The following is a 72,089-nucleotide window of genomic DNA, read 5'->3' as shown; positions in this document are numbered from 1 at the left end:
CCCAAAGGAAAAAAACATATAGGCACAGAAAGAATACATAAACTCCACACACTGACCGAATCCAGGAGAAGCAACTGAACTCAGGGCATTGAGTCTGTGAAATGGTAGTGAAATCCATAACATCACCCTTGCGATAAGGGAAATATGGATAATTAATTAATGTCAGAGAAAATATGAGCGATAATTAAAAAGATAGCATCATTTGTATAATTTACATGTGTCAATCTGCCTATTGACTTAATCCAGGGTACTGGAGCTGTTCTATAATAAAATAACACAAAATAGAATTGTCTGTTTAGCTATTCGTTTTTCAATGTGTTTTTCCCATTGCAGAGCCACTGGTAGCACTGAGCTCAGAGTGGGAATCAGTACATAGCAGGGCATGTTTGAACTCCCAAGTACTCATATATAAAGTTAATATAAAGTCACCATTTCACCTAATCTAAATGCCATTGAGACTTGAAGAATGCTGGAGCACTTGAAGAAATTCCACTTCAACAAAGTGAGAATCTGCAATTTGAGTTTGTGTTCCTGTGAGAGAGCTGAACAAATTCCCTTCCTAATTTTAAATACTTCAGTCATGTCTCCTCTTAATCTCCATTTGCTTAACACTAGAATTTACCAGAGCCTACGAAAAAACTCGTAGATCCGTCCCACCTTAAATCGCTTCTTAAAACCGTTCTCACCTCTCCGCCAGCGTCTTTTGTTAATCTAAATATGCTGATAAAAGAAAAGCTGCAAGTAGCTGGCTATTCCATACCCCCAACGACTTAGAACGTGCACAAACTTCTCCCAGCTCATGCATTGATTGATTATCTGGGAGTGAAATGCATGTGTTCCAAATAACGATCTGTTATTTCCACTCTAAAACTCCACTTTACTCCCAGATAATCGAGGCATGAGCTGGGAGAAGTTTGTGCATGACTAATTCGGTGGGGGGATGGAATAGCTGGCTGCTTGCAGTTTGTTTTTATCAGCACATTTACAGGATAAAGGAGGCTGGCGGAGAGGTGAGAATGGTTTCAAGAAGCGATTTAAGGTGGGACGGATCTACGAGTTTTTTCGTAGACTCTGGCAATTCTAGAGCGTACGAGAAAGCCAGTAAATCCGGCCCACCTTAAATCCATTCTCACCTCTCTGTCAGTGTCTTTTGTCCTGTAAATGTGCCGATAAGCAGCAAGCAGCCTGGTATCCCATTCCCCACCCACCAATGCAGTTCAATTCGCAAAGAAGTTTCTCAGTGCTCAGTGTTTATCTTCAAGTGAAGTGCTGGAGCTTTATAGGGTAAAAAAGTACATCATCATTTGGAATACATACATTTCATGTGTGTTCCGTGTCAACAATAATCTATGTAAAAACGTTGTTAACCCAGAAACGTTTTTCATGTTTTTAGTAATAATTGAAAAAATACAGACATGAAATGTATAGGGTGTGAAGCCTGAAATACAAATATGAAACAAACACTTTCCCAAAAGGTACAAGTATAACAAAACCACTGCACTTTTATTCAAGAATTTACCCGAAGAAAAATGAAAGCAGGTTACGGTAGGGGGTTGATACGACAGCTTGCGTGGTGCAATGCTAAGAACTGCTGCCTTCCAGCAGGTCGCGGTTTCGATATTAGCTGCTTCCCAAATTTACCATTTTCAGTAGTGAGCTGCTCTAATTGTTAATATCTTACAATAAAAGCATACATTTGATTTGCATCTGTAAATTTATAGTTAAAGTTAACTTTTTTTTTTTTTAGGTTTTATTCTCTCACTCACATTCAAGCTCCCACACACCCCCCGGATATGACTCTGTTTTCAGATAAAGACGTGGTATAACAGACAAACTTGTTTTGTTACACCCCCTCTTTATTTAAAAACCATATCAGATCTTGTGCACGAACAAGACTGGGAAAACTGTAGACGTGGATGTGAGTGGTGTGCATGACTTCATGCGGTTGTAGTTAGTGACCGCTTTTGTTTTTTTGTTCTGATATTGTTGCTGTATGTTGGTATTTCTTTTGAACTCCAGGAGATGCAGAGGACAGCATAGTACAGAGAGGTCGGTTCTGCTCTATATACAATCATCAGATTCAAATGTTAACAGTTCCCACACACACCCAAGGACTGTCTTTACAACATGTGCATAAGGTATGAAGCCTGAAGTCCAAATATGAAATAAACACTTTCACAAAAAGTACAAGTATAACAAAACAAGTGCGCTTTTATTCAAGAATATAACTGAAGAAAAAAGAAAGCAGGTTACGGTAGGCGGTTGATGTGACAGCTTGCGAATTGCAATGCTAAAAACTGCTGACTCCCAATCAAGAGGTTTTGGGTTCGATGCTGGCAGCTTCTCAAGTTTACTGTTTTGAGTAGAGAGCTGCTATTATTGTTAATATTATATAATAAAAACATACTTTTGATTTACGTCTGTAACAGCCGTTGTAAATTTAGAGTGCTTGTCAAAGTTAGCGTTTTTTTATTCAGTTTTATTCTCTCAGTCGCGTTCACGCTCTGCCTGATCTGACACGGCTGTTTTCAAATAAAGATGCGCTATAACAGAGGTGAATTCAGATCGGAGAAAGAGAACAGAAGCCCTCCCTGCAAGAAACGTCCACTTACATATAAGAACAACGCAGCTGCACCAGGCGTAAAGGTGAAAGATGGCACCGTTTGGATGCAGGACGAAGTCCGGCGTCATCCTGCCAATCACAGGATACATTACCACAAAGAATTTTAAATGAACCAACTCAGATGCAGTTGAAGTTCAGACTTTCAGCTTTAATTCAGTGGGTTGAACAAAAAGATTGCATAAAAGTGTGAGGCAACTAAAGTATTTGTTTAACACAATCCCTTCATTTCAGGGGCTCAAAAGTAATTGGACAAATTAAATAACTGGAAATAATTGTTCACTTGGTTGACTGTTGCGAAGGGGTTTCTCATCACCATGGCAATGATTCTGCGATCATCCACCACTGTTGTCTTCCGTGGACATCCAGGTCTTTTTGCGTTGCTGAGTTCACCAGTGCTTGCTTTCTTTCTCAGGATGTACCAAACTGTAGATTTTGCCACTCATAATATTGTAGCAATTTCTCGGATGGGTTTTTTCTGTTTTCGCAGCTTAAGGATGGCTTCTTTCACCTGCATGGAGAGCTCCTTTGACCGCATGTTGTCTGTTCACAGCAAAATCTTCCACATGCAAGCACCACACCTCAAATCAACTCCAGACCTTTTATCTGCTTAATTGATAAGACATAACGATGGAATTGCCCACACCTGCCCATGAAATTTAACTGAACTGGAGAGATTTTGTATGGAAGAATGGTCAATAATCTCCATCCAGAATGCGGACACTCATCAAAGCTATAGGAGGTGTCTAGAGGCTGTTATATTTAAAAAAGGAGACTCAACTTAGTATTGATGTAATATCTCTGTTGGGGTACCTAAATTTATGCACTGGTCTAATTTTGTTATGATGCATATTGCATATTTTCTGTTAATCCAATAAACTTAATGTTACTGCTGAAATACTACTTTTTCCATAAGGCATGTCATACAGTATGTTTTGGTTCTTTCCTCATAGAAGTCCAACACACAAGTAAAACAGAGACAGGCAGTGTGATATAGCAGTTAAGACTTTGGACTTCAAACCCTCAAGTTGTGGGTTCAAATCATGCTGCTGGCACTGTGTGACCATGAGCAAGTCATTTGACCTGCCGGTGCTCCAATTGGAAAAGGAACAGAAATGTAATCAATTGTATCTTAAATGTTTTAAGTCGCCTCAGATAAAAGCGCCAGCCAAATAAGTAGAAGTAAATGTAAACTTGATCGATCCATCTAAACCCATGCTGTTTATTGATATACACTGTGGCTCAAGGCCGACACCCTTGCCTGCCAGGATGCCTTCTTAATGGAAGGACCATGGGAGAAAGTGGGCTCAGGGCATTTTCTCCCCTGGATTGCTAGATGGCGATCCTCGTAGGCTACTAAAGCACCCTGGATTCCCACAGGACATGCTGGGACTTGGAGTTTGGTGCCTCAGCCCTGTTGGGTTCCGGGGTTGCCACCGCGGGGTGTTGCAGGGACTGTAGAGCTCTGCTTCATCTTGCTTTCACCTTACCTAGAAGTGTTTCCAGACCAAGCTTACAGGACACTAGAAGTACTCTGGGAATTACATAAAAGGAGCCAGCTGCCACTGCTCCAAGAGCCAGAGTCAGGAGGAGGGAAGATGAAGCATACTAGGAGAAGTGGAGGCAGAGGTGAAGAGAGAGAGACAGAGAGAAGAAAAAGGGACATTGCTGTGTGCTGCTTTGTTTGTATTGTGCTGTGTGTGGGTGGGAAACACTTATGGAAGAGTTTCACACAGCAGAATAAAAAGCCTTTATTGAAGAAACTTGTGCCTGTGTCTATGTCTGTCTGTGTCAGGTTTGGAAAGCTGGATCTTCATGTCACAATACATTCTTAATATATAATGCTTACTGGCCTGCAGTTTCTTGGATCAGCTTGATCACTTGTAAGAAGAGCTGGAACTGCACTCACTGTAGAAAAAACAAAGCATAAAAGAAAGACTTTTTTTATCTCCTTACATAACAAATATAACATGAGTTTCTCAAACATGTGTAATCCACTTGAGGGGTTCAGGCCTGGAGGCTACCTAGCATTACTCGGCACAAGACAGCAGACAGGTTGCCACTGAATTACAAGAGCCTGTCAATTACAGAGCCTCATTTACAATGATGCCATTTTAGAGTTAAAAGTTTACTCAACCTCAGTATCTTAGGGGATAAGAAGAAAAACGCAGAGCATCCATTGGAACACCCATGTAGACATAGGGAAAGAATATAAAGTAAACTGCATAGAGACAATAACTGAGCTTGGGATACAAAAAGCAGTGCCAACTTATTATCAAATGATTAGTTCACACAGCTGCGGTGGGCGGGCAAACTGCCCGGGGTTTGTTTCCTGCCTTGCGCCCTGTGTTGGCTGGGATTGGCTCCAGCAGACTCCGTGACCCTGTAGTTTGGATATAGCAGGTTGGATAATGGATGGATGGTTGGATAGTTCACACAGAACCTCAGTTATAAAGTGTTTTAAAACTCAAGGCTAAATAATAACTTCGACTAATCTAAACAGACACTAAAACTGAGATGATAGAACAGGAGACCCAGGCTGCCTTTATTTTTCATATCTGAAGCGCTTCACTCAAAGGTTAGCTTTTCTTGTATGTGACATGTGGCTCAGTTCCAGAAACACATTAACCCAGGCATGGATCAAGAAGCTAACATTTCATCACTCCACCAAATGGCTTTCTTTTAGTTCAGACACCCGCTGCTGACCTTTTACCCCATCGGACTGCTCAGCCAGATTCTTCCTGACATTTAAACCACAAGGAGAGCCTTTATAAAGGGAATGCACTCCATCATAGGAAGGTATCACCTGGTTTGTTGGAGCTGACTCCCTGAAGAAGAAATGAAAGGAAAAAATGAAGGCTTTGGCTGGCTACTTGCTGAGATTTAAAAGACAATTATCGAGCGTATTGTATTTTGTGATTTCTGTAAGGCATCTGTAATGTCAGTGAATTGCATGCAGGACAAATATGTTTATGATTCATAGGGTGAAAGATATTCAGCATGCCAAGTTCTTTTTGAAATGAGAAACTTGTCAGTTGGATCAAAAGACACTCCATGCCTGATTAAATTTGCATTGCTGCTGTGATCGTGAGCCCCATGGCAGGTAAAATCTGCAATTCTATGTTTATGCCGATGGCTTTGGCATTCTGCTCATTTGTCCGGGTGCCCTCTCATGTCTGGACTTTAATATCTTATGGGCAGCTACTGCTGTGTTATTATAGTTAAGTTGTCGTACCTTTTATTAGCTTTATGCATTTCAGTTTACCAAAATATTACAATATGATGTAAGTTAAAGTTTAAGGGTTATATTCAATTTTGCACATTGTTGCTAGGCTTTAAGACACATACATACATACAATATGCTATTTTTAATCAGTTCTATAACGTGTAATATATTTAAACCATTCTAAAGCGTGGAAGCTTGGAAAAGCCTTCTGGCAACATTTAAACAGATTTTATTCAGAACACTTGTTTAAAAACTAAATCATTGTGTTTTAATTCACAACTATCTGATTAATGATTGAGCATAGGTCCAAAGAATTGTATTACTTCTTCTCAAGGTAAACTCACATATTTTTTCAGCCCCTGTTATACATTAAAGCCCCCTTGAAGGGTTTAAGGCAGGGGTAGGCAAAGTCATTCCTGGAGGGCCGCAGTGGCTGCAGGTTTTTGTTCCAACCCAGTTGCTTCATAAGAAGCCCTTATTGCTCTAGAAACACTTCTGCTTCATTTTAGTTGTCTCACTCGTTTAGATTTTGAACCCTTATTGCTTATTTTAGTCTTAAACAGCTGTAGTCTTGGTTTTTAATCACCCCTTCTTAGCAATCAGATGCAAATGACAAAAGAAATTCAGCATTTCTCCATTAAGCTTGTTTCCATTTACATCTGCGTGTGTTTATTGTGCACTATTTGGTTTAATTAAATACTTGGAAAGAAAATGAAGAGAAAAAAGTGAATGACTGAGAATTACTCATCTGTTTTAGACTTCAAATCATTTGGATGATATCCTTAGAAAGGAAAAAATATCTAGGATATGAGAATGACCTGACGTAGCAGAGTTAAAGCACTAATGAGCCCTGAAATTAAATAATTGACAAGGATTTTTTTTAAATTAAGCAACTGGGTTGGAACAAAAACCTGCAGCCACTGCAGCCTTCCAGGAATGACTTTGCCCACCCCTGGTTTAAGGCGAGGGTTTCAACTGCAGTCCTGGTGAGATACTGTGGCTGCAGGTTTTCATTCTAACCTTTTCTTAATTAGTGACCAGATTTTGCTGCTAATTAACTCTTTGCCTTAATTTCAATTGAAGCACATCTTAAGACTCAGGCCCTTTAATTATTTCTTTTTCCTTAATTAGCAACCAAACAATATTAGGACACAAAATGTACCAACACATAAACATGCAATAACTGAAAATAAAGAAAGGTGAAGGCCTCAGTAATGTTGATCTGGTCAGGTCCACAAAACATTTTGATAGTGCTCTTAAAAAAAGAAAATCAGCAGTTTTGGAAATGTCTGCCATGGCAGAAGGAGCACCGTGGAATTAAATAACGGGTTTAATTAGCAATGAGAACTGGCTTTAAATTAAGAAACTGAATGAAGTGAAGTTGGTTGGAGTTTGAGGCCCCAACTTAGTTGGTCATCTGTTGGCTCACTTCATATCAAATTTATGTTTAGGTGTCGTTTTAAGGAAAAAGAATCAATTCAGAGGTCAGAGTCTCAATAAAAGTCAATTAAAATTTAATTAAATTAAAAGTTAATTAGCAGCAAAAACTGGTCACTAATTAAGAAAAGAGTTAGAATGAAAACTTGCAGCCACAGTAGCTCTCCTGGACTGGAGTTGGAGAACCCTGGTTTAAGGCATGTACGTAAATTGCTGGATTTAAGCATTTGGGGAAAATGAACCTCCTAATTTTCCAGGTCAAAATCTATATAAATTAGAAGGAGAGAAGATAATAAAGAGGCAGCAAAAACAATTTTCAGAACCAGACAAACACTTGGAAAATGCAGTCTAGTACAGCAAAATGAAAACGATTACAAGCAGGCAAATGGAACGTTAGTTAAAAATATGTTATTGATAATGCTAACCTACAGGAAACAAACTCTGAAAAGAACTGAGAGGTACATACAGTATAAGCAATTTGCATATTATATTAAAATGGTGTGGCCTGTAGGGGACATCACGTACCCCAGACACAACTACTTTTTACACATAAAACACACCATAAAGATACTCAAAAGCCACTGAAAATGTACTCTTTCAATTTTCCTTCTCCTTCTGTCCAGAGGAGTGTTGTCCTCATCCACTCTGGACTACAGCTCACCTGGCCGAGGAGGGGTTCATTTCTAGATGAACTCTTAAGTATTTCCTGTATAAAAGTGGTTAGGTGGAACCCCTCTCAGTAGCTTTTCCCAAAGGCACTCAAAGACCCTAATAGGGCTACCTGTTGGAGCTACAACTCTCTAAGGCTCTGCGTGTGTCCAAACAAGGGCTCACCCAGAAGGATGTTTCCAACCAGAATACCAGGGAAACTTAATAATTATTATTAATTTATCCAAGGCAATTTCCAACATTAGAGATACAACTGGTTACATTTCTTTTGTTTTTCCAGTTTGAGCACAAATTTTGCGGATTTTCACCTATCACGGGGGGTTCTGGAACGCAACCCCCGTGATCGAGGAGGGATTACTGTACCATTATTTGAAATAAAATATGCAATTTATGATTATTGTATTTCTTTCTATGTTTACTAATTTACATATTTTCAATAACAGATGCCTAAAATAAATTATGAAACAAAATAAAATTCAGCAATTCAACTGGTTAGACCAATCAATCTCAGCCTTTTTTTTCTCAGAGTCTCCTTTTATAATCTTCCATTTACTGTGGACTCCCTTGTCTGGACACTGAAGCATTTTGACAATTTAATAGTTTAGGACTTAATATATATTACAAAAATAAAAAAGGTGGAACAAGGAAAAGAAAGGGGTGCAATTCAAATCAATGTCAAGTAATAATATGAATTTAAATGAATATGTTTCAATGAAATTCAACATTCCCAATTTTCTAATATAACCTTATTCTGGAACTTTAATGAATTGTTTTTTTAAGCCATTTTTACTTATTAGCACATCATAAATTTTTAGAAGCTAATGAAGACCTTCGTTACATTTTTGACTACCAAACAGTAAAAAAAAGCATGTAGGCAAGAATAAGTAAACATTAAAGTAGAAAAAGTAAACTTTAACATATCATAAAGTTTTCAGAGCCAACAAAGATTCTCGACTAGCAAACAAAAGAAATAAAACAATGATGGCAAATGAACAAACAAGAACTTGCAAAAGCCAGCAGAGATCTTAATAAGATTTACAACTAGCTAAAATACAGTAAATGCAAAATGGGCAAAAAAACACAACATATCACAAAACAAAAATTTGTAAGAGCCAACAAAGATGTTCATTAGATTTTCACTAACAAACAGCAGAAAAAATTCCGAGTGGGCAAAAAAATCATAATCATATAAATTCATTCATATGAAAGAACAAATCCGCTGCGGACATAAGAACAAGAATAAAAACAGTAAAAAAAAGGTCACAACACACTAAAAATTTTATCTTAATTCATGTTGAATGCTTCCACCTAAAAGGGTTATCAGAGGTATATCTGAGCAAGATAGTGCTGTCCTCTCGGCAGCTCTCCGGGTGTCTCCCAAAGTCTTCCCCCCAGCACTTCCTGGTGTGGTGGAAGTGCTGGGGCAACAGGTCCCCAAGGCATTGGGGCGCCTCCTGGCGGTGACCATGAGCCCCTACAGGGTAGGGCTTCCATGCCCTCAACCCATGGCCCCCAGAACAACCAGGAAGGTGGCCCCCACGTGATCCAGGGTGGGCTTTGACCCTCTTCCGGTCCCTCATGGCGTCCTGGCCGGGTCGTTGCCCCTGGCATCCCTGACAGTGCCCCACAGCCAGCGAAGACCACTCGGGGGAAAGAGCGACCCATCCCGCGAGGGAAGCACAGCCCCGAAGCGGGTCCTACTCTAGGACAGCCGGGGTCTGGTCCCGCTCTCCAAGCAGGGACAGGGGCGGAGACGCGGCCTGAGCACCACCACTTGGTGCTCCCCTGCGCCTCGCACAGGTTGCACTCCCCCCTCTTACCGGCACCCCGGGGCCCCCTCGTTCGGCACCCCCTCCGAGGCCTCCTTGTCCCTTTGGTCGGAGTTACTTGCTCCCTTGCAGCCTCCTCCAGCCGTGGTGGCACCCACACACCAGCAGAGAGATCCTTCAGCAGATGGTCCGACATCTGAGGGAGGTCCCCAATGAAGGGGGTCCTACTGCTCGCCCAGGGTCCATCCCTGTAATAGAGAACAACACAGGGGCAGAACTGCTGCCAAGGCACCCTTCCTGTGCCACACACTGGCAGCGTTCCCCCCTCCAATCGGCACCCCGGCACTTGCCTGTTCGGCACCCTCTCCGCAGCTTCCGTGTCCCTCTTGATGGTGGAACCGCCGGCACCGCCTGCGCTCTCTCCGCCGGCCTCAGGGATTCCCTCTGCTCCTGCAGAGGGCGGCCAGCACCCGGACGTGTGCACCCAGCACCGCGTCCCAACATACCGGAGGAATCGGCACCCATCCTCTTATTCCTCCTTTCACTCTGGGACGCCATGACGGTTTGAGACTCCTTATGAAAAACAAAGCGCCTCTTTCCCGTCTGCGTCCCTACAGTGCGGTGCGAGACTGCAGCCGACTTGGGGCCTACGTGGGTTGAGTTCCCTGCTGCGCCGGGCCGTCCACAACAAGATTTCTTACTACTGGTTCCCGCCTTGGAACAGGCGGTGCATCCTGCCGACTGCGCCAGATGTGGACAGACAGGTGGACATGTTGTTTCTCAACCACCACACGTTTATTTACAATATTTACAATTATTAAATTGGTCACACAGACCCAGTTCAGTGCACAATACACCCCAACACACTCAGTCCTGGCCACAATGCCTCTCTTCGGGCCGCCTCCACACCTCCTCTGTGCTTCGTCCTCCCGACTCCAGCTCTGAATGAATGGAGACGGCCCCTTTTATACAGTCCCTGGATGAGCACCAGGTGTTCCCGGCATTCCTCGCTTGGCCACGCCCCAGTGTGGCGGAAGTGCCGGCTGTCCTCCCGGCAGCTCTCCGGGTGTCTCCCAAAGTCTTCCCCAGGTCACCAAGGCATTGGGGCGCCTCCTGGCGGTGACCATGAGCCCCTACAGGGCCCCAGAACAACCAGGAAAGCGGCCCCCACGTGATCCAGGGTGGGCTTTGACCCTCTTCCGGTCCCTCACGGCGTCCCGGCCGAGTCGTTGCCCCTGGCATCCCTGACACTATCTATCTATCTATCTATCTATCTATCTATCTATCTATCTATCTATCTATCTATCTATCTATCTATCTATCTATCTATCTAGTTACAGCAGATTGGCAAACAAAAGGGAGGTAGAAGGAAACCAAAGCACTTGGTGGAAAAGCATTTGAGTACTAAATCAGTGTGTAAATTGCAGATAATATTGGAATTTTGAATTTGGTGTTGTGAAACAGCAACACTGACTGCAGTCCTACCATGCTGCTATCCGTTTTTATGCTTTTTGTTTGTTTTTTCCTTCCTCGTAATGAAGATGTGCATGTTGAGTTAGTTGAAATATTGAAATTGGCCCGGTATGAGTGAATGTGTGAATTATCCTATTATAGCTTAGGATTTCATCCCTGGTTAGCTCCAGCCGCTGCAATCCTAAATTACATTATGCAGGTTTGAAAATGAAATCGATTTTCATATGTTTCAAATGTAATATACGCCTGTCATATTTTATCTTGTAAACTGAATCAAGCTCATCTTGTAAACAAGAATGGGAAACTCTTTATTATAGGATCCTGCAAAAACTCATCAGTCATTCAAAATTAAAAAGCAATAGGTGTTGTTATAGCTTATTCAAAGCTTGATCAGGAACATATAACTATTTTTTTTTTATTTCAGATTATTTAATGAAAAGTATAAATCTGATTCAAAGGTTACCCTTTTCAATTCCTTTTTAATTTATGCTTTCATTTTTTTAACTTCAAGATGCCTTTAATCATTTCTGGATGTTACAGCTTAAGCCCTTTACCTTTATGGAGACCCAGTTGGTTATAAAAACCTGAAAATGTGAAGATCATTTAGACCCTGTTTACCAAGCCTGATAAAGTTTCAGCAGATGAAAGGGAAAGATTAAAGGGTGCGGGGGAGGCAAGGCATCAGGGGCCTCAAAAATCACCATGACAACCACACAACGCACTTCACCTTCCGCAGGCTCTAGAAAATTGTTAGACTGGCTTTCCCTTTTATTTATTTATTTATGTTTTGTTTTTGTGATGGGGTGATTTAATACTTTTAAAACTTTAATTAAATAATGCTGCAAAGAAAATGCAAATACAACCCCATTGTCCTATATTTCTTCCAAGCACTGCATAAATGTGTTAAATCTTGGGCAGTTCTGAACAGAATGTGGGAAACCCAAGAGGCAAGTGAGTTTATGAGATTCATAACCCATGCTGTTGGAAATATAAACCTGCTAATTACTAAAATAGCCGAAGATAAGATTCATGACACTGGTGGCAGGCTGTGGGTCAGTGTGAGGCTGATTGGTTTTCTTTATTTAGGTTCTGCTAAAACTTTAGAACTTGACTTTGCTCACACATAAGTTTTTTTTTTTATAGTTTTATTTTCTGACTTGTGTAATAATGCTGAATTTAAATCTACACAAAAAGCAAAATTTCTGAGATTTTTAAAAGGCTATTGCAGCCATGTTGGCTATCAGAAGAATATACGAGGAATTTGCTGGGGCAGAGGTATGTGTGAAGAAAACAGATACTCCAGGAAACTCAGCCCAGCAGTTCAGTCAAGTCTTAATACACTGACCATTTTGGGAATTTCATAGGTGTGCTTATGATTGAAAAAAAAAGAGATTTTCTGGAAAAGTGCACACCCATTATAAAACACTTGGGCCAACAACACACAAGCCATCAGTTGACTTGATTATAATAAAAATGTTTTTGTAAATTTTAGGTTAGTTGTTTAACGAAAGGGGGCGGCATGGTGGCACAGTGGGTAGCACTGCTGCCTCACAGTTAGGAGACCCGGGTTCGCTTCCCGGGTCCTCCCCACGTGGAGTTTGCATGTTCTCCCCGTGTCTGCGTGAGTTTCAGTCGGGTACTCCGGTTTCCTCCCACAGTCCAAAGACATGCAGGTTAGGTGCATTGGCAATCCTAAATTGTCTCTAGTGTGTGCTTGGTGTGGTGTGGGTTGACGCCCTGCCCAGGGTTTGTTTCCTGCCTTGAGCACTGTGCTGGCTGGGATTGGCTCCAGCAGACCTCTGTGACCCTGTAGTTAGGATATAGTGAGTTGGATAATGGATGGATGGATGTTTAAAGAAATTAGCTGGTCTTTAAAATAAGTAATTTAATCTGACCCCCAAACAAATGTAGAGACCATTGTGGTGAGCAGTCACTGATTGTAGTCATAATTGCTCTCTGCTTTTAAGCTGCTGTTTCCAGAAGTAAGTAATGTGCCCAGGCAGCTTGAAAGCAGCAGACAAATATGAGAAATACACCACTAGTCAGGTGCAAATTGAGTAGTAAAGCAGCAGACAACTACAGGACGTACACCACTAGTTGGGTGAAAATTGAGCTTCAGGCTACTTTCAGTAGCAATACAGATTCAGTAACACTTTGTCATTTAATCCTTACTGCTTCATGTTTGGCTTTGCTATTTTTCACTCTCTAACCATAGAACTGAGAAACATTCTTACCTCAAATATGCCTTTGTGATTTGAATACATGGTGTAAAAGGAAGAAAAAATATTAAGAAATGAACAAATACAGCACTCAAACATTGCTGCTGGCTAGCCTGTTTTTATTAAAAAAATATATACAGTGAAGTCAGAGGTCTAGAACTTTTGCTTACAGGCATTTGTTAAAAGTTTGGACTCTGTAAATTGCAAGGTCACACTGACATGTGGGTGGCACGGTTGTACAGTCCTACTGCCGCAAGGATTCAGTATCCTTAAAATAGTGCCTAGTCATTGTCTGTGTGGAGACTGCATGTTCTTTCCATGTCTGTATGGTTTTTGCTCCCATATAGTGTAAAAGATAAAACAAAATACAGAAAACGTTTTGTGGGCATAATCATGAAACCTTATAATGTGTATCAAATAAAAAAAACAATTCTTTAATAAATGTATGAGGTGTTATCTTTTCAGATGCAAGTCCAAGAATGGTACATTCCCAGTTTATAAATATGATTGGCAGGAAGGGCAAAGGTCCAGTTGGAAGGACAAAAGAAGTGTTGTCGGCACTGGAGTGAGCATTACTCTTGGGATCTGCAGAGACTGGAAGAGAGAAGGTTTTAGAATATTAGATAGATAGACAGAGACAGAAAGACAGACAAACAGACAGACAGATAATTTCCCCTTGGGTTCAAATAAAGTAAGACTTTAAAGAATATTAAGAAAAATAGAAACACTGTAACAAACAACAACACCACATAAAAACACATACAACACATCTGGGCATCCTTTCACAAATTGCATCTGAAATTAGAAGTCTAGGATGGTCCTCCTCATTCGGCAAAATGCCATGGTTCCTGAATGTGCTGTGACTTGTCATGAGATGTGGCAGTTCATCCCAACTTATTCCAAAGTGATTGAATATTCCTTCTTATATGGAGATAGGTCAGTTCTGAGACTTTTCCACCTTACTTTTGTTCTAGCTCTGGCATTTTATGATAGGGTAACATAGCTCCTTTGTGACTGTAGTGCTACCAGTCAATTATGGTAATATTTAATATACCCCACTTTAGTTTCCCACAGTCTGTTGTCTGCATTTTCAGAAGCTGCAGATGTAAGGTAGCCTCTGGATCCTCTTCACTCTGCCAGTGATATCTCCCAGTTTTGCAGCTTGTTCAAAGAGTAGATAAGATGAGCCAACACTCATGCTTGCAATAGCAGCAGCATATCTTCAATTTAAATCAATTTTTACAATTCCAATGATAAGCCAGATGCCTGATCACATCTAATCTTGACTTTGAAAAAGCTTATCAAAACCTATTAACTACAAATTATGAAAAGAAAGAGAAGGAGAACTATGAGCCTCTGTAAAAGGCCATTGCCTGCACAATGCCCGGAAGTCACATCCTCAGAGACATGCAGGTTAGATTAATTGAGTGAGTGAGTGATGGTGTGTACGAGGGGTCCCTGAAATGAACTGGTGGCCTGTCCAGAGCTGCTTAGTGCCTTGCACCCAGTGTTACAAGGATAGGCTCCCGTGACTGTGAGCTGGATTACATTTGAGGATGTCATCTCATCCTGATTTCTGTTAATGACCACATACAGCTCATTTTGTGGCATGGTAAAATCTGGGAATTACCTTTGTTACATGTGAAAAGGCCTGTAAATGCTTCGGGTGCTGTAATGTACTACAATGCTGAAAAGGGCACAGTTAAGAGTTTAGAAGTTGAATCTACTGGAGTTAAAGCCAAAGTACTGAGTTAAGACAGTTTATCATAGTGAGTGTGATCTTCATAAATTGAAAAAAACAAAACAAAAACACTTTTGAAGAAGTGCTACATATCATACTTTCACATCAGTTGAATTTCATTTTAAAATGGTAGCAGCTTACTACCCCATCTTGAATCTTGTATATATAATACTACAGTTAGCTAGAACCATGCTCATCTTGTTCTAGAGCTCAAACCATTAGTACAACTCACCTGCAGTGACTCCATGCAAAATGGTTTATCTTTAGAGATAAATATGCCTCCAGAGGAGACTGCAGGAACACTTTGGGAAACATTCAAGCCATTACTAAAGGGATAAATCATCTCATATGTTTCACATACAAATAAACTAAAGATCAGAAATGGTATCAGAGTTGATCCCAAAGATTACTTGTCAATGAAGAATATGCAAGTTTGCCAAATGATGCACTTAAAAAAGAAAATGTTATCATTACAAGCAGGATTTGACGTATTAGCTAGAAGGGAAGCAGAACAACTCATTTATTCACATACAAGAACTTCACTATACTCTGTACAGGTGGCAATACTACTACTAGTACTATGACTAATACTATGACTACGAGTCACACCGTCATTACTACGAACACAGAGAAAAGACCAACAAGATTTTTACATGAAAATTCATACTGTAAAAAGTAAGTTTGGAGTTCAATAGTAAGAGATTAAAAAAACAGATCAAACTAAAATCTTGGAAGATAAAGAAATAACATTTTAAGGTGCTATACGTCTTTATAAACATCTGATTGTGAAGAAGGTGAGGCACAAATTAACGATTTTAAGCTAAAGTTCAAATGCCAGACTTGGATCCAAACTGTGCAGCACACTCCTGACACACTCGGAAATTCAAACTGCTATAAACTCAGTGCTGTTAGGAACAGACTGAGCCTGCACCTCAATAGTGAGAAGGATATCAGGAGATCAAAATGGGACTTTCAAAGGAAAAGGTATTGACAAAAAGTGGTGAAAATGGAATAACTAGCAAAAAACAGTGACCAAACTTGTTTTCGTGTCAAGAGGGATCCAAAGTCTAAAAATTACAGCAGTTTTTAGTAAGTAAAATTAACCACCAACCATAGAAAACACAAGCACATGCATCAAAAATTGTTTTGGGAAGCCCAAAAACTAGGATACAGTCAAAGCTGTAGCTGTTATATGATCACAACCAGCCTAACAACCTAAACACAATATGGCCGCCATCCGAAAATATCACAAAATGGCAGCACGCCCTGCAAAATGAACTTAAAAGCTGGGAGCAGAATAAGAATGCTAAAAATAAATGAACAATACCAAAACTTAGTTTTCAAAATAATGTATGGAACACATACAAAACATAAAAATAATAAGATTCACAACAACTTCTGAAAGGAGACGCTGCAAACCATATGAATATCCAGCAGATTCCTATAAAACGTTTCTCATTAATTTAGCACTTTTAATGCTGTCAGTGTTTGTGGGATCTAGAAAATGTAATATTCTACCAAAAACATGATGTAAGGTGTCAATATGTTTCATAAGAAACATAAAGACCTGAATTTTGGATTAATTCATTGATTTTATAGTAAAACTAGCAAAATACCCGCGCTTCGCAGCGGCAAAGTACTGCATTAAAATTCTCCCTCTCTTTGTATACCATGTTGTCAGTTCGGCCCTTCGGTTGTAATATGACCAAGCTGTGCGCTGAGCTTACTCTTGAGCATGCAACTTACAGTTGGCCATGTGAACAGTAATCTTGTCTCAAATCTCACAGCTTGGATTGCTGCTGTCATAATCGGTTTGAGTTTCATGGTTTGTTTCAATTATGACAGTATTTGCAGGATTTGTTGTATTGAAGTGACATTCGGCATCTGTCAAGCGTTGTAAGCACGCAACCGGTTTCAACGATAAAATCACATCCAGCTTTTGAGAGTTTAAACATTCATAAACATCAAAGTGTCCACTACTGAAATTGTCACCTGTGAATCTAAGATGTTTAAGAGGCATTGGCGGTTGTCGAAAGGTGTAAAATATTTGGCCATTTCGGTACACTTGAAAGTGACAACCGAACAATTCAGCGGCAGCTATCAACTCACATGCAGAACCATAGGTGAAGAGCTTAAGCATTTCACTCTTATAGTGCTCCTGTGTAGTATAATTATCTCCTGTACCGTCATCAGTCCACACCTTGAACCTGTCCCAGTCATTCAATACATAAGAGACAATGTTCCTCCGGATATCAAGAGTGAGCCCGATATGGCCGTGCAATATGTAACAAAGAGAATGGAAAAGGTAGGTGTATCTCCGGGCATGGAAACCACTCGGTAAGTGATAGTTCTTTGATCGATAGTGATCATCTCGATAGACATGGTAATGGGGGTTGGAATGATAAAGGAAATGGGTACCTGAGCAATGTAAAGTAAGTGTAAAATACCTATACAATAACTATAATTGTAATAAACAAACAATAAAACAGCGGAGAAGCCGTGGATTAAACAAAAAGGCTGTAGTTATCAGTAGGGAAGCAAGGAAGGGAATGTAGAGACTGGAGTGACGGACGGCCTTATATAGGCAGGCAGCCAACAACGTGGGAGGCGTTGGGATGGGGGACCCAACGCCGCCTCACACGGTGACCAAGCTGCAGGCTATGGACGTATATATGTGCGTAAGTAGGATTCAGTTAGCGTTGGGAACCCGTGTACCAAATTTCTTGAAGATGGGCCCATAAGTAACAAAGACTGTTGAAAAGTTCAATATGGCGGCAGACAGTGGCATCATACCACCGAAATAAGTATGTACATTGGTTTCAGTTAGTGCAGGGAAGCCACCTACCAAATTTCGAGAAGATGGGGCCATAAATAAGAAAGTTCAACATGGCGGACGTTGTTGACCGTTATGACCATTAAGCGTAGAACTTCGAAATGAAACCTGCTTAACTTTTGTAAGTAAGCTGTAAGGAATGAGCCTGCCAAATTTCAGCCTTCTACCTATACGGGAAGTTGCAGAATTAGTGATGTTGGAAAATTCAATATGGCGGCTGACAGTGGCGTCATAGCACCAAAATAAGTACGGACATCGGTTTCCATTAAAAGTTCAATATGGCGGCCGACAGTGGCATCATACCACCGAAATAAGTACCAAATTTCAGCCTTCTACCTACACGGGAAGTTGGAGAATTAGTGACGTTTGGTAAATTCAATATGGTGGCCGACAGTGGCGTCATACCACCGAAATAAGTACGTACATCAGTTTTGGTTAGCGCAGGGAAGCCACCTACCAAATTTCGTGAAGATGGGGTCAGCCTTCTACCTACACGGGAAGTTTGAAAATTGGTGACGTTGGAAAGTTCAATATGGCGGCCGACAGTGGCGTCATACCATCGAAATAAGTAAGCACATTGGTTTCGGTTAGCGCAGGGAAGCCGTCTACCAAATTTCGTGAAGATGGGGCCATAAATAAGAAAGTTCAACATGGCGGACATTGTCGACCGTTATGACCATTACGTGTAGAATTTCGAAATGAAAGCTGTAAGGAATAAGCGTGCCAAATTTCAGCCTTCTACCTACACGGGAAGTTGGAGAATTATTGATGAGTCAGTGAGTCAGTGAGTCAGTGAGTCAGTCAGTGAGGGCTTTGCCTTTTATTAGTATAGATAACTTGATGAGTCTTTGCTTGACCATTGTTAGTGTATTATACAGTGGATTCAGAGAGCATTCAGACTCCTTCATTTTCTGCACACTTTATTGTGTTGTAGATTTAATTATAAATGGATAATCTTGCCATTTTTGCCAGTCATTCTATACTCAATAACCTCTATTAACAAAGTGAAAACATGTTTTCAGAAATGTTAGTAAATTTATTAAAAAATCAAAATTAAAATCTCATTCATAAGTACTCAAACATTTAATTGAGCACATTGTAAAAGCCCCCAGGATTTTATTAATCTGTCTATCCATTTTGTTTACCCACTGAAAGATCTGACACACATGGTGCAATGCTGGAGTCAATCCTAGACTTCTCCTCTACCCATAGAAGGATTTTATTTATTTTTTTTATTTATTTATTTATTTTTTTATTTATTAATTTTATTACAATCAATACATAGCAATCAAGTTTTTACAAAAAAAGAATTATGCTAAGAACAGATCGATCCCCACCCTTGAGAGAGAGAGCAAGCCAAACGGTGTAAAATTTAAGGCTTTTAAAAATACCTAAATCAACAAATTCTCTGTGCTTTATAAAATCATTTCAAAATATTACTGATTAGATCCTGCCATGTTTTGAAAAAGTCTGCACAGATCCTCTAACTGAGTATTTGATTTTTTCCAATTTTAAATAATATAACACATCAGTTTCCCACTGACTTAAAGAGGAGAGTTTGGGTTCTTCCAGTTTATCAGAATAAGTCTGCGTGCCAAAAGTGTAGTGAATGCAATCACAATTTGTTTGTCCTTCTCCACTTTAAGACCCTCTGGAAGAACCCCAAACACAGCTGTTAATGGGTTAGGAGGGATTGTGAGTCCAAGACTGTCTGAGAGGTAATTAAAAATTTTTGTCCAGAATAATGTTAATTTGGAGCAGGCCCAGAACATGTGACCTAGTGAGGCTGGGGCTTGGTTGCAACGTTCGCAGGTTGGATCATGTCCTGGAAACATTTTGGAGAGTTTTAGTCGAGACAGATGTGCTCGATATATAATTTTGAATTGTATAATTGTATGCTTTGCGCATATGGAGCTCAAGTGAATTCTCTGCATTGCTACTTTCCACTCCTTTTCTGATATATTAATTGAGAGGTCATTTTCCCAGTGTCCTCTTGGATCTTTGAAAGGAAGGGATTGTAAAAGGATTTTAAATATTGTAGAGATGGAGTCTAACTCCTTGAAATTGAGCAATAATTTTTCCAGCGTGGATGAGGGTGCAAGATGAGGAAAATCTGGAAGGTTCTGTTTAACAAAGTTCCTGATTTGAAGATAGTGAAAGAAATTTGTAGCTGGAATGTTAAATTTGGAATGTAATTGTTCATAGGATGCAAAGACGTTGTCTATATAAAGATCTCTAAGCAAGTTAATTCCAAATTTTTTCCAGATATTAAAAACTGCATATGTTTGAAGGTTGAAAGAGGTGGTTCTCTTGCAGAGGTGCCACAGATAGAAGCTTCTCCGTCTTAAAATGCTTTCTACATTGGTTAGGATTTTAAAATGTATATTTCTACTATTTCAGATATGCAGTGTTGAATTTGTTAAATTTATTTTACAACTTGAGTAATTTTATTACAACTCTGCTGTGGTGAGCTACACTCCACACCATTTAATATAGTAGTGTTTGTTATTGAAGCTACATAAAGAACGACATGACATGACATGACATAGCTCTTTATTTAAGTTTAAATATTTGTCTTATGCTTTATTGCAAATGCTGGTGTATCCATGTTTGTCAATAAATTTTACTGCCGTGGCCACATTAACCTGGTAAATTTCACATGAAATGCAATGTCCTGTGGAGGTAAAGGGGTGCTTTGCAGGATTGAATTAATGAGCTGCTGAGGAAATCACAAAAATCGCCCACCTTTTTTTTTATATGTAGAATATTGTTAAACAAGAAAATGGACTTCTAAGATTCATGTGTTACAGTTAGAGTGAAGCAAAGTTTGTCTTGGCAAGGTAAGAATTAGTATTGGATGTGCTCGCTGCGCACCACAAGCCACATTTGCTCTTGAACATGGGGTCAGTAGATGGTGACCATCTAACTGCCTCCTATCTCTGGTAACCTGGGTTAAAATTCCTGGCATAACGCTGTCTGTGTAGGATTTATGTGCTCCATGTTTTTCTCTATATAATCTACTTTCTTCACAATTCCCAAAGGTTTTAATGTTAGGTCAATAGAGGTCTAGGATGGATGAATATGGATGTAGGATCGCATTCTCTCAAAAATCGCAAACCTGTGATGGATTAAGTAGGCTTGTAAATGGAAGGAATGCAATTAGCTTCTAATGAAGAGGAACTAATGACTAGGACTTGAATGAATTTAATCTCTGGCACACACAACCCTGAAATGAATGGATGGATTTAACTTTTGATGTAAAAGGAATTATGTATGTGACTTGGAAAACTTTAGATGTAATATAAAGAGGCAGAGGCAGATGTGTCATTACAGGAATAGAGAAGGTGCATAACATGCAGAGGAAGCAAGAGAGACAGAGAATTCATCAGGTTTAAGTACACGAAGCACAGTTTTCTGAAACAGAAAGTATATTTTCTCTGCATGATAGCATTTATTAAACCAGCAGTAGAATGAGAAGACTAAAAAACATTGAGGAAAGGATTCAGTGGTATTTATTTGTAAGAGAACAAGAGAATGAACTACTTTTGATGATTTTAACATAAGAAATGTTTGACCCTGTTAGAACACTCTGATAGAACTCTGTGAAGTCAAAAAGGAATTCACTGTGGGGGCTTAAACCAGAAGGTGGGTCAACTCATTGTCAATGGTAAACAAAAGTAATCGGCCCTTCATTTATGAACCCTCTTTATATCCAAGCCTGGTTAGTTTGGAAGATCACTGTAGGAAGTAGTCCTTCACAAGTTCAATCTAGAGGATCACTTATGTAACATCATATTGTGTTATTCCCATTGTACATGTCTAACTTATTCAGGCTAACCTTAATAATATAAGATCCTTCATCATTTGCAGGTTTAGTGAGACCTAAAACATGATAAATGGTAAATAGTTTCTGCATGAACAGATGACTACTTTGATTCTTCAGCTTTGTTTTTCCATATGTAGATATGGTTTGTCTTCCAAAAGTGTTTGTGTGAAAAATACTTGTTTTGTTATTTATTAATTAAATAAACATTGATATATTGAAATAAAAATAATACAAATAGCTGAAGCCCATGGGAATCTTGAAAAAGCAGGTCATGCAACAACAAAGCATACAACTGCCCACCCACAACCTCCCACATGCAATGAGTGTCGAAGCATTTATGCATTATTTACATAAATCCTTCAATAACAGCCACAACTGCATATGCTTCATATAGAAAAAATGGTAAAGGTTATTTCCATGCTAAAAAGAAAGGAAGGTAAGAGAAATAGTGTTTTGTCTATAGAATGTTCATACAAAATAGGAAGTAAGGTTTAAACTTTGGGATATTACAGAGTAGCAAATAAATAGACACATCATACCTGCAGCCATTCTGGGTGCACTTGGACATGATGAATACTGCATACTGGTTTACTGGTACCAGCTACAAAATGTCAGCATGGTCTGCAGGTCTCTGTAAAAATGTGGGGTTAAAGTAAAAGCAGATTTTCTCAGCTCTATGCTGTATGACTGAATAATATACAGAGGATTTAGAAAGTATTGAGCCTCCTTCACTTTATGTACATTTTATTTTATTGTAGTTTTAATTTTAAATGGATACATTTGCCACTTTTGCCAATCAATGCACACCCAACAACCCAAAGAACAAAATGAAAACAGTATTCTGACCCTACAGCTCCTTTGGTAGCAAGTACACGTTCCACAAGCTTTGTACACCGAAATTTGGCCAGTTTGACCCAATATTCCTGGCAGATCCTCTTAATTTTTATTAGATTGGATGGGAACTGTCAGTAATATGCCATATTCAGGCCTCTCCACAGATCTTCTATGGGCTTTAAGTTTGGGGCCACCCAAAGATATGAGACTTGTCCCAAAGCAACTACGGCATTGTCTCGGCTGTATGCTTTAAGTCATTACCGTGTTGAAAAGTGGACTGTTGCCCCAGTGTGTCATTGTGTTTTCCTTCATTGACCTCTCTGTATTTGACTGAGTTTAGCATTCTTTCAGATCTGATTAGTCCCCTTGCCCTGCCATTGAGAAGCACACCCATAGCCATGACCATATTTCATAGTAGGGACGGCATTAGAGTGGCAATAGTAATAGTACTGTAGTATCAGTAACAAGAAACAACCTCAAATAGAATTTGAACTTGAATTCACATATTTTAGTTAAACTTTGGACACTGGCAAAATTATCACAATAGAGTAACCCTCTCAGGTTAGAGTGACATACTTTTGAGTACCCTTTGTATTGTACAAATGCATATACAGTCCATATTTTTAATATTGTTATCAGCTATGGAGATGTATCCACTTTGTTGACTGGTCAAGGCCTGACCATGTGTTGTCTGAGGATCTTTCATATTCTTTGTACTGGAAGACGCTGAGCTAGAGATGGAGGCAGATGTGGAGTAGTGGGCTGTTCTGTGTGTTATGTTTTAGCCAAGGTTTATTTGCTGATTTAAGTATATTTTCCTTGTTTTGTTGTTCTTGATTTATTATTTGTGACATATTTTTATTATTATGTAATTTTTGTTAATATTGTTATGTTTATTTACGGTTTAGTTGTACCGCTGCCCCGGGAGAACAACTAAACCCCGGGTTGCTGCACAATTAGAAAACTGCTAGAGCAAAGCAGTTCAATATCGAAAATCTTTCGGGGCAACGTGACCAATGCTCGTCCTATTATTTGACCCCTCATCACATGTCCCAGCTCAGCATTAAACTACAAGCAATATCACAAATAAAAAAGAGGGGAAAAAATATACACATATATATTTTACATATAGACAAAAAACCAACAATTACACAACAATTCAATCCAAACCATCTTTCCCGGTTTAGGAGTAAGATGTTCATGTTTAGGAGAAACCAGCTTTCCAAATAGGTTTACTGCCTTTACTGTTTATGGACAAGGAGAAAGCCTACGTCGGCCGCCGACCCGATAACAAAAATGTTCAGTCCTACTCGTCCAACGAATTGTCAGCAGAACCAAAAAAAAAAAAAAGAGTCCATCTTCAGAGACGCTTCTCCTTTGTGTCGGCGAGTAAACAAAAGAAAACTTTTTCCAGCAGGTGTATTTCTTGGCGCTACCTCGTCGCTTCCCTTTGCTCCACCACAAGTTGTCTCCCTCTCTCCCCTTCTTTTCCGGTTTTAAAGTCTTCAGCACCAACCGTCCTGTCCGTGTTATGACCTTCCCCTTAAAGGTGTATTTACAGTATTTACTTTTCCTGAATTGCACCCAAAAGAGCAGCAAACTGCCAACGGGACAATAGCACATATGGCACCCGCTACATAGTATGTATGTAATGTACATTTATGCTGTTTTCCTCTGCTTCTTAAAGTGTAGAGTAAAATAAGCAACTGCATTTACTTGGGTATAGCATGTGATTTATTGCTTTAAGGATGCCGGATTGCTGATTTGAATAGAAGCCCTGTGTCAAAATGAGTGAAAGAGGGAAAGTGAGCTTTAGCAATACCTTGTTAAGTGTTTTGTTTGTAAAGGGCTTTGAAAACAATAAAAAGAAAGAGAAACATGCTAGCTTAGCAACTGAGAATTTAATGGACGCGTTCAATCTAGCTTTATTGGTGCCATTAAGGCACATATTAGTACAAGAGGAAAAGCTTAGAAAAGTAGAAGAAAGCAGCAGCTTGCCAGTTCACCTTTCAAAAAGATTTGTGTAAAAGTAAAAGCAAGTGTATATAAGCACAATTTCAGTGTTCTAAACACAGAGAATAAAAGTTTAAACACAAAGCTGTAATCTGTCACTACGGACGTAGATGTTGTGACGTGTGAGTCCCTGTCTTGCAGCCCAAAACATGAGGCTGAGTCTCAGTACTTTAGCAAAACCAGCTTTATTCAGCTTGAAACGGGAACAGCACGGTTAATTATAGTAGCGGGATCTACGGCTCTCCTGTACACATACTCAGCAATCAGGCAAAGTCGTGGCTAGGTTAATGGCCAAGTAATACTATTCCCTGCAGTTACAATGATCCTTGCATGACCCGTCGATGGCAGGTGCTCATAACGTGACCATGATCTTTTTGGATTTCTTTTTGTGGCGAAGTGGGAGCCCGCAGTTGCCCTGGCAACCGACAGGCTGTCTTCCATAGATGCGGCGATCGCACTTTGAGACGCTCTTTGGCATTTCGTCCCATTGGGGGGAGCCCCAAAAGAGTTTAAAAACCTTACAATGTGAGTAACCATAATCTGTTATGCTTGCAAGTCAAGTTACTATATACAATTAATGAAATAGTCACAGTTTGAAAAACAGATCAAAAGATTACAGGAAGAGCTAAAAGCGATGAGTTGAATTATCCTTTGAATGGTCCAAAACAAAGCAAACTCCAACGGAATTAGCCAAAGAGCACTGAAATGCACGGACCCTCTACAGCCACATAACCTCAGATTGCATAGGATACACCCAGTTAATGGAAAGCACATGGAATGGTTTAAGTTAAGATCACTTTCTCCTCAGAAAGCTGCATTTTACAAAAAGAAAACCTATGCCTTGTCGGCCCTGCATGAAAAACCAAGAAATGAGAGTTAATGCAAGCAACCATGCCAGATAGCTCTAAAGCTCAAACACATGCTTTACTATAAGAACAAGCCTTATGAGGAAGATGTGCTTCACTGTAAGAACGCACTTTATAAGAATGTGTTTGCCTTTGACGAATAGGCAAAAGTAGATTTTAAAAGAGTCAGTGAGGAATGTGATCTAGTAATAATAGACGTAACATAGGAAAATACTTAAGAAATTTTCAGCAAAGCCTGGAATATGTGCCAAACTTTACCAAGTTAGGAAAATTGCTTCTAGTCCACAAAACTACAACCCAACCTCTTTGAGAAACAAAATTTCAAATTATTGTGCATAACCCTGGATAGAGAATATGATATTTACATAGACTGGCTACAGCTTTAACTGCAGTGTACAAACTAAATCAAAGAAATGATCTTTGCAGACCCTTTCAGGCCAGAAGGCACCAAATAGACATTCAAGAACAAAGAGGTATAATTCAACAAGTGACAACTGTGATGGGGAAAATAACACACCTATTGTTGGAGAAGGCGCTTATTTTATAACTGAAAGTGACATTAATCCAATTATGAGATTTTTTTTTTACCTTTCTTTGGAAAAACTAGCTGCAGGGCACTCACTCAAAGAAATGCTGAGGAAACTCTCAGAGGAATTCTACGGGCACTCTATCTTAGGAACTTCCAGGGACACTCTCTGCATTGTCACCTGAGCTCTCTCTGAAATGACCTCTCCATGAAACTAAAAAGCTGATGAGCCACTTTCTTTTGGGGGAACTGAGAACTGACTATGTCTCTTCTCTTTTTGGGCCTGAAAGCTGAGATCTAGTCTATTAAGCCAAACAATGAACCCATTTTGAAATGATGAGAAGCAGCCATTACATCAGGAAGGGGTCTTCACCAGCTAAACTATTATGCCAGGAAGAATAATGCTTTTCCTCTATGATGGCAGTACAAACAGCCTAATTGAGAAAAGCACAAAATATCATGGACAAAGGATCATGCAGCAAAGAGAAACAGTGAACTCCAACACCAGAAGAGCCCTCCACTTGAACCCAGAGCAGCAACAATAGTGACAACTCCGCAAAACCTGAAATATTATCTTTAAAGGCTAGGTATCATAAGACTGTGCCAAGATATATTAATAATAATAATAATAATAATAATAATAATAATAATAATAATAATAATAATACATTTTGGTTATATAGCTCCTTTCCCATGCTCAATGCACTTACAAAATATAAGAAAGAATGGCAGGGGATACAGTATATAGCATTATACAAACCTAATAAATAAATAAAGAAGATTACGACAGTGTATTCAGAGAAAAAAAAAAAAAGCCTAACAGACAACAGAACTGATGGTCTATCACACACATACATGTTACATGAGCATCTTGACAGAGAGGTAAACTGAGAGAAGGGGAATGAAGTCAAGTAGAGCTAAAAGTCTTCCTGAACAGATCTGATTAATTTCGGTAGGTCATTATAGAGTCTGGGCGCTATACAGCTGAAGGCCCTGTCACCCATAGAGTGTAGATTAGTGTGGGGCACAACAAGATTACCAGAATCAGAGGACCTTAGTGGGCGGGCAGGAACATAGTGATGGAGGAGGTCACTGATGTAGTTTGGCGCGAGGTTATATAAGGCTTTGTAGGTTATTAGTAGGATTTTATATTCGATTCTGTGAGACACAGGGAGCCAGTGAAGATGGAGCAAGATGGGTGTGATGTGCTCGCTGCTGCTGGTACAAGTAAGGACTCTTGCTGCTGAGTTTTGAATAAGCTGGAGCTGTGATATAAGATTAGACGGGGCACCTGCCAGCAGCGAGTTACAATAATCGATGTAGGATGTGATAAAAGCATGGACAAGTTTCTCAGCATTAGAAAAGGAGAGGAAGGAGCGAACACGGGATATGTTACAGAGGTGAAAGTAAGAAAGTTTCTTAATGTGATTTATGTGGACGGAATAATAGAGGGAGGAATCAAAAATGACACCAAGATTCTTTGCAGTAGAGGCAGGCCTGATGAGATCACAGCCAAGATGGACTGGTAAAGTGCTAATTTTATTAAGTTGCATTTTAGTCCCAATTTGCAGGAGTTCAGTTTTGTTTAATTCTGCAATTTAATTTTAAAGAGTTCTGCTCCATCCAAGTTTTAATTTCACTAAGGCAGGTTGTGAGCTGAGAAAGCTGAAGTTCCACTTTTAACATTGAAGTAGAGTTGAGTATCATCTGCATAAAAATGATAGCCCAATCCATAGCTACGAATAATATGGCCAAGGGGAAGCATATAAATACAGAAGAGAAGAGGGCTGAGGACAGAGCCCTGAGGAACTCCTTGTGTGACTGGCGCCGAGCTGGATCTGCTGTTGCCAAGACTAACAAACTCTTGACTATCAGTTAGATAGGACTTGAACCACTGGAGGGCAGTGCCAGAGACACCCAGCATATTAGAACTTTAAATAACCAGTGTCACACACGTGAGCTTGGGAGGCAGTCTAAGGGCTTAAATGGAAGTAAGGTACAGAACCAGAAGTTGATGAATGGCACTAACACCTTTTTTCCCTCTCCCATGGACCACCAGAAGGAAAAGCCAATTAAGACTCCACCTCCTTCCGCCTCTTTGCCACACCCTTCTGCAGACCTCATTTCTGCTTGAGATTCCACCCCTTCCTGTTTTCTTCCTATATAAACCCAAACTTTCATTTTGTTAGCAGTCAAGATTTTGGCTCAGTCTTATGTGTTTACTCTTTTGTTCTCAAAGTTTGCTTTTAGAGTATACAGGGTGGATTCCCCAACCCTTTACTGTGGATCTCTTGTTTATTTCTTTCACACCAGTAAACAGCCAGCATTTTCTATGTTACATGTTTGTCTGTCTAGTCAGTCTTGTGTCCTATCATATATGTCAACCTACATATGCAGTAATCATGTGCCTATAGTCCTTGCGTTTATCGATAAATTGTACTGTTCTCTTTCTTAACAGAGTTTGCTTCAGTTACTTTGATATACCATTAGACTATTGGCCAAAGACTACCTCCTACAGCAGAGAATAATTAAGTAAATAAAGTAGGAGCCATACTGAATTATTTAGTTGATTACCAGCATACTGTAGGCAAACCTGCTAATTAATTGACTGAAGTTAAATCATTTCACTTTTCCTACACTTGTTTGACTAGGATTGAGTTTTTAGACAAACCTTTTTTGCCTTTTTAACATTTGTGTGCTTCTTTTGTTTATTTAAATGAACTCTTCATTTACAAAGATTTTGTATGAACTTTTGTCTTACTAAGCCAGAGGTTTACAGTCATCCTCTCTTGTAAGGCATGTTGTGTACTTTTGAACTTTAAAAGTCGGACCCAATTTTGAGCCTCTGCAGGCCAAAGCCTGGCTGCTACGTTTTTCGATTAGCCCTATCTTTAGGCAGGCCAGTGAAGGTCCTGGTGTGGTTTGTGGGTCTTTTTGGAGCTCTTCCACCCCTTTTGGCATTTTGTGTTGCTGGATCACTACACTCTGGTTCCTAATCTTCTCTTCTATGAATAGAAAAGAGAAAAGGGGAAAATGTCTCTGCAGCCTTTACAATTCTTCCCTGGTAACCTGTGAAGAAATATTTTACTGCTAAAGTGTTTTTTTTTCCTCAAAGCTTTTAGTGAAACAGCAGGCTTACAGCAGATAAACTCAGAATGGGAAATGTTTTTCTTGCATATGCTGAGATTTGTTTTGAGTTTTCTCTCCATGTTGCCTTTAGTGAAAGTGCTGGCTTCTGCTGCACGTAGAGCCGGAAGAATTGCAAAGTCTCAGTTATCATAGTTCTGTGGGCCTTGAAATGAAATTTACCCCTACACCTTCTTTGAGCCAACGGAATTCAAATGGATAATATGAATTTTAGGCATGTTGTGCTATGGTGGAAAGTTTGAACATATGGTCGGGAAGGAGGTGTGCTGTGTGAAGGCACGCTTAGCTCACAATGTTGTAGGGTGTGTAGTGGGCAGTGTGTGTCTGAGTAAATGGAGCAATTGTGCATGTGCAGAGAGGGCACAGGATTAAGTGAGGATTGCAGGTGATGACTCGTAGGTAGCTTTGTACTCCTGTCACCTGAAACATGCAAATGTACTGTATGTCAGAAAAGGAAAGAAAGGGAACAGCAGAAAAAACAAAGGTGAAGAGTTTCAGTCAGCTCTATATCTTGGAGTTTTGAAAAGTTAATGAGTTCTTCCCTGAGGTGAGCTGTCAATGGGTGTTTGGAATGTTCTGGAACTGGAATTTTTCAACAGGTCCTTGTACTGCATGTCTCCTTGTGCATGGAGTACAGTCCCTGTACATGGAGACAGTCATCTCTGTTTGAATATTAAACGAGAAATAAGAGGGAGTGAGAAATAGAGATGAATGAATATTACTAAGCACCTTATTTTATTTTATTTTTTTTCTAAGCACCTTATTTTAAAAGAGGACAGGCTTACTGTATATATATACTGTATATACATAGTGGTCCAGATCTAATTATGCAATTTTCATTGCGCTATAACTTATTAAGCTTATTACATAGAAAATCTCCCGAAAATTCCTGGACCATCGAGAAGTGTGTGAACTGACAAAATGAAGAATCGTCTTCGCATAACTGGAATCGTCCCTGCATAAATCAAAGTCATCCAGATGATCTGGATCTGCATAATTAGATCTGGACCACCCCGTATATACATTTTCATACGTACATAACATTTATCAAATCGTTGGGTAAAGGGTTCCTTTCATCGGATTGGCTTGGCCAGCACTGTCTCAGCTGTGGAATGGCCAATTGGGGGAGGTAGCTTGATGACTGAGGTCTCCAGGTCTCCAAACAACTCCAAATCATATTATGTGATATCATCTACTATTAAATTCTGCTCTGTACTTGTAATATTTTCATTTTACTATTATAGTGTATTGAGGGTTACTTGTGTTTTGTTCTGTGTATTGATCCCCTTCTGATCAATAGAGTAGACTCACACCTGGTGGCATGGATTGTGGACTATCTTACAGACAGACCTCAATATGTGCGTCTCGGGAACTGCAGGTCTGACATTGTGTTCAGCAATACAGGGGCGCCGCAGGGGACTGTACTTTCTCCAGTCCTGTTCAATCTATACACATCAGACTTCCAATATGACTTGGAGTCCTGTCACGTGCAAAAGTTCGCTGATGACACTGCTATTGTGGGCTGCATCAGGAGTGGGCAGGAGGAGGAGTACAGAAAGTTAATCAAAGACTTTGTTAAATGGTGCGACTCAAACCACTTACATTTTAACACCAGCAAAACCAAGGAGCTGGTGGTGGATTTTAGGAGGCCCAGGCCCCTCATGGACCCTGTGATCATCAGAGGTGACTGTGTGCAGAGGGTGAAGACCTTTAAAATATCTGGGAGTGCAGCTGGATGACAAATTGGACTGGACTGCCAATACTGATGCTCTATGTAAGAAAGGTCAGAGCAGACTATACTTTCTGAGAAGGTTGGTGTCCTTCAACATCTGCAATAAGATGCTGCAGATGTTCTACCAGATGGTTGTGGCAAGTGCCCTTTTTTACGCGGTGGTGTGCTGGGGTGGCAGCATAAAGATGAAAGACGCCTCACGCCTGGACAAACTTGTTAAGAAGGCAGGCTCTATTGTAGGAGTAAAGTTGGACAGTTTAACATCTGTGGCAGAGCGACGGGCACTAAGCAAACTCCTGTCAATCATGAAGAATCCACTGCATCCACTGAACAGTGTCATCTCCAGGTAAAGGAGTAGCTTCAGTGACAGACTTTTGTCAGACACTATGCGACTCTTCAATTCCACCCGGGGGAGTAAATGCTAACATTACTCAGTTATTGTCTGCTTTTTTTATTTTATTTTTTTTTTCATTTTTATTACTATTTAAATTAATATTGTTTCATTGTATTAGTATACTGCTGCTGGATTATGTGAATTTCCCCTTGGGATTAATAAAGTATCTATCTATCTATCTATCTTTTTGACACCCACTTCATGCCCAACCTACTTGGAAAGGGCTCTCTCTTTGAACTGCCTTTCTCAAGGTTTCTTGCATTTTTTTCCCTACTAGGGTTTTAGTAGTATTTACTTGTCTTCAAAGAGAGTCAAGGCTGGGGGGCTTTCAAGAGGCAGGGCCCATTAAAGCCCATTGCGGCACTTCTTGTGTGATTTTGGGCAATACAAAAATAAATGGTGTTGTATTGTGACACATGAGTAACCTGAGAGAAGACGCTGAATTCAAAGGCTTCCAATCAAACAGGAACAGTCAGGGTGTTTATTCAAACAGGAGCCACCACTTCAATACACATGGACTCAGCAAACAAGCAGTGAAGGGGCCTGGTCAGTGGCCAGGTTAGAATGTTCCCTGCATCAGCCATCGGGCATCAGATGTGTTACGTGGGGAGGCTGTGAGCTTGCAGTTGCTTTGGTGGTGCTGCAAACTTGACTTTGCCTCCGTGACGAACAAGGCAACCCTTGACAGATTTGTCAACCACGTTTCGATGTGCAGCGCTGTTGGGGAGGGTCTGAAAATAGGTCAAAAATCTCACAATTTATATCATTTTTATTTTTTGTACAACAATGGGACATGGATGTAATTGATTTCATTATTTATTGTGCTTTTACTGGACACTTTTTGTCACTTCTTTTATTCTGTATTTATTGAATACATTTTTATATAGAGTGTACTTTAGATTGTTTTTCATTTTTTAAATATTATTTCAATAAATCCCTTTTTGTTCTGGATTCCTTCACTGATTCATTTGTCCTCAGTCCCATTTACTAGATGTGCTTGTCTATTGCTATCGGATGGAGGTCATCACATACCTTTAAATCTTCCCTGTAGAAGACTTACTTATCCCATGTATTTGACTTTGATAATCAACTTTTCAGAGCTTTCTTCAAATTATTTACAATAAGGCTTATTTATGTTGCTTTGCACAGGCAGTGGGCCATGATGGCCTCAGGTTCATTACCCATCACTAATATTGTGAACAACAGCCACATTTTTATTGAAATACTCAAACAGAATCATTTGCACAAGCTAAATTACAGATTTTCAAATCGCTTCACCTTAGAGTGACTTCTATTACTTCATTTACCATATTTCCCTTTTTGCCATCACAAAATCCCTTTACTGTATTACTCTTTAAGAGCACTCATTTAGCTTTTAGCTCTTACCTTGTGGAACTGCCTTCATAATTTTATCCATGAGGTTTAGACTGTCAAACTTTTCATTTCCTACCTTGGGAAAATATGTCTCTCTGTGGTAATTTGGATCTGCATGGCTGGACATATGCACAGAAAAACCTGGGCTTTAGCCAGAGGCACAGTGGGCTGCAGGAGCTCTGGTATTAACTAAAATATATGAAAAAATATTTGCTTTTTGCTTTTTTTTTTAAAGGTAATACTTTCACTAGAATGGCCAATCAAGCTACTGCATCTTTAACTCCTTTACCATTCCTAAGTTAACTCTTCTTCTGTGAACAGCAGCTGGTGTCATAGTGTGGCTGTAGAATCAAGCAGTGTTTTCACCTGAATACAGTCTGTCATAGCAGGAAGAAAAAGGCCATTTTATTGTGTGATACTAGTGACAGCTATTCAGAAATAGCCAGTAACAGCATGGTTCTTTCTAATTCTAGTGATAGTGAAGCATATGGAAGTGATGATTTTGCTCAAATGGTAAACTAGGATGTTACTTCTAAATGGATGTTGTGTCACAAGAGTGCTGTGCAACTTTCACAGCTGTCATTCACTGGATCTGCAGGGCACAAGGAAGATATACCAGAAACAGATGAATCCTTACAGCAGTGGTTGTCAAACTCAGTCCTGGGGACACCATGTGACTGCAGGTTTTGTTCCAAGTAGTTTCACAATCAGTAAGTCATTTTACATGTAATTGGCCTCATTTAGTTAGCAGGTCTTTTTTCTCTTCTCGTATTCTGAATTCAGCAAAGTAAAGCGATGTAATTCATACTTTTATGAGACATTTATAAATTCTTTTAGTTTTAAATGCTTAACTCTCATTTTTTCCTGTGTAGTTTGTACCCTTAATTGTATCCTAATAATATCAATTAACATTGAGCAGGGCACACACTCTGATAAATGCTGAAAAACTACAACTACATCACCTTTAGACACTAAACATGTTCATTAGTTAAAAATAGATTCAATAACCACAGCACTGGAAATGCAGAATGAAAATCATGATTACAATGAAAATCTTAAAAAACTAGTTAAACAAACACTACATTATCTCAATGTAACATACTGTACATAAATACTTGGTACATTCTAGATAATAAAATTTTAATCAATTTAGCATTTTAATCTATACATTGGCTCCAATACATAGAAAACAATGACACAAGAGCTTGCTTAATTATACTCTTATAGTCCAATTTAAACAGTAGTTGTTCGGAACAAAAGCCTGAAACTACAAGGGGTCCAGAGGACTGAGTTCAGTCCGTGTATAAGATATGGCATGTTAGATGTAATTGTAACTAAGCCCTAAAGATACACACAGTGACTGATCGATCAGCTACCGACTTTCATTGCTCTTCTTGCAAGTTAAGGATTCATTCACAGTGAATGATAATGTTGAATTGTGCTGGTCAACAAAACTTTTACTTAATGGAGAGAAAATCACAAGTGAGAAAAATCTCAGCTTATCTGTTAGTTACTGTTGGCTCCATGCTTCCATTCTTGTTTGGGAGCCACTTGAACCAGCCACTGTCTATAGTCTTGAAACTGATATGAGCTGAACAGATAAGGACATGTGCATTGTGCAGGTTAAAACAAGTCCAGTAAATAATCATTTAACAGCGAGCCTAAAATTCCAGGAAATAATTCTTTAAAATTCAATCCCTGGTGTGTCCCTTTATTCTGGCATCTTCACCCTTTATCCTGAACAGACCTTGCAGGAAGAGAAGATTCCCATCCGACACCCACATCCATCCTTCGTTTCTGGGTTTGGGCCCCTACTGCTCCATAGCTTCAAGTAGGGCACCCCAACTGAACCTCCTGTACCAAGGCTCAGGTCCATGCTGCCATCTGTGGCCTGGCAGTGCTCTCCATCTGAGTCTCTCTACCTTTCACTGCCTCCCTGGAATTATGCAGGAGCAGCATTTGGGTTGCTCCAGCATCCTGATCGATTAGCTGCAGTGGCCATCTTTAGCCCCCTGAGTGTCGGCCGCATGCTCTCCCAAGGGGATCTCTTCCCAGCTGCCTGCCTCTCCACTCTCTCTCTCTTTCGTTCATTCGCTTGTTCCAGCTCTCTCCACCTTCCTGCCTGCTTCTCTCTCTCCTTTCATTAACCTCTTTGTTCCTGAACAGGATCCTCATTATACTGCTTCTCTAATTGGGTACAGCTCAGTTGAAATGCCTGACCGAGCTGCCCATTTCTGCAGGATACATGCACCAGGATCAGCCAAGTACCCCAATTAGCCAGACACCCACCCTAATTGGAGCCACGTGTATGATTATTTATGTAACCTATTGCTGAGCTGCGGACCTGCTATACTACACTGTCACCCAGAAGTGAGAAAACCTTTCAGGAAATCACAATGCTCACAATGTTATTGTTAGATGTCAGCATACTTATGATTCCAAGGATTAATAAAACAACAGTGTGAGTTTGAGCTTTTTGTTACAGGGCCCCAAAGCTGTGGAATGGTCTACCTGGTATTATAAGAGATGCCTCTTCAGTCTCACCTTTGAAATCCAGGCTGATAACTTACTGCTTTAGTCTAGCACACCCTGACTAGAGCTGCTGGTTAGCTGTGCATACTGCATTTCTCTTTGTTACTCATTTGCACAAAAATAGAAGTATCACAGTATATTTAAACTGATACTAACCCTCGTTTATTCTGTTTCTCTTCTCAGTATGTGGATATGGGACTTGGCGCCACTGTTGTACAGCCTGGCTGCTCACCTGCATATGGAAAAGTCATTTTAGATAAAGGAACATTGGAAACGATGGATGGAAATGATTCTGTCATTAAATTGGATGGTTAGCACAGACTCCACTGCCCAGGAGTAGGTAGGCAGCCAGATGGCTGAGGTCTTCAGCAGTGTGACATTATTTTTGCCTTTCTCTTTTACAGTCTTAATCTCCACCACTGTCAACTGGCCATAGTTCATCAATTAATTAATGGACAGCTATTGTTGGTTTCCATTTATGTTTAGTTATGTTTTCAGATGACTGAAATCAAATGTATGTTTTTATTCTAAAATTGTTAAGTACATGCAATATTATTTGAAAATGAACAGCGTCAGATCGGGTTTGAATACACGCTGCGATGCTGAACTCCCTGTCTATCTACATAGTAATAACAGTAATTTTATTATTATATAGGAGCTTCCCTGTCTGCCTATCATATAGTGCCTTTCCTTCCTACCTATCTATATATCTATCCCCTTGCTGTTTTTTATATATCTATTATACAGTGCCTTCCCTGTTTATTTATATATCTAGTGCCTTCTCAGCCTGTTTGTCTGTCTGATTGCATATAGCGCTGAACTTACTGCTCTGTACTATTCTGTCCTCTGCGTGTCCTGGAGTACAAAAGAAACCGCACCATACAGCAGCATGTGCGAACTAGCAAGATCGGGGAAAAAAACACGCGGTCACTGATTACAAACCGCAAGATGAATGAAAGAGACAATATATGTAGAAACATCATCGCACTAATGCAATATTATTTGAAAACGAACAGCGTCAGATCGGGTTTGAATACACGCTGACGCTATTAGAAAAGCGTCAGCTTATTCAGTGCAGCAGTTTCAGCGCAGTACATGCAATATTATTTGAAAACGAACAGCGTCAGATCGGGCGCATATTCAAACCCGATCTGACGCTGTTCGTTTTCAAATAATATTGCATGTACTGTGCGCTGAAACTGCTGCACTGAATAAGCTGACGCTTCTGTAATAGCGCCAGCGTATTCAAACCCGATCTGACGCTGTTTGTTTTCAAATAATATTGCATGTACTTAACTATTTTAGAATAAAAACATACATTTGATTTCAGTCTTTTTTTATTCAGTTCCATTCTCTCAGTCGTTCACGATTCCCCATCATCAATCTGACAATGCTGTTTTAACATAAAGAAGCGCTATAACTAAAATGTGATTTATTTGGAGACGCGCTATACTCGAATGTTATTTATATAGGGAAGAAAGTACAATGTCAGGTGCTCATTCAGTGTAATAGGAACCATAGCACAGAGAGATGTGTACAATGCAACAAGTACACATGTCGTGAATGTAGGAAGGGTGTGTGGAAATTGTTAATATTTGAATGTGATGATTTTATATAGCACGGATCGGAAATCAGCAGTTCTTAGCATTGCACCACGCAAGCTGTCGTATCAACCGCCTACTGTAACTTGCTTTATTTTTCTTCACTTATAGTCTAGAATAAAAGTGCACTTGTTTTTTATTCTTGTACACCAACATATGTTCCTGTGTTTGAGTGACACGGGCATGCTCAAAAATAGACGTGTAATGCCACGAAAAGTGCACGCAGGCACTTCAGTTCGCAAGCATTGGTACGAGAATGCAGTCACAAGTACGCTGCAGAGCTACAGCGCATCTTTATGTGAAAACAGCATTCTCAGATGGGGGGTAGGGAAGGATCCTGAACACGACTGAGACTGAGAATGAAAAGTGAATCAAAAAAAAAAAAACTAACCTTTATAAGTATCATAAATTACTGGCTGTTACACACTGAAATCAAATGCGCGTTTTTATTCTAAAATAGTAAGAATAAGAACAGTTTACTTCTCAAAACTGAACCATGTGGGATCGAATTCATGACCTTTTGGATACTAGTCAGCGGCCGATACCATTATGCTGCCGTGGTAGCTGTAGTAAGTATGTGTCAATATGGCATGCTAAGGTGGCTTTTTTCTGCAGTTATATTTTTGAATAAAAGCATACTTGTTCTATTATATTTGTACCTTTTGTGGAAGTGTTTGATATTTGGACTTCAGGCTTCATACATTATATAGTTTATGCTTACATTTTGTCATTTACTACTACAATATGAAAAACGTTTCTGTTTTAAAAATGTGTTTACACGGATTACTGTAGAAACTGTAAACACGTGAAATGCGTGTATTCCAAATAATGATCTATTATTTCCACTCTAAAACTCCACTTCACTCCCAGATAATCAATCAAGGCATGAGCTGGGAGAAGTTTGTGCACGTTCTAAGTCGGTGGGGGGATGGAATAGCCGGCTGCTTGCAGCCTGATTTTTATCAGCACATTTAGATGACAAAAGACGCCGGTGGAGAGCTGTGAACGATTTTAAGAAGCGATTTAAGGTGGGACGGAATTACGAGTTTTTTCGTAGGCTCTGGTAATTCTAGTGTTAATAGTTTTCTATCTTGTTCTTTGGGTGTTTTAACAAATTTGAATTTATATATGTACCAGTTCTTTATTTAGTAATTCATACAAACTATATTTGTATTTTAACAGAGAATTGTTCACAACGCTCTGTGCCTGCACACAGTGAAGAGCACCTTACAAAAAATAGGGTAGGGTAACATCATTTATGTTTTGGGAATGTTGTCTGTCAATGAAGTGATAAGTACTATGTCCAATAACTGAGTTTTTTACTGAAACAAAAGGTAAACATCCTTGGTATATTAACAAAAGTGTATGAAAACTAAAAACTGTTTAAAAACTAAACCTGCTGATGAGTTTTTTTAGTTTAATTTTATATATTTTTTACATTTAGTTTTATTTTCTTTTTAATTCTTAGTTTACCTTCACAGCTGGAATCATCTGATATTGTGAAAACAATTTTTATATCCAAGTAATAATAATAATAATTATTATTATTTATTTATAACATGCTTATCTTAAACCCAGAGCTCCATAAAGTATAACAAAAAATGTATAGTTATACTTTATATAACATTTATAGCACGGTTTAAAAAATAAGCCATACAGTAGATAAAAACCAATGTGAAAGAAAAGCAAACCTTAAAACTGTTGAAATCCTTACAAGTTATATTAAATATGTACGTTTTAATTGGTTTCCTAAAACAATCAAGAGTCAAGGCATTTCTGATGGCTGCTGCCAAGGCATTTCATAGCTCTCCCCTCCATGGGCCCAAGTCTGGAACGTGGCTGCTGCAGGGTAAAAGAGCCAGCAGAACAGAGAGAGCAAAGGAAACACCGGGACCAACAAGGTCAGAGCTATAATGAGGATATTAGGATAAGAATTTTTAATGTAATGCATGCAAGATCAAGGAATCAGTGCAGTTGTGAGAGTACATAGGTGATATGCTGTTTGCATAAGAACCCAAGCAGCAAGGTTTTTCATCTGCTGGAGCTTTTTTTTTATTAATTTTATTACAATCCATACATAGCAGTCAAGTTTTTACAAAAAAAAGAATTATGTTAAGAACAGATCGATCCTCACCCCTGAGAGAGAGAGCAAGCCAAACGGTGTAAAATTTAAGGCTTGTACACATATCTAAATTAATAAATTCTCTATGCTTTATAAATTTATTTTAAAATATTACTGATTAGATCCTGCCATGTTTTGAAAAAAGTCTGTACAGATCCTCTAACTGAGTATTTGATTTTTTCCAATTTCAAATAGTATAACACATCAGTTTCCCACTGACTTAAAAGAGGAGAGTTTGGGTTCTTCCAGTTTATCAGAATAAGTCTGCGTGCCAACCGTGTAGTGAATGCAATCACAATTTGTTTGTCTTTCTCCACTTTAAGACCCTCTGGAAGAACCCCAAACACAGCTGTTAATGGGTTAAGAGGGATTGTGAGTCCAAGGCTGTCTGAGAGGTAATTAAAAATTTTTGTCCAGAATAATGTTAATTTGGTGCAGGCCCAGAACATGTGACCCAGTGAGGCTGGGGCTTGGTTGCAACATTCGCAGGTCGGATCATGCCCTGGAAACATTTCGAGAGTTTTAGTCGAGACAGATGTGCTCGATATATAATTTTGAGTTGTATAATTGTATGCTTTGCGCATATGGAGCTCGAGTGAATTCTCTGCATTGCTACTTTCCACTCCTTTTCTGATATATTAATTGAGAGGTCTTTTTCCCAGTGTCTTCTTGGATCTTTGAAAGGAAAGGATTGCTTTTTCTGCATCCAATGATAATATTATTTCTGGGGTGTTTGATTTAGTTGGTGAGTATATTACATTAAACAGGCGTTGAAGATTTGAAGATAAGTGTCGGCCCCTAATAAATCCAGTTTGGTCTTGTGATATTACCGAGGGGAGCATTTTCTCCATCCTTCTAGCTATGATTTTAGAGAGTATTTTAACGTCGTTATTCAGAAGTGAAATTGGTCTGTATGATGCACATTGTAATAAGTCCTTATTTTGTTTTGGAAAGACAGTGATTAATGCTTGGCGAAAGGTTTGTGGAAGAAATTGGTTATCTCTGGCTTAAGTAAATGTTGCTAATAGGAGGGGAACTAGCTGAGTGGAGAATTTCTTGTAAAACTCTGCAGGGTAGCCGTCAGGGCCTGCTGCTTTTCAACCTTGGAGTGACTTTATAGCATCTAGTAATTCTGATAATGCCAGAGGTTTATCAAGTTCCATGCTGGAGCTTTTTAAAGGGAACTGGCAGGTAGACCTAAGAAGAGTGCCGTACAATAGTCTAATCGAAAGGTGATAAGCGTATGAATAAGTCCTTCAGAAAACAGTATGTGCCAGAAATAGCCAGAATCTTGCAATATTGCAAAGCTAAAAGAAGGAAATTTTATTAATATGTTTAATGTGTGCCTCAAGTGTTAGCTCATTGTCAAAAACAATTCCAAGGTTAAAGGCCAGCTCTGAACCTGGAGAGCCACAGTGGCTGCAGGTTTTTGTTCCAACCCAATTGCTTAATTAAAAGCCAATCCTCCCCAATAACAGATCTAATTGAATTTCATGGCTTGTTAGTGTTTGAAATCTACCATGCCAGTTCATTTTTAAATCACAGATTTTTTTTTTCCATTCTAATGGTACATGTATCATCCAAGTGATTTGAAGCCGAAAATGGATGAGTAATTTTCAGTTGTTCACTTTCTCTTCAGTTTCCTTCTGAATATTTAATTAAACCAAATAGTGAATGATGAATACACACGTGTGGAAATGGAGACAAATCAGATATAAAACTGCTGGTTTCTTTGTCATTTGCATTGTACTGCTAATAAGTAGAAGTTAAAACAATGAATACAATTGTTTAAGATTAAAAAAGACAATTAAAGGTTCAAATTCTTAAGAAGCGAGACAACTAAAATAAACCAGAAAAATGTCACTTGAGCAATAACTGCTTCATTAGCAATGAACGATTTTTCATGAAGCAGTTGGGTTGGAACAAACACCTGAAGCCACTGCTGCCCTCCAGGACTGATTTAAAGGGTATGGGTCTTAAATAACAAATAAACTAAATGAAGTTAATTAGTCTCAAAAACTAATCACTAATTAAGAAAATGGCTAGAATGAAAACCTGTAGCCACTGCGGCTTTCCAGGATTAGAATTAGTTGGACATTCCTGTTACAAGTGTTAGTGGTTGGTGATACCTGAATATTACCAACTGGAAGACTAAACATATTGATTTTATGTATAGAAGAAGGTTTAGCAATTAAAATAACTTCAGTCTTTAAACAATTTAGTTGATGTAAATTGTGTTGCATGCATAACTTTATTTTTTTGGAAACATTTGGTAAGCAGAATAGAAGTAGAAATGGTTTTACACAAATGTAAACTTGAGCTCTATCTGCATAACTAAGATAACCCAGACCATATTTCCTTATAATTTGCCCTAAGGGTGCCATCGAGATGCTAAACAGAATATAATGGAGTAGGTTCTGATAAAAGGACTTGAACCCGTCAATCACTGTACCAGATAGCCTGAGCCACATTTCCATATGATCATGGCAGGCTAAGGCAGCACTGAGGTCAGGCAATTCTAAGGTGCTGGATGCCACTAAATCAACTGAAATAAGGAGGTTATTATTAATCCTGACTAGGGCAGTTTCAGTGCTGTAACCAATTCTGAAATCTAACTGGAATTATGAAAAGACAGAAGATTGTGTGATTGAATAGAAACCTTGCGTTCATACATTTTAGAAAGAAATGGAATGTTAAAGATTTTTTTTTATAGTTGAAAGCCCTGGCTTTTTTGATACTGGTATGATAGCACCAATTTTTAGTTTAGGGGGAACTAGTCCATTGGTGAGAGAGGTATTGACAAACATAGCAGTAATGGTGCAAATACTGTAGAAGATAAACAATTTTTCAGGATGGTGTGTAGGTCAAGAACATAGGTGGTGGCCCTTATTTTTAACAGCAAATTAAAAGCATATTCTGCATTTACAGTAGCAGTAGTATTTTATTGCATTCTCGATAATCCAAAAGAAGGAGGACTGATGGGATAAATCTCAACTGGATCAGAGAAACAGGCCCTTGGCAGAACGGCATTGATGTATTTTACTAATAAAATAGTTAAAAACATTATTACATCAGAAGAACAATATACTATGTTATAAGCTGGCTTAAGCAATTTATACTTGTATCTGTATATTTATAATTATATTCTAATTGATGCTGGTCAATCATTTGTATATGTACAGTAAGAGCTGAAGTTTTATAAAATCGTTAAAGTTGCCATTGTCTAGCTTTAACTGTAATTTAGTTGTGTATCATCAACAACATTTAACAAGACACAGTCCGTTCTTTCATAGAGGCCAAAAAAGAAGCAAATGCAGAAGTATACTGATCCAGACAGTTGATATTTAGAAGCACAACAACAAAATTGAAGAAGAGACTATGATTAACATTTTTAATATTCATGATTGTAATAATGTTTTTGTGAAGACTGAAGCAATGGAAAATTTGAATCAAATGTAACAAGTTTGTGATCAGAAATATCCACTTCAGTACTCTCAAGATTTTTCACATCAACACCAGTGGTGCAGACTAAATTAAAAATATGACCTTTCCCATGTGTGGAAAATGTAACCTGAAGTGAGAGATTAAAATAATCAAGAACGTTATAAATATCACTGCATGGAATGTTAACGTGGATATTAAGATCACCACACAAGATCATAACAGAAAAATTTACATTGAGAATTCAATAAATAACACAGAATTGGGCTTCAGAGGACGATACATCAGTACAAGACCAAGAAACACAAATAATAATAATCAACATAAATAAGAACAAATAATACAACCAATTAGCTACAACACCATATCATAACCACTTTAGCCTAAGCCTAAACACCTCTTTGCATTGAGAGGAGGGCAGCAGAACCACCAGGCAAAAAACAGTCAGACACAACTTAAAGAAAAAATGGAGATTCACTCATTGACCATGCCAAGCACACACAACCACTGGAAGAGGGCTCGTGGAAAGCAGGTGAAGTGTAGCAGAGTAGCATCAAGACCACTGACCTTAGATAAGGAGTTCCAGATAATAAAGCAAATGTCCAAAAATCCAAGAGTAAGAGTAAGAGTAAATCTGAAGAAAGTTAAAAAGAGTCTGAGAAGTCACAACGAGCAATGCATAGCACCAGAGAGAAATGGCAGCCAAGTGTGCACAGTGTGCTCCCACCAAAAGTGATCAGAATAAGATTTTATTATAGTTTTCCTTCCTTTTCTCCTGTCTCTTTCAGTTCCCCATGAAATAGGTAGTTGAAGGATAATAGTCTCTTTGTTCTGAACTTTTGACATGGTATACTGCAATTGTTGAGGGATCACTTGTTCTTGTGTTGTGCCCTGATGGCTATCAAATATAATATTAATCTTTGACATTATATTCACTCTCTCTCTCTCCGTGTCTTTTTTTTTTATAAATACATGCATATAAAGCTTACAATTTGAGATGCTATTTCTTTTTTCTTTTTTGTGGCTGTCTATACACTTATTGCATACTCTTAAACTACATGAGTTTCTTGTGGCTATTCAAGTCTAGGCAAACCTTAAACGATGACATTACATATTTTTTTTGTAGTTAGCTCAGTGCAGCTATGTGGGAATCTAAAAATGGTTCAAGGTCAGGGGTCCTGTTAAGTCACTGTGCAATGGTTAACGCTGCACTCTGATCGCAAAAGGTCATGTAAAAACACAATTTCCCCTTGGGGATTAAGAAAGGGATTAACAAAGTATATGAAATCAATATGAAAATTTATAAACCTTATTTGTGCTTTTTTGTTTGACTCTTTTGCACTTCCTTTCTCTTGCTCACTTGTGTTCACTTTTATTTTTAATATATATTAATTCAGTAATTGCATTTTAATATTATGATTTAATGCTGGGACAGTTATATGCCAGACATATGGCAGGAATACCAATCTGAGTTAACATAGAACCAAACTGGCTGCAGGTTATTTGGCAGACAACTTTACACAAGGTAACTTGGAAGATCAAAACCTATTACAGCTGTTTAGGCAGGATACACAGTAAGTCAAAATTACTATCTATTGTGGTTTAATGACCAAGTTATTATATCACAACAATCTGTAAAACAGGAATAATGACTACTAATTAACTGTTATTAATATGTATTAACCTTATTATTAATCTATTATTAATCTGACCTTTTGGTTCCATGATTTAGCCCATTTAGAATTAACCATGTGCAAAAATTACCAAAACTGTTTTCTAATATATGGATCCACATACAGTAGGTGCGCTTTCTATTATTATTTAACATTAATTATATTTCTACACTTCTACCAATTTAAGTTAAACAGGCTAAAATATTGGAGGAACGAAATAGTACTGTAGCTCCTCTGTAAAACTTGTTACATTGGAAGTGAATTCTCCAAATGACTCATGGCAATTAATGTAACCTGGATGTGCTTAAGTTGTATAAAAATGATTAAATATTCTGTAATAAAAATGTAATGTTTATACAGATTAAGGAGTTTGGTGAAAGTACCTACTGTGAATGGCAACTGACAAAATAATTTTCAAATAGTCTTCTACTGTGTTTTAAACACATGAAAGGACAGCTACTATGACTCCAGTTTGCTGCTTTCTATTTAGTTCTTCTAGCAGTCATTAATGAGCCACACACATAAGATCCCATTTACAAAATGGCTTTCTGTAGTGTTTTTCGCTGTAGTGATTTTTTTTCTTTTCTCTTTTCCATCCCTTTTTAAAAAATTGTTGCCTGGGGTGCTGACCTAGAAAATGCCTGTAATGTTGCAGAAAAGTCAAATTGTAGGCTTACGATGTGCATGGCTTTTCATAAAATGCAAAGAATAGCTTTGGAAAAGTGGAATATCCCAGCGATAATGAGATTTGCTTTCTGTAAAGCTTTCTACAGATAAAGATAAGAAAATCAGCAACAAACTGGCTATTGGTAAACTTTCAAATGGGAGCCCCTGTTGCCTACTACAAATTTATTTTTTGATTTCCAGTTTGGAATAATTTCCACAACTCATCAATCCATCTTCAATCCAAAACCCAATAATGGTTTGAATGGAAAGTCCACAAATCAATCAACTTAATTTAAAAGCTTGAAGATTGGTGCATATTTTCTTGTCTCTTTCTCTCTCTCTCGCTCTTATTCCTTTATCTTTTAATCCTTTTCACATTGAGATGTGCATATGACCTCCATCAAGGCCTGCCACCATGGCCTTTCTCTCCAGTAGTCCCAGGTCTATCACTTTCTCTCTCTCAATCTTTTCCCAATGATATGTGCATGTGATTGCCACCTGTCTGTCACCATGGCCTGTTTACATTACATCTCTCTAGGTTGTCTTAAGTCAGTCCTTCTTTCATTTCTCTCTCTCTCTTTACAGTGCTCCTTTAGGTTTCATTGAGTCTGCCTTTATGTCCCTGGCCTTCTAGAATCCATTTGAGGGAAAATCTGGAAAAAGAAGTTGGTGATCTATTAAGTACACATGCAATCCATCTCAAACAACATATTTTGATATTTTTGCTGATCTCCTATGTGGATGTTCTTCTTTGTAACTCACAATTAAAGATAATGTTGGGCCTAAAGATATTAAAGAGCCTTGTTAACCTTCTGTTCCTAAAGACTAATATGCAATAGATTTTGTTTGTCATTTTTCATGATTGTGCACTGTACAATAGTGTGCAGAGAACATTTTTCTTGAATAGCCGGACCTTGGTGAGAATGCTGATGTTCTTTGCCCTCAAGGTACTGCTGAGTACAGTAAAGACTTGACTGGCTTTTGAGATTTGTTCTTTGGCATCTTCACTTTTGATATCTTGGAACCGATTTATGTAATGTTCCCTACATCTTTAAAATTTTCTGTATACAGCGTAATGGCTGAGTCTGTTCTGTAATCCAATATGCTCTAATGCATTGGCCAAAGTATCAGTTTAATTTACTCCATCTTAACTGTCAAACCATTTTTTTTTTATTATTATTATTAATTTTATTACAATCCATACAAAGCAAGCAAGTTTTTACAAAAAGAAAAATTGAGTTAAGAACAGATCGATCCCCACCCCTGAGAGAGAAAGCAAGTCAAGCTGCGTTAAATTTTAAAGCTTGTAAACATACCTAAATTAATAAATTCTCTGTGCTTTATGAACTTATTTTAAAATATTACTGATTAGATCCTGCCATGTTTTGAAAAAAGTCTGCACAGATCCTCTAACTGAGTATTTGATTTTTTCCAATTTCAAATAATATAACACATCAGTTTCCCACTGACTTAAAGAGGAGAGTTTGGGTTCTTCCAGTTTATCAGAATAAGTCTGCGTGCCAAGAGTGTAGTGAATGCAATCACAATTTGTTTGTCTTTTTCCACTTTAAGCCTCTCTGGAAGAACCCCAAACACAGCTGTTAATGGGTTAGGAGGGATTGTGAGTCCAAGGCTGTCTGAGAGGTAATTAAAAATTTTGTCCAGAATAATGTTAATTTGGTGCAGGCCCAGAACATGTGACCTAGTGAGGCTGGGACTTGGTTGCAACGTTCGCAGGTTGGATCATGCCCTGGAAACATTTTGGAGAGTTTTAGTCGAGACAGATGTGCTCGATATATAATTTTAAGTTGTATAATTGTATGCTTTGCATATGGATTCTCTGCATTGCTACTTTCCACTCCTTTTCTGATATATTAATTGAGAGATCTTTTCCCAGTGTCCTCTTGGATCTTTGAAAGGAAGGGATTGTAAAATGATTTTATATATTGTAGAGATGGAGTCTAACTCCTTGAAATTGAGCAATATTTTTCCAGCATGGATGAGGGTGCAAGATGAGGAAAATCTGGAAGGTTCTGTTTAACAAAGTTCCTGATTTGAAGATAGTGAAAGAAATGTGTAGCTGGAATGTTAAATTTGGAATGTAATTGTTCATAGGATGCAAAGACGTTGTCTATATAAAGATCTCTAAGCAAGTTAATTCCAAATTTTTCCAGATATTAAAACTGCATATGTTTGTGAAGGTTGAAAGAGGTGGTTCTCTTGCAGGGTGCCACAGAAAGAAGCTTCTCCGTCTTAAAATGCTTTCTACATTGGTTCCAGATTCTAAGTGAGTGGAGCACAATTGGGTTATTAGTGTATTGCCGATAACGTGTGTTTATTGGAGCAGAGCAAGGAATACAAAGAAGTACTGCAGGATTTTACTTCTATTGCGGTCCATGCCTGTGTATGTTCTTCTATTTGTGTCCAGGTTCTTATCGCCTGTATATTTGCTGCCCAGTAATAAAACTGGAAGTTAGGTAGAGCCATGCCGCCTTCTGCCTTTTGTCTTTGTAGGGTCGCTCTTTTGATGCGTGGATGTTTTGAATTCCAAATAAATGAGGTTATTGTTGAATCTAATTGCTTAAAGAATGATTTATTAATGTATATTGGTATGTTTTGAAATAAAAAGGAGCTTAGGAAGAATATTCATCTTAACAGTGTTAATTCTTCCAGCTAGTGTGAGATGAAGGGTTGACCATCTATGCAAGTCTTGTTTAATTTTTTCCATGCAGACGACGAAATTTTGTTGATAAAGAGCTTTATGTTTACTTGTGATGTTTACCCAGGTATTTAAACTGTTCTGCAATGATAAAAGGTAGGGTGTCTAATCTAATATTATATGCTTGAGAATTCACTGGAAAGAGTACACTTTTATTCAGATTAATTCTGAGACCAGAGATCTTTTGAAATTCTGTGAGTGCTGCTAAGACTGCAGGCACAGAATTTTCTGGGTCCGATATATACAGTACCATGTCATCTGCATATAATGAGATTTTCTGTTCCAGTCCTTCTCTGCTAATCCCCTTTATCTGATCAGTATTTCGACAATGTATTGCCAGTGGTTCAATGGCAATGCAAACAGCAGTGGTGACAAGGGCATCCTTGTCTTGTGCCACGTTCTAGTTTAAAGTAGTCTGAGCAAATGTTATTGATGCAAACTGAAGCTTCTGGGTTAGTATACAGTAATTTAATCCATGCACAAATGTTCGGGCCAAACCCAAACTTCTCCAAAATAGTAAAAAGGTATTTCCATTCAATCATGTGAATGCTTTTCTGCATCCAATGATAATAATATTTCTGGGGTGTTTGATTTAGTTGGTGAGTATATTACATTAAACAGGCGTGAAGATTTGAAGATAAGTGTCGGCCCCTAATAAATCCAGTTTGGTCTTGTGATATTACGAGGGAGCACTTTCTCCATCCTTCTAGCTATGATTTTAGAGAGTATTTTAACGTCGTTATTCAGAAGTGAAATTGGTCTGTATGATGCACATTGTAATAAGTCCTTATTTTGTTTTGGAAAGACAGTGATTAGTGCTTGGCGAAAGGTTTGTGGAAGAGATTGGTTATCTCTGGCTTCTGTAAATGTTGCTAATAGGAGGGAGCTAGCTGAGCGGAGAATTTCTTGTAAAACTCTGCAGGGTAGCCATCAGGGCCTGCTGCTTTTCCACCTTGGAGTGACTTTATAGCATCTAGTAATTCTGATAATGACAGAGGTTTATCAAGTTCCTCCACACTAAAGCGTCAATTTGTGGTATCTGTAATGTATCCAGAAATGCATTAGATTGTATATTGTCTTCTTTAAACTCAGTAGTATATAGGGATTTATAGTAGTCTCTGAAAGTGTACATTATATTTTTGTGTTCGATGATTTTATCTCCGTTCGTGTTAGTGATTACGAGATTGCGTTGCACTTCTTGCTTGTGAATTTGTTGAGCTAAAAGCTTATTAGCTTCTCTCCATGTTCATAATAATGATGTCTGGATTTGTAAATTAGTTGTTCAGTTTCTTTAGTTGTCAAGAGGTTTAATTCTGAATGTAGAGCCTGCCTCCTCTATGTAGAGTCTCGCTTGGTAGTCTGGCATGTTCTTCATCTATTTTAGTAATTTCGCCTTTTATCTCTGCTACTTTCTTGGCTTCGGATTTATTTCTGTGGGAAAGATATGAGATAATCTGTCCTCTTAAGAAGGCCTTAAGAGTTTCCCAGAGTATTCCTGCAGAGATCTCAGGGGATGTATTTGTCTCTAGAAAGAATTTGATTTGTTTGGATATAAATTCAGTACAATTCTCGTCAGCTAATAGAAGCGGTTGAGCGCCATCTGGGTGAGTGTATGGGGCTTAGTAAATTTCAGCTCCAAGATCATAGGTGCATGGTCTGAAATAACAATAGCATCGTATTTACAAGATTTAATCTTAGGCAAGAAGTTATTGTCTATAAAGAAGTAATCAATCCTTGAGTAGCAATGATGTACTGGTGAGTAGAAAGAATATGTTCTTGAATTTGGGTTTAAAAACCTCCAGGGATCTGATAAGTTGTGATCAGTTATAAACTTTGTAATTATCTTTGCAGTGTTAGATACTGTTCCCCCTGTGGAGGAAGTCCTATCTAAAAGTGGATTTAGAACACAATTAAAGTCCCCAGCCATTATAACTTTATGAGTGTTCAGATTGGGAATGGATGCAAATAAATTTTGTATAAATTCCTTATCATCAACATTAGGTGCATAAACATTTATCAAAATCATTTTACAGTTAGATAAGTCTCCCATGACCATTACATATCTCCCTTCAGGATCCAATACTACATCTGATGCTACAAATGGTACTGTTCTATGTATGAGAATTCCCACCCCTCTAGTTTTCTTTGTAAAACTAGAATGGAACATTTGGCCAGTCCAGTCTTTTTGCAGCCGGAACTGATCCTTGCTTAGTAAGTGGGTTTCCTGTAAAAATACTATTTTAGCATTTAGACCTGTTAGGTGAGAAAGTACTTTCTTTCTCTTTAATTCGTGATTCAGGCCTTTAACATTCCAGCTTACGAAGTTAACTGTCCCATCATGGAGACACTGATTCTGAGTTTTTGATGTCATTTTATAGTCTTAACTGGAAGTGAGATAGTTTAGGTCTTAATTTCCTATTCCCCCAAGAGTTGTTGCCATGCAGCTTATTATTACGTTGGTAGTTATAATTATAAAGATTGAGAGGATAGATTAAGTATAGATCAAGCCTGCTCTCTTTCAATCCCCCCCTTAACCCCCCACCCTCCCTTTAACTGTCAAACCTTTATGACTCAATGAATCTTCCATTTCTAAACCAAGCCCAATATTCTGATACCTAAATTGATTGTAGGCTTTGTCCCAGTCTGGGAAGTAATGACAAAGTGTTTCCAGGAGTTAACTTCAGACATAAGAAAATACTGAAAATGGACAACTATCCATAGTCTAGAATATAGAAATAAGCTTAAGTGAAGACACCAGGGAAGGAAATTTTTAGTGATGAAATTAAAAGAGAGAAAACAGCAGATAATAATGAGTGTTCGTCTTATTGTTTTGAGGTACAGAAAATGTAGCATCTGCTTCCAAACCTACTTTATGTAGTAGAAGCTTTGTTCAATCATTAGTATATTACTCATACTGAAGTACTTTAGAATACTTTTATCACCTTGTACTGGACTTTAGAATCGTATTTAAAAGTACTCAATGTATAGATATGCACTGCTATGAATAGTTGTATCTGATCAGCAGTCATTTTCAGATAATTTGTAGTATTCAAATGTGGCTCATCATCTATCCGGGGAACCAGTTTGTGCTAAAATCATACAGTCTGCATAATTACACACGACAATACTTTCATTCATTAGCCTACTGTAACCACATCTGCTTGTTGTTTGCTGAGACAAACCTTGTGTGAATCATAAGCTACATATCCAACTTATGACAAGGTAAAATTTGTTGTTGTTTATTCCGATATTTGTTAACATTAATTGATTGCTCATAATCCATCTGTTGCAATGCACAAGATAGGTCAAAGAGTGTTTTTCCCTTTCATCAATGGTCTGACATAAATCACATGACTAATGTTGGCAGGCTGACATTATTCAGATAGGATTTAGATCTTAAGGTGTAAGTGATGTTGCAAGGCTAAATCTGTTTTTTTGTCATATGTGACAATTAGCATTTTAAATATATCAAGAGCTGCTCCAGTCAATAACAACCTTCTAATTATATTTAGGACAGGTTGTAATGCTGCTTACCTTTAAACACTTGCATGTACCTATTCACTGGGTATCTTGTAGATCACAGACATAAACCAGGGTGGAAGTAAGAGACACAGACACAAATGATGTAATAACTGTTTATTCCAGCAAGTGCCAGTAAAACAGAGTCCTGTGTCATGCAGTTGTTAAAGCACAGCCATAACTCAATCAAAAAGGCAAACGTTAAATGCAAAGGAATGTGTACAACATTTACAGTGACTTGTAAAACAACAACATTTATTTATATAGCTTATTCTCAGACGAAGAATTTAGCGCAAAGTTCTTAACAAGATTTCAAAGATAAAGTTACAAGAAAAGAAAAAAAAACCCAAATAAGATTAGGTAATAATGAATAAGTAAAAAAGAAATAAAATACATATGAGTTTATAAAATATAGATATATAATTATTAGAAGAGCAACTTCCTTGTAAACAATAACCTCTTGTAAGTCTCTAAAGATGAGCCCGGTCAATAAGGTCAGATGGCCAGGAGGACAGAAAAAACAAAAAAGACTCCAGTTAACATGGAGAAAAAAAATCTGCTGGGGTTCCAAGGACATAAATGTTCTTAAGTCATTCCTAATTGTTTTCAGGGTTGATATGATAGGATTCAATGAAGTTGGTCTCATGGACAGCTGAGGCACCTGCCTTCATTCCAGCATCACATACACTTTGTCTGCCGATCGTCACATGATCACAACTGAGCTGATGGTTCTCCTCTCTCTCTCTCGCTGCAGGATTGTGGGTAATTGTCTCCCATACTCGGTCATAGTCAGTATGCCTCACTCTTATAGTCAACATCCATACGAGCGTATACTGTTTGCTATAGAGTTGTGACCATGTGTGTGTGCTTAAAGCATTTTTTTATTTTGTGTGCGAGCGATGAATCTGTTTAACAACAATGCAACGTCACATTTCCGCAAAATCCTCAAAAGGATTGGATAGGTTTCTTGTTAAAGTCTCAAAAAAAGAAAAAGATTCCAGTGAGCCGACAGATACCATGATTCCGTTAGTTATAGTGAAAGTTGTCCTACACAATAACCCCCATCCTCCTCTCCTCTCTCTAAAGTTCAGGATAATTTGTTTTATGTTGTTTTACTTTATATTTTGTATTAATCATTTTTATATGAGTATTTTTGGGTTATTGAACGAATCGTCTGAGTTTCCATTATTTCTTATGGGGAAAATCGCTTTGATATACAAATACTTTGGATTACAAGCACATTTCCAGAACAAATTATGCTCGCAAACCAAGGCACCACTGTATTAATATAAAGCCCGCTTAACAGACAAGTTAGTCATACGTTACTTTATCTAGATTGTTGCCAATATCAATTAATTAATCACATTTGTATTTTAGATGGCACTTTTCTTATAATAAACTATTGCAATGTGTTTTTACAGAGCAAGCAGGGATAAGTTTCAAGCTGAGCAGTGAACATAGCAGCTTTCAATAATACTTCATAATCAATGGCTAAATTTTACATAACTGCATTAAAATTGATATGTATTTGTATAGTGTTCTTCACTGCTTATAAGCTCAGAGAGTTTACAATCTTTGCAACTATAATACAATAATAGTTTTTAATCGTTAAACCCTAAATAAATTATAGAAAAATTATTGTCAATGGCTAACATATAGAAAAGGGGCACTAAAAGTCCATTAACTCTGGGTTTCTTAAAATTTCTTGTGTTGTGACCCATTCTTCCCCTTTTTAGTGTCTTCAAGACCCATTCCTTGTTAAATGCCCTGATGGTTGTGGTGTGCGAGGGTGTGTCTCTATGGATAATCATTGCCAATCATCACAGGTTGCATTTTGGTCCCCCTTGGAGAATCACTGCTGATCATCAGAGAAGTGAAAAAATCAAGGATGACTGTTGGGGCAATGTCGAATGCTTAATGAAAACCTGGCAACCCACCGTGACCCACATAGCAAACTGTCCATAACCTATTTCCATTAAACACAACAGTGATCGTGGAAGAAATTTAATTGATATAAGTAGTCACCCCAAAGAACCATACAGGAGGAGGCTTGCCATCTGTCTTTATTTCTTTTTGCAGAAAGGGAGACCCCTGCAGTCAACAGATCAACAGGAGGGATTCTCAGTGAACAAAGGGTGTAGCTCTTAATGTATTTATACACTTGGCATTACATAACAGATTTTCATATCTCAGTTGTAATAGAAAAGAATTAGAACATTAGAACAATCTAGACGAGAACAGGCCATTCAGCCCAACAAAGCTCGCCAGTCCTATCCACTTATTTCTATTTTGAAAGTCCCTAATGTCTTACTGTCTACCACACTACTTGGTAGCTTATTCCAAATGTCTATTATTGTTTGTGTAAAGAAAAACTTCCTAATGTTTGTGTGAAATTTACCCTTAACAAGTTTCCAACTGTGTCCCCGTGTTCTTGATGAGCTCATTTTAAAATACAAGTCTCGATCCACTGTACTAATTCCCTTCATAATTTTAAACACTTCAATCATGTCACCTCTTAATCTTCTTTTGCTTAAACTGTAAAGGCTCAGCTCTTTTAATCTTTCCTCATAATTCAACCACTGTAGCACTGGAATCAGCCTAGTTGCTCTTCTCTGGACCTTTTCTAGCGCTGCTATGTCCTTTTTGTAGCCTGGAGACCAAAACTGCACACAGTACTCAAGATGAGGCCTCACCAGTGCATTATAAAGGTTGAGCATAACCTCCTTGGACTTGTACTCCACAGATCGTGCTATATAACCTAACATTCTGTTAGCCTTCTTAATGGCTTCTGAACACTGTTTGGAAGTTGATAGCTTAGAGTCCACTATGACTCCTAAATCCTTCTCATAAGGTGTACTCTTGATTTTCGACGGCCATTGTGTATTCAAACCTAATATTTTTACTTCCTATGTGTAATACTTTACATTTACTGACATTAAATTTCATCTGCCACAAATCTGCCCAAGCCTGTATGCTATCCAAGTCCTTCTGTAATGATATAACGGATTCCAAATTATCTGCTAATCCACCTATCTTGGTATCATCTGCAAACTTAACCAGCTTGTTACTTATATTCCTATCTAAATCATTTATATATATTAAAAATAGCAGCGGCCCTAGCACTGACCCCTGTGGAACACCACTCTTAACATCGGCCAGTTCTGATGAGGTTCCTCGCACCATCACCCTCTGCTTCCTGTGTCTGAGCCAATTCTGCACCCATCTAAAAACATCACCCTGAATTCCCACTTCTTTTAACTTGATGCCCAACCTCTCATGTGGCACCTTATCAAATGCTTTCTGAAAGTCCAGATAAATAATATCATAAGCTCCACTTTGATCGTATCCTTTTGTTGCCTCCTCATAGAATTCCAACATGTTAGTAAAACACGACCTCCCCCTTCTGAACCCATGCTGACTGTTCAGAATAACTCCTGTCCTTGTCATGTGTTGCTCAATCTTATCCTTAATAATTCCTTCCATTAATTTTCCTGTGATGCTTGTTAAGCTTACTGGCCTATAGTTGCTTGGATCTGCCCTGTCACCCTTTTTATATAATGGGATGATATTTGCCATTTTCCAGTCCTTTGGAATCTCTCCAGTGCACAGTGACTTCCTAAAAATATGTGTCAAGGGTTTATATATGTACTCACTAGCCTCCTTAAGAACACGAGGATAAATATTATCTGGGCCTGGTGATTTGTTTGATTTCATCTTATTTAATCTGAGCAGCACTTCTCCCTCTACAATTTCCAAATCCCTCAGTACCTCCTTAGTAGTTGCGTTTACCTCTGGCAGGTTATCCACTTGCTCACTTGTAAACACCTCAGAAAAATGTAAGTTTAGGGCATCTGCTATTTCATTGTCTGTATCTTTTAATTCCCCTTTACTATTCCTGATGAACTTGACCTCCTCCTTAACTGTTCTTTTACTACTAAAATACTGAAAGAATCTCTTGGGGTCTTCTTTTCCTTATCTGCTATATTCCTCTCCAACTGTCTTTTAGCCTCTCTGATATCCTTCTTAATGGTTGCCCTCATGTTCTCATACGCTCTACGGTTCTCTTTGCAGTCATTAGTCTTATATGCCTTATACAGCAGTTTTTCCTTTGCAACTTCTTTTTAAATCTTTATTAATCCATCGTGGAGTTTTTTTTAGTTTCCTATTACTTCCAAATTTAGGTATGTATCTGTCCTGCATTACATGTAAAACATTTTAAACCTGTTCCACTGCTCCTCGACTGTCTCCACATTTAAAAGCTTATCCCAGTCTATCCTACTTAGACTTTGTCGCATCTGCTCAAAATTAGCCCTACTAAAGTTCAACTTAACAATTTTAGTCTTTGCATCTGTACTCTTACAAAATACTGAGAATTGTATTACATTATGGTCACTTGACCCTAGTGGTTCAATCACCTCTACACCCTCAATTCTATCCTGATTATTACAGAATACTAAATCCAGACAGGCTTCACCCCTTGTTGGTGCTTTAACATGCTGTGTTAAAAAACAGTCGCTGATTACTTCTAAAAACTCCTGCTCTTGTGCTCCTCCATCTGTAAGGTTATCCCAGTTAATATTTGGATAATTAAAGTCCCCCATGACTATAATATCCCCTGTAAACTTGCCTTTTGATATTACTAAAAGATGTGTGTTGAAATTACTGTCTGAATTGGGTGGTCTATAACACACTCCTAAAATGAGACCTTTTTCCCTAATATTTTCCAGTGAAGCCACATGTCCTCACTAAGATGGGGCTCATCATCCAACTGAAGATGACTTACATTTAATTCCTGTTTGGCATAAACAGCAACCCCACCTCCTTTTCTGTTCTGTCTATCCTTCCTAAAAATGTGTATCCCTCTATGTTACACTCATCCCCATCTTTGTTATTTAGCCAGGTTTCCGTTATTGCTATAATATCATAATTGTGCTCTGCTACATACAACTCCAACTCACTTACCTTATTTTTGATACTTCTAGCATTAAGGCAAGCTATTTTTAATGTGTTAATCCTTCTATCTTTACGTGTTTGCTTAAAATTTACATTACTATGCATTTTTATTTCTACACCATTGTTTGTTCTTCCATGTATAGATCTAAATCTGGCCTGTCCTAAACTCCCTGCCCCCCCATTCCCTAGTTTAAACAATCCTCACTAGCCTACACATACACTCCCCAATACATTGGTGCCCCTCCGTTCAGATGTAACCCGTCACGCGGAACAGGTCCCATCTGTTCCAAAAGGAGTCCCAATGCCCCATAAACCTATACCCTTCTACCCTGCACCAAGATTTGAGCCACGTTAAGCCTTCTAATCTCCTCAATCTTACCTGGACTGGCGTGGCACAGGCAGAACTTGGAGAAGACTACCTTGTCAGTTCTGCTCCTCAGCTTGGTACCTAACTCTTTGAATTTGGATCGCAGAACTGACAGACTACCCTTATGTATGTCATTTGTTCCAACGTGGACAATGACAACTGGATCCACCCCCGCTCTGGCCAAGAGCCTATCCACCCTTCCAGGGAGGTCTCCCACCTGTGCTCCCGGAAGGCAAAACACCGTGCGAGACTCTCTCTGGAGCACACCTGCGCTTCAATCCCCTAATGATTGAGTCCCCAACTATCACTACCTCTCTCTTTTTGGGAACTGGTTTTGAGGTGGCCCGTTGGGGCTCCTCAACCCTGCCTACCACCTCAGAATTATCAGAGTCACCGTCCAGCTCCGCCAGGACATGATAACGGTTAGACACTTCTAATTCTGGGGTTGATGCTCCCGGACAGTGTGCACCCTTTACCTTACACCTTGTGACTGTGACCCACCTATTTCTACCTGTCTGGTCTGGAATCTCCTTCCGCCACCTTAGGGGTGCACACTATCTCTCTAAAGGACACCTGGGCCAAGTCCGCCAATTCTCTATTACAACGCAGGTCAGCCAACTCCTCCTCCAGTTCAGCGACCCTGAGCTCGAGGTGCTGGATCAGCTGGCATCTCTTGCAGATGTAGCCCTCATAGACAACTGGCTCTTCCAAACCATCATCTAAAAAGTCCAACATCCAACAGGACTTGCATTGCACTGGCCTCATTATTAAAATTTGATGTGGGATTAATAAACTGCCTTAACTTTTTTTTTTCTTAAAATTAAATTTCTTCTTCTTTCGGCTGCTCCTTAACTTGAATGGTAACACTAAGATCTGCTACAGATATTTTACACCTTTTCCCCTTAAGCTCCTGTACTGTTCTCCATCTCCGCTGCCTGCTATTTGTCTTTCCATGAGGTTAACTTTACTTTTCTCTGTCTCTTCTTCTAACTTTGCGCTCCTCTTACTTATAAGCTCTTCACTCGCACTGTTTGTATTCCCCCATATTAATGAACCAATACGCTGTCGCCCACTTAACTGTTCTACCTCTGGACCGCTAAGGACTGTTTAATCTAAAATAAACAAATAAATAAAACTTTACTACCTTATTTGCTCCTACAGTCCCTTGTGCCTGATTGATATCTTAAAGCTGGCTGCTTACCTTTGCACAGCTGAGCCTTCCCCTTTAAGTGCTTTGAAGTCAGCCTTTTTTTGTGTTCCTTTAAGCTAAGGAATCGCTGTTATGACGATGAATGAATTATTTTGACTACAAAAAATAAGGTGACTTGATAATATTTCATTGACTTAATAAACCACAAAATATTGACCCGTACACTTTATCTCCTTTATTCCAGTTGGTTAAATTCCATTCCCCATACAGGGCCCTCGCAACACAAAACAAAAACTCCAATTCTTCATCATTGATTCATAGACTGAATCCCTTGCACAAGCAGGCATATTATACCACAGCTTTAGGTTCCTATAGCTAATGGGTTTGCAGCCCCCATTGTTGTTATATTAATCTGTGGAACCTTTAGAGCAGTAGTAACTTGAGACTATAATATGTTATCCAGCAGGCATGAACTGATAAGTTCAGTTTAAGTAATCATCAGGGTTCACAGCATTTACTGAGGTACATTTAGCAGAACATTGTGTAACAGCACTAAATACAACTGAAAACCAATGCAAAAATGTATGAAAGATGAATTATGTGGTTGTACATTAACTTAAAGTACTTCAAACTCAAGTACAATTTTATTATCATTGTAGACAGTACAATAGAATCATATTTATATAGTACATTTCTGACAAACTAGTGACATCAGTTAAATAAAATCAACAAAAGAAATACATGGAACACCGTGCATTGAATACAACATACTAATGCACACATATACAACAAACAATCATAAATCAGACAGCCTTTTAACCTGCAGATAAAAACTGTCCTTAAATCAAATGATGTGAATGATGATGGTCCTAAATGGAGGAGAAACAAAAATGTCTAGGCAAGATGACTGAGGTCATTAATAACGCTTTTTGTCTTTCTAAGGCAGTGTGTGTTATGCATGTCCTAAAGTGAAAGTAGACTGTGTTCCAGTAATATTCTGGTTCAACCTGTAGTACTGAGCTTAGCTGGTGCCATACTAGGATGTTAATGCAGCCAGTCAAGACAAACACCACTGTGTACTTGCAAAAATTGATGAGTGTAGATGGGGACTTCTAGGCCTTCCTCAGAGATCTGAAAGCAGTCATCATCAATGGGAGGATGTGGAAGTGGTGCAGAACTACAAGTACAGGTGGCGAACATAAGCAACACACTGGACCGGTCTGACAACATAATGCTGCTGTACAAAAAGGGCCAGAGCAGGCTGTACTTCGTTAGGAGACTCCAGTCTTTTGATGTGTGCAGCAAGCTGTTGGAAATGTTCTATTAGTCAGCAGTGGCCTTTATATTGTTCTGTATTATGGTTGAGGAAGCAACATGAGCTCAAAAGACTCACAATGCCAGAACGAACATATTAGGAAAGTCCGCTCCATCTCAGGGCAAACCCTGGATGCATTGTAAGCTGTTATGGAAAAGAGGATGGTGGCAAAATTTGATGCCATCGTGAAAATTCCCCTTCATCTCCTTCAGGAGATGCCATCTTGGAGCACTTTTAGCTACAGGCTCATTCCACCATGATGTGCTAAGAAGCATCTCTTGAGGACTTTTCTGCCAGTGAAATAACACACACACCAAGAACAAAAGGTTTGCCCAGTTCTTAACTTAAATTGGTTGTGCTGAAACTGAACTATAAGATCCATTAAAGGAGAAGTGATAATTAAACTGATTTTGGTGAGATATTGTCCTAGATTTAGCACAGAGACTAAAATCAGTTCTTTAAACCCACAGCTCTCCCTTATGCATGCTTTATCAGTTATCTGAGCAATCACTGAAAGATAAGGAGACCTTTGAAATAGGCACAGTGGCCGCATTGTTGCATTAATATCCACTATTTTGCATCTCTTTGATGGATCTTTTTTCAAATCCAAGGTATAGGCACACTTATTTTCAGAAAAAATAAATAAATAAAAGATTTTCATTCTATTCTATTCTAAAAATAGAGTTCAAGCTTCTGTTTTCTACCATTAACCAGAGAAAGAAAAAGGTTTAACCCCCAGCTAAGAAGTGCATCCTACAGTCCCAGGAGCAATGAAATCTGGGTCAAGCACAATGCCTGCCCTGCTCTGAATATATTCTCCAGGTCAGAGTGATAATGCAACATAGGGCTGCATGTGTTATTATATGCTATATAGGAAATGCCTTTATGCACAGTGACCTAGAAAAGGTTAATGGGCATCTGTGCAGTGTGGTAAACGTGAAACACAGATTCAATTATGGGCAGAGAAGACAAGGTTGACCTGCTTAATATAATATTTCACTAATCGGATTTTTGGTTTAGCAAACAAGTATACAGAATACTAAATTATAAGGACATTATTATTTATTTTTTTTATCCATTGAAGTCACTAGTAGTACACCATGCAATTATTTCTTTCTAAATTCCTTCTGTTTTATTGATGCATCATGGTTTCAGAAGAATAAATGCATCTCATAGTACATAGTAGGCAATATTTGTTATATCAGACCAGGACAATAATGTACACCGTACTGAGAAATGTATTGGAACACCTCTGCAAATTACTGAGTTAATTTGCTTCATTGTTAGCTGCTGCACAGACTCAAGCACATAGCCACACAATCTCCTTTGATAAAACATTGGCAGTAGAACAGCTCATACTGAAGAGCTCAGTGACTTTAAACGTGGTACTGTCATAGAATGCCACCTTTGTCACAATGTAACGGCCGACCCCTTTCCCAGCCGGCAGCTACACCTTCAAGACCTGTGGCCTGGATAATTTACTGAGGTTAAACCTAAATATCAAGCCGTACCTCTAACAAATAAACTTTTTCCCCACAATTGACGGTGTAAATACAAGCACAACAGAAAAGCAGATATGTAAAACTAAACTGATTAGTTGTATTAAATTAAACAACAAGAAATATGCAATATATATACAGTATATATTTATATTTATATATATATATATATATATATATATATATATATATATATTGTAAAAGATGAAGCAATAGACAACATCAAGGTTTGGGGTTTTCCGGCCCTATATATTGCAGAAAATCCACAATATTGCAAAAAGAAAACAGGTCAAAATATAAACAAAATTGTTCATATGCGTGACACCCTTCAGAGGCGTCTCTGCGGTTTCCTTCCATCATCTGTCCCCCTTTGTATTTACGGTGACGACATTTACTGACACACACAAACAGCAAACGGGACGATGGAAACAAGGCGCACTTAGTACTAATATTTGACACTATTACTATGTAGCCCCGCTACAATAAGTCAGTATTTGAAATTTCTGCTGTGCTAGATCTTCTCCAATCAACTGTAAGGTTTATTATTATGAAGTGTAAATGTCTAGAAGCATTAGCAGCTCAGTCAAAAAGTAGCAGGCCACATTGACTCAGAGAGCTAGGCTGTTGAGTGCTGAAGTGCATAGCACATAAATATCACTTCTCCACTGTTGCATCACTCATAACAGAGTTTACAAACCACCTCTGGAAGCACCATCAGCAAAATATCTATTGCATGTGTCAGGAGCTTCATGAGGTGATTTTCCATGGCTGAATGGCTGCATACAAGCCCAACATCACTATGAACAATGCCAGGCGTTGGCCAGAGTGGCATAAAGCATGCTCCATTAGAACTCTGCAGCAGTGGAAGTGTTCTTTGGAGTGATGGATCATGCTTCTCTGTCTGGGTTTGGCAGATGACAAAAGAACATTACCTTCCAGTCTTCATAGTGACATAGTGAGTTTAATGGAGGAGTGGAAATGGTTCCAGCAAAGGGTACTGTTAATGCTATAGCATATAAAGACATTTTAGACAATTGTGCACTTCCAACTTTGAAGCAGCACTTCTGGGGAAGGCCATTTTCTGTTTCAGCATGACTGTGCCCCTGTGCACAAAGCCAGGTCCATAAAGCCCTGCTGAACACCTTTGGGATAAATTGAAAGCCAATTGCGAGCCAGATCTTCTCAGCCAACATGAATATCAAATGGTCTTTTGACGACTGAGTGGGCACAAATTCCCACAGACACACTCCAAAGTCTTCTGGAAAGCCTTTTTAGAAAAGTGGAGGCTGCAAAGGTGGGGCCAACTCTGTACTAATGCACGTGGTATTGGAATGGGATGTCTAATAAGCTCATAGAGGTGTGATGGTCAGGTGTTCACAAACATCTGGCCATGTAGTGTAGATCACATTTTAATGAAATTGCATGTCTCAAGGATTTGTCATGGAAAGAGAATATTGTATTGGACATTTGAACTGAATCCAAGTCTTTCTATGAATCTATTAAAGAATAAAACATCAGGGCCAAAAGACTTTATAGGATGTACATTAGTTGGGTTTATTAGTATGCCTATTACAATTAATAAATTAGAGTAAAAATTAATAATATTTCATAAATTTCCCATTTTTTGTGGTCAAGGTAACTGGGCAGCTAGGCAAGAAAAGCTGGAATTAAATAAGAACAGGATGCAGCCCAGAATTAGAAAAGAGAAAAGACTGTACACTGACATACGCATCATACGGCAATGATGACTGACATTAACCTTTATCTCAGTAAAGGAAAGGAGAACCACCAAGGAGTAATGCAGCTAATTCAAAACAATGCTGCATGAATCCTTACAAAAACTAAAAAGTACAAAAACATAACTCTGCTTCTTATCTGAGCTTATCATTATTTAAAAACCAGATTGCACGTTAAGATATTAAGATTTTGGCCTACTTATGATTCCAAGGATTATTAAAATAACAGTGGAGGTTGAGGTTTTAGTTACAGGACCCTGGATCTGTGGAATGTTCTGACTGCTTATATAAGAGATGGCACTTCAGTTTTGTCTTTTAAATCCAGGCTGAAGACTTACTACTTTAGTATAGCATATCCTGACTAGAACTACAGATTAGCTGCTCATAATGAATTTTCTGTGTCCTGCTGTGTCACTTGATGCCTCTCTTCTATTGCCAAGCTGTTCTCCTATCCACAGAAAAATCATCTCATTGGTAGCATTGGAATCTTTGGATGCCTCAGATGAAAAGATTTGTTCACCAGATTGGACGACCTAGCAAAGGCTCTATTATAGAATGCCATTGAGAAGGTTGGAGGCCAGTTGGCCGCAGTCTCCAGGACTGTGAATGTGTCTAAATTTGTCTATGGTTTTCTCTGTTACAATTGATCATGGACCCCACTGAGGTTTACTTTCTCCAGGGATTTCTCTGCCTGGAGTTTTTGGTTTTTCTCCTTCATTGTCAACTGGCCATAGTTTGACAATTAATTAATGGACAGATATTGTTAGTTATCATGTACGTTAATCATTTTGTACTTTGTTTTTTGTGTGTGTAAACAAATCTTTGTCTTTAGGTGTACTAATTGTGTATTTAGTAATTTGTAAAATGTATACTTGCATTTTACTTAAGTATTTGGCACAGAGCTCTTCAGCTGTACTTAGTGAAAAGGTACTATGAAAAAATAAACTAAATTGAATTAAATTGTTTTAGATGAAGAGTTCTCCTGAAATAGTCACCTCATGGTCAATGCAAAATGGAGAAAGGCCAGAAGAATTTCCAGAAATTAACAGATTTTATTAAGGGACTTCCAAATGGGTGAAATGGGCCCCAGTTTGATATTATGAGTTTTATTCAAGCAATATAAATATTGTACATGTTGTGAGGCATAGAAGCACAGTGGGAGCAGCCTCTAGTGGTCATGTATTTTTTAGGGGCTATCCCATATTAAAAGGAGATTCATACGTTTTCCACAATAGTGGCCCCACAAGAGGTTTTTATTTGTTTCCTACCAGTAACCCACTTACTCCAAAATAGGCCAGGGTCTTAAAAGGATAGAGAGGGTGCTTTAATATATATATATTTAAATTTCCTAGTGGAGTTTGGTGGGCTTCTGTATTTAAAATTAAGGATTCTTTAACCTGAGGAATTTGATTTTAGCATTTGTCTTGAAACGGTTTTGAGAAAAGATTTTCTATTTATTCCACAATATAATTTTGTTTTGCTTTGGGCACCATCTACTTTGCCTCAGCAGGAGACAGTGAAAAATATATATAACAGGATCAGGAGATGAAACATAGACAAAAAATAAGTGCAGGATCACAACCCAAAAAGTAAACCGATCTTTCGCAAAGCCAGACACATTTAAAGAAAACTCAAAAACTGTGAAACCGAAAAGAACTCTGACCTAACAGAGATGAGTTTAGTACACACTGAACATTATTATCCAAAACTCAGAAAATCTGGAAGCACATTTGTAAACCTTTATAAGGTCTGCAGATGACATCATACATCACACATTCCTGGGGATAATGGGAGAAATTCTATAGGCAACACCCAGTGAGAATATAACATAATGCTGGTGCCAAGCAATACAAATTGATATTGTGGGATAATGCTAAAAGTTCAAATATGAAGGTAGGGAAAAATCAAAATCTAATTCCTTGCCTTAAATATCCCAGTTTAGCCACAATACTCCTCAGGAAAGGCACACATATACGGTAAATAAAAATGAATAAAATTCAGCAATCATAACACTGCCATTTTGGAGTGATTGTGTCTGATGTTACTTTTTAAATATTATAACTGAAGCCCGCCGTAGCATACAGTGGTGTAAGAGAGTGAGAAAGGAATTCAGAAATCAAGAAGAAATAAATACTTCTTGAAAGACGTAGTTGTGAATAGGTGTTTTGATGGTGATGACAGATAATGAGTCGAAAGGTTTAACCCTAGAAAAAGCCACGTACAACTGACCGTGGCTGAAGACTGGTTGTTAGAATTATTTTGCAGAGTAAACAGCATGTGGGTATGAGGAAGGCCGTGCTTCTGAAATTCGATTACGTTTATATAATCAATGACAACCTCAAAATGATGTTGTTGTAGAATGTCTCTAAGTAATTCCTGCAGCTTAATCCAAAAGACTCGTACTACAATATCAGGTCTGTGCTCCGGTCTTTGGGTATCCGACAGTGCATGTAGAATTTCTAGCCAAGCAGGATTACATGTGAAAGTGATAAATAAATGAGGCTGTCCGAATTTAAGTACTATGGCCATGGCATCCTGCTAGTTTTGTTGCATGTATCTTGGACTTCCTGGAAATGTGGATGATAATATGATCATTTTGCCTACATGTACGTTGTTATTTTCAGCTTTAGCTTGCAGTGCGTCTGACAGTCCTTTGTATTGTTCCACGCGCAAATCTTGTTGATCTAATCTGAGATAGTTGAGACGCGCGCCCTCTGTTTTAACATACGCATCTACAACGTACTTGGAATAGTTCACCGCTGGAGTGCAAAATACTAAATGTATTCCTCATTGCTAATCTGTATGCATAAAATTGGCATTAAGTAAGCCTTATTTGCTTAACGGTTCTTTTTCAGGAACAAGTTGTAAATCTTTGTGCCAGCTAATGTCTCCGTAAGGGAATAAAAGTGGGTACACCATAGGATTGCAATTCATATTGAGCGTGGAAATCTGTTTACAGGAGTTGCCTATGGGACATATGCAAATGTCCCTTTCGGCAGGCGGTTTGCCATCTTCTCCGATGAAAATCGCTGCAACATTGGTGTGACATGTCAGGGCATTGTATTGTCGTAAATCCTGAGTAGGGTTTTCCTCAAAAAGCATTCGTACAGATGCTTTTGGATTGGACCGAGCAATTTCATGCATGTATTTGTATGATTTAGCGAAGGGTTTGATGGTTCTGAGCATGGAATCTAGCTGAAGAAGTAAATTTTTGCTGCATGCAGAGTTTGCTTTATTTTGTAAGCGTACTTCAGAAGCTTAGTGAGACTGTGTCGGCTGCGTGTGGGTGGGACCGGTTTTGAAGAGGAGCCACTGGCAGCATGGGGAGGTGTTTGGAAGAGGATGAATAGGAATCGAGAAATGCTGTGTCGGCTGCGTGTGTGCGCGACCAGTTTTGAGTTAGAAGCAGGATGAACCAGAAAGGAAATATATATAAGAGATTCTGAACCACCACACTACAAGGGTTAAGGTATTACATTTCTGGATTATCAAAGATTATGAGAAAAAAAGAATTTCTTTTGGATTCAAAAACATTCCTGACAAATGAACTTGCTTTTGTACTAACAACTTTGATTTTTGACTAGTACTTATAACTTGATGACAAATCGGTTCACTTTTGGCAATGAACTTGACTTGACTGCCTCCTGGTATAAATTTAAAATCTTCACTGTCTTGTGATGACAGAAAGATGGGATGTTTGGCATTTTTAGATAGCCAAGTGGGTAAGCCACCCTGCAATGCAGACAGTTTAGCAAGAACTGTTTAATTGTTACTAGGAATCGAGTGAAGTTCTGTACTAGTCCTTCCTTGTACTACCTTTTGCCTCAGACTGCTTCCATCTTTCTCTGTCACGTAGCAATGTTTTACAGGCAGCAGTTGCACAATGGTTTGGGTGAACTTATAAATGGGAGTCAACCAATTGTTTCATTTAAGCATTTGTTTTGTAGTCTTTGCAACGGCCAATACCTTGAACTCTTTTATGCATTAAAGTTAGAATATTGTATGATATTGAATTTTGTGCTTTTTGACTTTTCCCTTTTGTTTTTATCATTAATTAATCCTGACCTTCATGTTTTCCAACCTTCTACCCGGTTTTTACTGTGTTACCACTGATTTATTGTGTATGATGTTCTGGTGAATATTTTTGACTATTCGTTAGTTTAACGGTCTTGTTATTAAAATGGCTTTATTTACCAGCTGGTCACAGCAGAGTGATACTGAATTCATCCTAATCAGCTCTTAATTGCAGGAACATCTGGCCAGCCTTGCTTTACAAAGCACCGCACCATGGTGTGGTCCAGTAGTATATATTTCTGGAAGGCTTCTGCATAACTAAAGCTTCATTTTTATGAGAAAGTTTGGCACTAGGACTGAACTGTTGTTTCCAGATTAGTGAGCACCCATCCATTTATAAACTGGGCTGAAAGAAAAACCTCTAAGGGCTTCAGCTGCTAATCTGACACAAGAGCATGAAGAGGCAGAAAGAGACAAAGAGCTTGGCTCTCAAGCATCACAGAGCAGGAATATTTCTTTCATCTCCCCGAGGCACTGAAGCCGAGGAGAAGAGAAAGTGGAAACATTGTTCTGCATGATAGAGGTCACTTCAGGTGTGACCTAATGCTGAACTAAAGGTACTGTTTTCCTCCTTCAATTTATCGATCTTTCTTTTCTGTTCCATATCACAGATCTTGGGACCTGGCAAACACTATTAACACCACTCAACACATTCTCTTCTGTCAATGTGAAATCAATCTTTTTGTTTTTCTTTTAGTCTTTTTTAGGATGACAGTAAATAGCTAGGCATTAGTAATTTGCTTTTGACAAGTGACTGAGACCTGGTCTTCGTTTGGAGGTTAGTTACCTGGAAATGGCTGTTGTGCAAGCATAGCAGATCTCAGATCAAAAGTCATTATCTATTCTGACACCAGTAAGCATATTTGTCCCATCTCACTTTAACCTCTTTCACCCTTCTGAGTGACTCGCATAGAGATTGGCCTTTTAAAACAGACAGCCTGCTGTTTTACATTGCATCTTTACTTAAATATATGCATATATTCACTGTACGTTCACTGTGTTAACAGAATATATTGTGATGATGTGAGCTCTGTTAACAAAGCTGCACTCCCACAACTGGTGAAATGCAAACTGTTTCTTTGAATTTTATTGATTGTGACAATTGCATGTCCCAGAGAACTGACACTTATACCCCTATATTTCAATTAATCAAAATTAAAAGTTCATTAATTTGCCAAAATCTGAGATGCAATTTATTCATTTTTGTCAAGAGGGACACCTGGTGTTTTTAAACATATACAAATAAATTCATTTTTCTAACTACATGCAAATACCTAGATAAAAAATAATCCATCTATTCATCTCCTGCCATTTGGGGTGCTCTCAGGTAAACTGTACTCTTGATCTAATAGATTGATGTCACTATTCTACTCACCCATCAGCCCAGAGGAGAAAAAAGGTATGACATTAGATGTCAAGTTCTCACTGGAGTTATAGTCCTGGTTTTATTTTGCTCTTTAATATTTACTTATTTTCTTTTTCATTGTAAATTATTTTGTTCTTCTGATCAATCAATTTGTTTGTGTTAAAATCTGTGTTTTGGTAGTTATTTTTAACTAATGATCATCTTTTTGGTAATAGTTTTGTAGTTCTTTTCCTTTTGTTGTTATAATTGTGTTGAGCCCAAGGGGGTGGTGCCTCCTGATTTGCTCAAAGGAGCCCATCTAACTGAGCTCTAGACACTGCGTTCCTGCACTTTGTCTTAGACTGCCTTAACTAGGTTTATTAACTTTTTGTGTATACTGTATATTGAAAGATTAATCCTCAGGTTATTTAACTAGAACTACCAAGGATATTCTTTGTTTCAGTCTTTTGTTGAAGGGTTTTTTCCTCAGTTTTGCACTTTTTTGTCATTTTTGTTTTTGGGTTTGTACTTGTTGGCCTCTTCATCTGATTATTTTTATTCAGACTGGGCTTTAGTTTATTTAATAACGCATAGCTATTACGAATGTATGCATTTTGGTCACTTATTGAAGATTTTTCAGAGAGACATTTCCATTTTAGGGTGTTTTCAGTTAACCCTTTGTCATGTCATGTTATGTGCTAATCCACTTTATCCAGGAGGTCACTTGTTTCAGGCCTGAGGATAATCTCAGCTAGAACAGGGTGCAAGGCAGGACCAAACACTGGACAGGGCACCAGACCATCACAGGGCAAACACACACACACACACACACAAAACATACCAAACACACACTAGGGCTTAGTGGGAGGAAACTGGAGCGTTCGGAGGAAACCCATTCAAACACAGGAAGAACATACAAACTCTATGAAGGTTGGACCAAAAATGTGAAACCTGGTCTCCTTACCTTGATGCAGAAATGTTACCACTGTGCCACAGTTAACCTATGGTTCTTTGGGTAAAGAAAAACTTCCTAATGTGTATGTAAAATTTACCCTTAACAAGTTTCCAACTGTGTCCCCAAGTTCTTGTTGAACTCATTTTAAAATAACAGCCTAATTCCCTTCATAATTGTAAACATTTCAAACATGTCTCATCTTAATCTTTTGTTACTTAAACTGAAAAGACTCATCTCTTTTAATGTTTCCACATAATTCATATCCTGTAGCCCTGGAATCAGCCTAGTCACTCTTCTCTGGACTTTTTCAAGTGGTACTAAGTCCTTTTTGTACCCTGCAGACCAAAACTGCACACAGTACTCTGGATGAGGCCTCAACAGTGCGTTATAAAGCTTCAGTGTAACCTCCTTGAACTTGTACTGTACACATCAGGGCGCTATATAACCTGACATTCTGTTAGCCTTTTTCTGAACACTGTCTGGCAGTTGATTGTGTCAAGTCACTATGACTCCTAAATCCTTCTCATAAGGTGTTCTTTTGTTTTTCATTTTTACTTCCTACATGTAATACTTTAATGTGTTTACATTAAATTTCGTCTTCCAAAAATCTGCCCAAGTCAGAATGGTTTACAAGTTCGTCTGTAATGATTCGACAGATTCAAGACTGTCTCCCAATCCACCTATCTTGGTATTATCTGCAAACTTAACCAGCTTATTACTTTGTACTTATATTCCTATCCAAATCATTTTCATATATTAAAACTAGCAGCAGCCCTAGTACTGACCCCATGTTACACCACTCTTAGCAACTCTGACAAGGTTTCTCGCACAACAACCCTCTGCTTCCTGTGTTTAAGCGAATTCACCACCCATCTAAACACCCTGAACTCCAACGTCTGTGAGTTTGACGACCAACTTCTCATATGGCACCTTAGCAAATGCTTTCTGAAAGTCAAAATTAATAATATTTGATTGGATCCGATTTTGATTTGGTATTGCATTTCTGAAGGTATTTTAGTGGTTTTGGACTTTCCAACTTAATAATATTGTGTTTGTCCTCCTAGTAAAGATTTAAGGAAATGCGCCTTTATGATCACAGGCAGATTCAGTGACTTGTGGTTTAGCCAGTGCAGCACACTTACATTGATATAAATACAAGTATTTAGCGTAAAATAGAAAAACAAGTGGAAAAACAGTGGAAAAGTACACGATGAAGGTTGAAAAAATTAGTATATACTGTAGAAAACATAAGCAGTCTAATGACACCTTTTTTATAATACAGTTGTTAGAAATCAGGAGGAGAACGAAACAAGGTTTAAACTGTAACACAATTAAATTCACTGTAATCAGAAGAAACAATAGAAATAGGACAATATATATTTTGGGCTTTTGTAACTGGCTAAATGGTTTTAAAACAAAGAATTGAGCCGAGCTGTAAAACAGCACCATACCAGAGATTTCCACTTGATAGTTGTTACTCTGAGAGCTGGCCAGCAGCCTGTGGAGTTCAGCTTTTACCAGAGAACAGCTTATTATCCTGCCCTCACTTAAGTGGTTGAGATACTGTTTTTTTCTGTTAATATGCTGCTTTCCTATTGCTGTTTGCTCTTGAGAATTTATAGTCACATTATAAGTCACGCTGAGTGCACTTTAATTCCTCTAGTGCTGTACTTTTGTCCCAGATTTTGTATTGGCAAAGTAGTGTGTTTTTTTTAGCTGTGAGAGCAATAACAAGATTTAGATTTCAGGGGCAGCTCAAATTAATTTATCAAAATGCTGAACTATTTGTTATTAATTGGACAAATTCCATATTTCCATGGAATAAAAGTCATTTTTGATGTTTTAAATAATTATTTATTTTTTCTCATTATGCTTATAAGATTCATTATTTTGGCATGCATTTTTTCACATGCACTGCCATCTGGCTTACAAAAGTGTTTCTCACTGCAGGTGGTACCTCCTCCCAGGAAATATTGAGAACATTTCAGGGAGCGTGGTAAACTTTCACACTTTTAGGGGGATATTGCCGAGGTTTGGGGGTGGGTTTTGTGGGTTGACAAAGTGTTTGACACAAAGAAGAAGAAAGAGAGAGGAGCAATAGTGGAGCAAACATCCAAGAAACAAATGCCAGCAATACAATGTGGAATATCTACAATACAACTTCATTCCTTTACCCATGAATGTGCACCTGCCAATGTGTCTTATTTGCATACAGGTCATTTCAAATGAGGTCATGAAACCATCACTTTTCAAGAAGCACTAGTTGAAAATTCACTCTGAAATGGTGTCAAAATGACTAGCTTACGTCCAAGCTCTCAAAAAGAGGAAACGGGCAATGTTTTTTTACCAAAGCAAATATAAAGGCACTAATGGCCTCCAACAACATCATCGTGTTAATTGCAAAGTCAGGGCTACAATTTACAGTGGTTGAGACATTAGGTCTCCAAGCCATGAATGAGGCTGTTTCCATCTTTATGAACATGACACATCGCCATTTATAAAGAGCACTACCCTGGAGTAATGACATGGTGTCTCAAAGAAAAAAAGAAATGGCGCTGGGTTTTGAGGAGCAACTGTGTGTCCTGCCTTTCAGTATCCAGCTAGATAAACAAATAACAGATGGCAATGAAGCCTGGTTAATCTCTTTTGTTTGCTACTTTGCTGACAAAGTAGCTGAGGATTTTCTGTTTGGTAAATATCTGATGACAGACAAAAGTCAAACAGTTTTTTTACTGCTTTTGAAGAGTATCTCAATCAGAAGTTTGTACCTATGGATAATATTTGCCCATGCCACTGATGATGCCCCCCATGGGGGCTCAATGCATTTATTAAAGAGATAATGCTGCTTGTCTTCACAATTCACTGTGTTTTGCACCATCACGATCTTGTGGTCAACAAGTCCATGAATTACACTATCAAGGCATTCAACAAAATCAAGGCAAACGCCCTGAATGACCAACTACTCAGGTAGCTGTGCGGATACAATGCCAAGACGTTAGAGTGTCTGTTGCTCGACACTGAGGTACGCTGGTTCTCTAAAGGCAATAGTCTTGCTTGTTTTGCTCATTTTCTGTGAACTCTTTGCTACTGTCAGAGTTTTTTCAGGATAAGGATTTGGCTCTCAGAAATAAGTTCTTGTCTTGCCACTGTGATGTTTTCTACTTGGCCAACATTTTTAAAAAGATGAATGAGGTGACCATGAAGCTTCAGGGAAAAGGGCTAAACCTGGTCCACTCCGTTTTCTCAACAAGCTTGACTTGTACAATGACTACTTGGCCCGGTATCAAATTACCCACTTCTTTCAGCTTTTCAAGATATCATTATTATTATTACTAATATTAAAATTCATTAATATTATTAGAACTAATATTTATGTTTCTATTATGATTATTGCATTTGGATACAACTGTTAGGTTAATATGAGCTGGCCAAGGTAAAGAGACTTTGAAACATCCTTAAAAGCCAACATAGCTCAGTAGCCTGTATCTGTTTTTTTTTGATAACAACAACAACATTTATTTATATAGCACATTTTCATACAAACAGTAGCTCAAAGTGCTTTACATAATAAAGAATAGAAAAATAAAAGACACAATAAGAAAAACAAAATAAATCAACAATAATTAACATCGAATCAGAGTAAGGTCCAATGGCCAGGGGGGACAGAAAAAACAAAAAAAAATCTCCAGACGGCTGGAGATAAAAATAAAATCTGTAGGGATT

Source organism: Polypterus senegalus, chromosome 4, assembly GCF_016835505.1.
Source record: "Polypterus senegalus isolate Bchr_013 chromosome 4, ASM1683550v1, whole genome shotgun sequence".
NCBI lineage: Eukaryota > Metazoa > Chordata > Cladistia > Polypteriformes > Polypteridae > Polypterus > Polypterus senegalus.
The sequence above is the reverse complement of the archived record's forward strand: the minus strand, read 5'-3'. Positions refer to the sequence as shown.